The sequence below is a fragment of the Anabrus simplex genome, chromosome 8 (genome assembly GCF_040414725.1).
Source record: "Anabrus simplex isolate iqAnaSimp1 chromosome 8, ASM4041472v1, whole genome shotgun sequence".
Classification (NCBI taxonomy): domain Eukaryota; kingdom Metazoa; phylum Arthropoda; class Insecta; order Orthoptera; family Tettigoniidae; genus Anabrus; species Anabrus simplex.
The window spans coordinates 170,398,628-170,470,716 of NC_090272.1; positions in this window are offsets into that span (position 1 = coordinate 170,398,628).

A 72,089-nucleotide genomic window follows, 5' to 3' on the forward strand; every position below is an offset into this window, starting at 1 on the left:
ATTCTTCGCAGATGTTTGATGTCACTTATGCTTCTAAGTGCAGCAGCTAGTCTCTTCTTTATGTGTACTTAGAAGGTCGTCCCGGAAACTTGTAGTGTGATCCCTAGATATGTGTTAATGTATGTCCCCCACTTACAATGTAGTCCCCTTTCGATAAGCATCCTCCTTTCCTCAATACCATTAATTCCGTCTTCTTTAGATTTATCCTTAGCTCGCTGTCGTCCGCCCATTGTGTGATAATCTCCATTCCGTTTTGTAATTCTTTTATGGTATCAGCAGATAGTGCCATGTCATCCGCATATATATTTACATTTTCCCCGTTTTTGATTTTTGTACGGAGATCCTGGGTCAGCGCACTGAACAATAAAGGGCTCAATGGGTCCCCGTGTAGCACACCGATGGGTTGATCTATCCAGTCTGATTGGGATACCCCGTCACTTGGTTTTTCCGCTAGTATGTTAGCTATCAAATTCGTCATATTCGAGCATCCCACGAGGTTTTATTCTCGATTAATATCCTTCTATTGATAGTGTCAAAGGCTTTGGTGTAATCAATGGAGATTACATACTCCTTCCCATGGGCTTGTTTTCTTTCCTGTATTACCTTTAGCAGACAGTTCGCCGCTATCAGCTATCAGGGTGGATCTCGCTTTCCGGAATTCAAGTTGTTCATCAGGGAACAGTGGTTCCATCAGGTTACATATTTTCTGTGCTAATAGTTTGATGAGTATTTTAAATGCCACCGATTCTAGGGCTATACCTCTGTAAGATTGTGGCTTGCTGTGTGCCATTGTTCTTCATATAGCAGCCTTCAGCCATGCATTAGGTATTTTATCAGATTCCAAGCACTTATTCATTAGCATTATACACACTGGTTCTAGGTAGTGTAGGGTTGCTTTTAGATGTTATGCGCAGAGTCGGTCTATTTCCGGTGCCTTGTTTTCCTTGTTTGTTGTGATGGCCTTTCTCACATCCTCACTTGTGAAGATTGTAGTACTTTCTATCACTTTCCTTTAACTTCGATCTGGTTTCCTTAAGGGCTAACACACCTCTCATATGATTCTCCCAGGTCTCCATGGGTATGTCTGCAGGGAGTCGCGGCTGCCGTGGTGTAAGTGCCTTAGAAGGATTCTTCTCAGCATCCTTTACAAGTTTTCGTCTTCCTCTGCCATAAATTCCCACTTTTTCAGCTTTAGTAGCGCCTTGAATTTCTTCCTCGCTGTCTGGTAGCATTCCAGGCCTCTTTTGTCTTTCGTTCTTCTAGCTAGGTGCAATTTTTCTAGTGTAATTCATCTTTCAAGGTAATACTCCTTGTCGAACATTTTTTGCGCTTTTCTGGTGTCCTCCCTTGCTGCATTTCCTTCTTCGATGAATTCAGTTATTCCTGCCATGGCCTCGTCCAGATTTCCCTCGCTGAAAATCTTGTAGTAGGCGTGGTATCTTACCAGTGTTCTTCTGGAGCATATATGGGTTTAACCTTCTCTGTATCCTTTGGGTTTTTATTTGTTTATTCATGTTTGTGTTTGTCTTGAGTGTCGTTCTTACTGGTATATTTTTCCTGAATAACCCTGTTTCATTTCTTATTAGGACGTTATGTTCCAAAGCATCGAAGCCTCTAATGAGTGTGAGGACTATGGCGCATCCTTCGTCGTGGCATACGTATGTGAGTGCACTTTTGTCGTTCAGTAATGTGAGCCCTTCCCCTAGCAGATAGTCCAGTACTATTTCCGCTTTGTAATTTGGATTATTTATTGGGAAATTCAGGTCACCCACAATTATCACTCTCTCATTCACCTGTATAGTGTCTATTGCTCTCTGTATACCGCCTGCTATGTCTATTGCGCTGAACTCTGGTCTGTAGTGTACGACTACTATTGTTCTTATTTTTATTTTAATCGCCAATTGACTCTCTTCTTTGAGAATTATTTCATAAGGGAGTAAATTTCGAGTTGATTAGGAATGTTATTCCACCCGACTGCCTTCCTCTATCGCCTTTCCTCGCAAATGTTATAGAATCCTTTCACTTCACACTTTGATTCCGCGGTAATAAATGTCTCTGTCATTATACAGATGTCGAACTCACCGAAAATGTCTCTCGCCATCTGTCTCCATATGCCTTCTAGTCCTTCTACGTTCCAGTTATGATTAGATACAAATTTTATTATTAACAAATATATCACAATTGGGAAACATCCCTGATGCAATGATCACTTACTGTAGTGTGATAATTACGTAAAGTTGAAACATAATTACACAACAAACGCTGCAACAACAAGAGTACAACAAGAAAATCTATGGAAAGAAAATGTTACAAGAAATACTACTAGTTAAACATTCTAAATCCAGCGTCATCATATACAAATTCACACATACCTAAAGTAGCCTTTTTCAAAATTACAAAATATAATAATAATAATAATAATAATAATAATAATAATAATAATAATAATAATAATAATAATAATAATAATAATAATAATAATAATAATAATAATAATAATAATAATGTTATTTACTTATGTCCCATAAACTACTTTCACGTTTACCGGAGACGCCAAGGTGCCACAATTTAGTCCCTCAGGAGTTCCTTTACGTGCAAGCAAATCTACTGACACGGGGCTAACGTATCTGAGCACCTTCAATTACCACCGGACTGAGTCAGGATCGAACTGCCAAGTTGGGGTCAGAAGGCCAACCACTCATCCCGTGAAAGTTATTTTTATGGAAGTACAAGTCTGAATGAACATCTCGTTCATCATCATGTACAGTAATTTTCTTTCTACAATAAGTTTTCTATAGTGGTCCGAGAATGAAATATGAGTAGATTTCCCTGATTGATATAAAAAATTTGCCCATTTGCAAAACCTGTTATGTCCAAGTAAACATAATGTTAAGGAATGAAAACCATGTTCAAAGCCTTATACTACGGACAAACGTGTAGTACCTGTTGTAAAGCGTCCGTAAACTATTTTTTGAAATAAAATCGGAATGTACACAAATCTATCTCAAATGGAAGTATAGGAACATGCTAATACCATTTGGAATTGAATTAAGACACATAAGACAATTTACGTCGGTTTATGAGTTGAGACTGAAAACTATGGCTTACAAACAGATTGCTGTGAAACTGTAATAAGACAGCTACAAATGATTAAAGTAATTAGTAGTAAAAATATTGTATTCATTATTATAATTATATTTTATCAATTTAATACATTTTAACAGAATGTTTAGTTTATTAGAACAATAAGTCAATAGAAACAAATCCAGGAAGACCTTTTCGTTGTAGACACTAAGTTCTTATGATTTAATAGATACCGTAAGGACATAACAGTTCATACATTAAGATATATGAATTAGTTAAGGTACGTGTGGATTTGCATATCACGGTTTTTTAATGTTAAGCTGGTAGTAAGCTCAACTTATAGCATTGTAATCCATAGTGTTAAGCACAGAAAATACTTAAGTTTTTTGTGAATTTGTATATGATGCTGGATTTAGAATGTTAACCTAGTAGTATTTCTTGTAATATTTCCTTTCCATAGCATGGCTTGTTGTACTCTTTACATAAAATGAACTTCATTGGAAAGTCCGTATTGTCGTAAGTATACTTTGAAGGTTGAGTCAAATGTTCCACCTTTACAATACCAAGATTCTTTATTATCTAATTATTCACAAATCATTTTAAAAAATATGACGGGATATGTTTCGTCTAACTTGTAGACATTATCAGCCGCAATCATCCACACTGAACTAGTCGCTCTCGAACAGGCGAGAACGGCCCTTTACTGCACATTCCACACACGTTATCATGCTCAAATATTCCACCTAACTTCTCAGAAAGAAATGTCAACATCATGGCAATAAGACGACCTCAACATCCGCTCACTGGATTCTTTACACATCGTTTTTATGCTACTGGATTTAACATTGTGCACCACATTATCAAACTCTCACCGACACAACAGAACATTGTTTGTCGACACAGCACCTTCAAAAAGAAGAATTTTAACGCCAAGTTTTACTGAATCATCCCATATGGACAATTTTAATTTTAATGCCAACAATATATTTTTATGTGTTGTGCTCTGAACAATCATGAACACTCTTCACCATTTTAATTGACGTATTCGGCTACCCGAATTATTTTAATGTGTTACTTTGTCCTTGTCCTTTTTGCTTTCTCTTAAAGACTCTTGCAGCTGATGATGTCTACAAGTTAGACGAAACATGTCCCGTCATATTTTCTAAAATGATTTGTAAACAATTAGATAATAAAGAATCTTGGTATTGTAAAGGTGGAACATTTGACTCAACCTTCAAAAAAATAAAAAATGTTGTACTCTTGTTGTAGTGTTTGTTGGGTAATTATGGTTCAACTTTACTTAATTATCACACTAATGTAACTGATCATTGCATCTGCGACTTTTCCCAATTGTGATATATTTATTATTAATACAATCTATATCTAATCATTGCAATAATTGATACCATGGAGAAAACGAGTTCAGAAATGTTATTTACAGACATGTTTATAGATAATTTTTAAAGGACAACAGTGAATAAAAGAGCAAAATTTATTTTCAGTGGATGTAACATGCTTTGCAAGTAAGGTATTCATGCATTCTCTAAGTCACGAAACTGAAATAAAGTGCACTTGACTCATTTACAATTCAATTGTTTGGACCTTTAATTCCTAACAATATAACGCATTCTCACTGGGGATTCGTTCAACTCCTCCTGTTGACCTTCTCATAAAAAAGATTGGAAATGAATGTGAATAGTTTCTGCCTATTTACTGTCTCTCTCAGCGTTTGCTCCGTGCTGTGTGTATTTGCCCGTTATAACTGGAATATTTTTCCTCTTTTCTTACCGAGCCACGTCATTAAAACATTTCTATACGAGGAAGGTAAATGTATGGAAGAATGGCATTCATGAAAGAGAAAGTAAAGGACTTTAACTTTCACCAGTCGATATATTGATCGTCGTTTAAAATGGATTAACGAATTCAGAGTGATTGCTATTGAACTATTAAGGCTTCATACGAAGCTCCCTATTCAAATCAAATCTATATTCATAAATAATAACAGACCACGTTGTGAGTTAAATGCGCTATTTACGTAATGTTTTCTTGAATTATAGAATAAATCAGTATTTACATGGTTCGCTAGTACTTAAATAATAATATGTCAAGATTTTGCAGCCTATTCTACTGTTAACGGACTTGAAAAGACATTAGGTTTTGAAATTCCAGTTGAATATGTATTAATAAACGTATGAGACCTGAGGGTAAGGTATTTCAGTGACACCATCCCATAAATGATATTGCAGTAGGCATCGCTGTCAATGCATGTGATATTTTCCAAATGAGAAGTAACTTCCAGTAGTTCCTAATCCACGTAAGACTGTGGGTCCAGTGGCTAAGAACAAATTGATTTACAATCAAATTAAATTTCAAAATTCCTTTTTGCTTTAAAATTGTTCATCTTTACTCAAATCTCAGTTATCCTTGAAAATATACGTCGCTAAAACATGAAGCGAAAATAAATGTTGAGGTACAGAAATCTAGGCTGTCGTGCGGTTAGAGGCCCTCAGCTATGAGCTTGCATTCGGGAGATCGTGGGTTCGAACCCACCTTTACGGCAGCCCTGAAGATGGTTTTCCGTGGTTTCCTATTTTCACACCAGGAAAATGCTGGGGATGTACCTTAATTAAGGCTACGGCAGCTCCCTTCCAACTCCTAACTATTTCCTAGCCCATGGTCGACATAAGACCTATCTGTGTTGGTGTAACGTAAAGAAAAATGTCAGAAAAGAAATCCTGACCATAAAAAAATTCAGAGCTAAAATGAAATATCTTGGTCTAACAAAAATACAAGTTCAAGGAGTGTTGAGGACCCAGGTATCCTTTTGACTTATATTACCACACCTCTAAATTTCCATTTGAATATAGAGTAAACTGGCTATTTATGTGAAAAGGAAACACTGGAGAAATCTAATATAAAATTAATACGAAACCATTACACAAATAATACACTGAATGTGACATGAGGATAATTAAATAATTTTACGAATTATATACGTCGGTGCTGGAAATAGCATAACAGGAAGTTATATGTAGTCTCCAACTTGAATTAAATCGTGAAGTTGAAGTTTCAAATTGACGACCTGATTTTATTAAAAATGAAGAATGATATATTCAACTCAAATAATCTTTAAACTTCTATAACTTTTGAACTCTCTTATTTATTTATTTGCTGCAGATATTTTACCTAGTGAGCCTTAAAATGAGGATTTCACTGCTATAGAAATGAAGATAATGAAGAGTTCATGGTTGAACACTTTGGTATGCGAACCAAAAACTAGGGGTTAACTAATTTGTAGAATTTTGTAAGAAATACAGACAATGTATAATGAACACATTCTTAAACTTTTTGGAGTAGGGATGTTGCAGCAGGCATCGTTGTAAATGCATGTGAAATTTTCCAAATGTTAAGTAACTTACAGTTGTTCCTAAACCACATAACACTGTGGGTCCATTGCCTAAGAGCAAATTAATGTACAATCAAATTAAACCACGTTTATTCACTTGGAAATCTGTATTTGATTCACCCAGATAATACAGAATGAAATCAAACTGATTTTCCCACAATAAATGAATGATATAAAATCTCATTTCAGACAAGACCTGTCCTGAACATAATTTTCTAACTAACCCCTAACTAATCCCATGGCACTAAAGCACTGAAGGGCCTTGGCCTATCAAGCGACCGTTGCTCAGCCCGAAGGCCTGCGGATTGCGAGGTGTCGTGTGGTCAGCACGACGAATTCTCTCGGCCGTTATTCTTGGATTTTAGACCTGGGCTGCTATCTCACCGTGAGATAGCTCGGACCTTGAACCAGCCCTCAGATCCAGGTAAAAATCTCTGACCTGGCCGGGAATCGAAGCCGGGGCCTCCAGGTAAGAGACAGGTACGTTACCATTCCAGCACGGGTCAGGCTGATCATAATTTGCTACTCAGTTATATTCAGCTGAAACTAAAAAGAACGAAACCTCGGAACAACTGAAAATCTAGAATCGGTAATGAATTCGCTTCTAAACATGACGAAACTTTAAAGGAAGGGAAAGAAACCCATTTTGCTAAACAAGTTATCAGATCAGCAAAGATACGTACAAGTCCTGGAACAAATTTAAGAAAAAAAAGTAACAGAGTTTATTGAAATCAAGAAAAAGGAACGAAACAGGAAACACCAGCGGATGACTGATGAAATCTTGAAACAGATGTATGAAAGAAGCATATGCACACACAAAAAGCTACGAAAGAAAATATGGACTGAGAAAGGAGAATGGTTCGCTAGGGGATGTAAATGAATTGAAGAAACAAAAACATGATAGCTTCAACCTGCATGAAAGAGTAAAATAAGTAACGGCCACGTACAAGGGCTCTTCAGTAACAAAAAAGGAGTATATTAGTCTATGAAACGCAACACTGGGACCAGATATCCTAATGGATGAATTGAAACCAGCAGTAAAACAGCGAAGACGAGGAATGCAACATGGCCAGATATTTCCTCACTGAGAAGGTAAACTTTGGCCACGTTTTGGGATATTGTTCACATAGCGAAACCCTACGCAAACCTTTTTTTAATGCTATTTGTTCCGGACGTTGAAACTGATGTATGAAAGAAGCATATATATATACACAAAAATTACGAAAGAAAATATGGACTGGGAAAGGAGAATGGTTCGCTAAGGGATGTACCATATGATATGGACCCGCGTTTAATTGGAATTGCGGAAGTGTAGAGTGTTGAATGTGAGGAAAGGAACGTTAAGGACGACACAAACACCCGGTCCCCAGGCCAGGGATATTAATAATTTACAATTAAAACCCCTGACCCGGCACGGAATCGAACCCGGGGCCAGCGGGTGACAGGCGGCCGCGTTGCCCCCAACACCGTGGGGCCGGACTGCGCAACCCTAGATGCCAACCAGTACGTTTACTGAAGGCCGAAGCGGAAGGCCCAGCGGAAAAGTAATAAAATACATTCTATATTTGAAAAAATCAATGGGATCTCAGAAGGTGGCAACACTCAACGAATCGTTATGATTTCCTTCCGAAACAAAAAGAGATGGCTAAATATTCGGACGTAACAATTGAGGCCCAGGTGGAATAACCATCCACCATCCACGAATATTGACGTCCATTTCTTCCCATATCCAGGTATATCTCACATTAAAGTCCAATTGTATATTGAAGTTGTCCTGGAGATGTGTAATTTTTTTTATAATTAAGAAATGAGTCCGCCTCAATGATGTAGTGGTTAGTGTGATTAACTGCCACCTCCGGAGGCGCGTGTTTGATTCCCGGCTCTACCACGAAATTTAAACAGTGGTACTAGGGCTGGAACGGAGTCCACTCAGCCTCGGGAGGTCAACTGAGTAGAGGGGGTTCGATCCCACCTCAGCCATCCTGGAAGCGGTTTTCCGTGGTTTCCCACTTCTCCTCCAGGCAAATGCCGGGATGATACTTAACTTAAGGCCACGGCCGCTTCCTTCCCTCTTCCTTGTCTATCCCTTCCAATCTTCCCATACCCCCCCACAAGGCTCCTGTTCAGCATTGCTGGTGTGGCTACCTGGGCTAGGTACTGGTCATTCTCCCCAGTTGTATGCCCCGACCCAGAATCTGAAGTTCCAGGATACTGCCCTTGAGGCGATAGAGGTGGGATCCCTCGCTGAGTCCGAGGGAAAAACACACCTGGAGGGTAAACAGGTTAAGGTTAAGATTAGGAAATGCTATCTATCAACAAATTTCAAGGTCATAGTGAATCTACTTGGTGGTCGTAAACAACGTATACCGAGTATATGAGTGTTAGAGAGTTCGTCATACTAATAAGTAATATGAAATATTACATCGATACCTTACAACATTGTCATTTTTTCAGGTGCTGAAGTTAGCCAATCTGATCGTTTCGCGGGCGAATTCAAATGCGCTTTGCGAGGCGGTGTTGCTAAATCTGTACGTGGCTTGGTCGGGCTTGACAGCCATACCGAGAAATGAGCATCAAACACTAACACACTGCGGGTTTTAGCCAATGTCACCGTAGCATGCTTGCTGTGGGGCGAGCCTATCAGCCGGGTCCTTGTTCAAGCCCCTCCCCTGGAGAAGTTTATTTCTTCTTTTGGCGCTCTCAAGCCTGTCATAAGCCACGTGCAGATTTAGCAAGACCGCCTCGCAAATCTCATCTGAAGTCTCTCGCGAAGCGATCGGGTTGGCTAACTACAGCAACTGATAAAATGAAAACGGCGGGAGATATCGAGGTATTTATATTCAAATTACGTATCAGTATGACCAACGCTGTAACGCTCATATACCCTATTCACCTTGTTTCCGACCGCCTTGTATATTTTGTTTCGATAATATGAATATTCCGTAGCATGTATTTCAGTATCTTCAGAGACAAAGGAAAATTAACCATAAATACATCATACTCGAGGAGCGGGTAAATATGTCATGCAAACATACATTCCTACAGTACGGTACAGTAAGGTTCATTTTCCTTTAAACACGCACATAGGAAAATTAACTCACATAAATTTTTCTGATGTACTGCATATTAATATCTGGTTGGGAGGGGTGACAAGTCTTTTTTTTTTTTTTTTTTTTTTTTTTTTTTTTTTGCTAGTTCCTTTACGTCGCACCGACACAGATAGGTCTTATGGCGACGATGGGACAGGAAGGGCCTAGGAGTTGGAAGGAAGCGGCCGTGGCCTTAATTAAGGTACAGCCCCAGCATTTTCCTGGTGTGAAAATGGGAAACCACGGAAAACCATCTTCATGGCTGCCGACCGTGGGGCTCGAACCCACGATCTCCCGGATGCAAGCTCACAGCCGCGCGCCTCTACGCGCACGGCCAACTCGCCCGGTGGTGACAAGTCTTAAGGAAATAATGGACAGGAAGACCATTGTGAGATACGAGGTATTGCTTCTTAGCCGTCGTTAACTCATTGTAAAGAGGAAGGAACAATCTACATAGCAACAAGAATATGACACAGGTATGTCGTCATCGAATGATACAACAGTACCGCCATCATCGGGTGCTCAAATCGCCATTCCGCGCGGTAACAATTAATGCAGCTCTGGATTCCGGTATGGCAGCTCGTCGTGTCAGGTGCTGATTTATTCACATGTACAATAAGACTAAAGGATAAACAGCGAATATATGAAAAAATAATGTTGTGCAAAGAAGTGTGAAAAATTTATTTATTTAGCGAAAAGTCGTGACACGGGCAAGAATGGCTTCAAAATAACCGAAAACGCATTCGTGAGGATAGTATTTCAAAGGGTCAAAAATCACCAACACTGTACGTCGAAGGACTTCTCGGAAACTTTTCAAATGTAACAATAATAATAATAATAATAATAATAATAATAATAATAATAATAATAATAATAATAATAATAATAATAATAATAATAATGGTTGTACGTAACACTAACTACTTTTGACGGTTTTTTTAGATGCCGAAGTGTCAGAATTGTTGTCCCGCAGAAGTTATTTTACGTGCAGTTAAATCTACCGACAGGAGACTGACGTGTATTTGAGCACATACCACCGGACTGAGCCAGGACAGAACCAGTAGGCCAGCGCCTCAAGAACCATTCAGGTCGGCTGGTCTCAATGCTAAGGCGACCGAGCTTCTTGAGTTGAGTTTCACGCTAATGGTTCACAGCCAACCGAACCTATTGTCCCATAATGCTTCAGAACATGTGGATGTGGGTACTGATCACCCTGCGGATGGTAAAGAGACCCCACTCCTTTTTTTTTAAATTTGCTCTACGCACCGGCACAAATAGCTAGGATGGGACAGAAAAGGACTAGGAGTAGGAAATAAACAACCATGGCCTTAATTAAGATACAGCCCAAATATTTGCCTGGTGTGAAAATAGAAAACCACGGAAAAACATCTTCAGGGAGCCCGACAGTAACGTTCGAAGTCATTATCTCCCGAATGCAAGCTGGCAGCTACGGGATTCAAACCACACAGCCAGTCGCCGTTATCACGAACGTAAAATTAGAATCTATATATAAAAAAATAAGAGTTTTGTCTGTACGTTGCTCAGAATTTGAAAATAATGGTATTTCTGCATCGGTCATGTCCACAGTTTCAAGGAAATGCACTTTTTACTTTTCCGTAATGTCTGTCTGTCTGTCTGTCTGTCTGTCTGTCTGTCTGTCTGTCTGTCTGTCTGTCTGTCTGTCTGTCTGTCTGTCTGTCTGTCTGTCTGTCTGTCTGTCTGTCTGTCTGTCTGTCTGTCTGTCTGTCTGTCTGTCTGTCTGTCTGTCTGTACACAAATCACGACAAAACGGCTGAAGATAATTTCATGAAAAATGGTATGTAAATTCGGGGTATGAGCCACTACAATCCAGGCTATATACCATTTTATTCACGCCGAGTGAAATGTTGGTTTAGGGGAAGGCCTAAAAGTTAATTCTCAATTATTTATATTATCGATTACATGATAAAGTTATATGGAATTAAATTTCCGATCATTTATGTATTATACATTTTTACCGTACCGGCTATGATAACACAGATATTCATGAATTTGTATTTTTGTTGCTAAGTCCATATTAATGCCGAGCCACGAGAAAATGGGTTAACAGAATTTATTGAAAATCGGTATATAGAGTCGGGGAATAAGAAACTACGGTCTATGCTATAAACAGTTTTATTCACCCGGGATGAAATTGTAGTTTAGGGGAACGCACCTAAAAATTTCATTTTTAAATAACTTACCTATATAATTTGTCCTATCAAAAAGTACTACATAACAAAAGTTATAGCTATTTCCGATCGTTTATGTTTTATTCAATTTTACTGTACCAACTATCGTAAGAGTGGTATTTCAGAGTCGGAAGACAACTAAATGTGAAGGCCTACAATATCGAAAGCGCATAACACTGATCAATAATAACATTACGTTGACCATTGTTTGTTGTGATATTCTTTGTCTCATGGTGCCACTTAACTCCGATAGATGGGACTGCTGCTGTGTACCGAGTATAGCAGCCTGACTGAATTTAGGTGGGAAATAGCTGGGGAGTTGGAAAACTTTCTTCTTTAATATGTCATTCATTTCCTGATTCCACTGGCATGTAAAACACTGGTAAATCATAGTATTTCAGCTATTCGATCCCTACCCTGACGCACTGTTTTGAATAAGCAGTATGTACATTTACGGCAGAGAATCACTTAGTAAAAGTAGTAGTATGCCCCGGACTAGATTTACCGGGAGAGTTGGCTGTGCGGTTAGGGGTGCGCGGCTGTGAGCTTGCATCCGGGTGGGAGAGGGTTCGAATCCCATTGTCGGCAGCCTAGAAGATGGTCTTCCGTGGTTGGAGCTGTACCTTAACTAAGGCCACGGCCGCTTCCTTCCAACTCCTAGGCCTTTCCTATCCCATCGTCGCCATAAGACCTATATGTGTCAGTGCGACATAAAGTCACTAGCAGAAAAGGATTACAATTTAGGCCGATTCCAAATTATAGCACCACAATTCACAAAATAACTCAAAATTCAACCCTGAAGAGAGCATTTCCTTAAGAAAACCTTCTTCCTCTTCACTTTTATAAAATTTTACATTCATTTTATTCCAAATTAGCAGTGAAGAGAGGTTTCTCCTCCGGCTTGGAGGAAAATTTTCTTCCTAGTCAGAAAGTTTTTTCGGCCACCAGTGTATGAATTGAGATTTTGCGACTCATCGCGTACTCCTAGGGAACATATTAGTAAAAGAGCATCGTTTTCGTCCTCCACCTCGTAATCTGCAGGCCTTCGGGCTGAACAGCGGTCCCTTGGTAGGCGAAGGCCCTTCCAGGGCTGTTGTCCCATGGGGTTTGGTTTGGACTCTCCACTATTCGACCACCCCGCCGAAAAAAGTCGAAGAGTGTTCACGGATCACGGCTGTCTGCGGCTTGGTCATTCCAGCTCTGGAACTTTGGACTGTTAGATCGGCAGCGTAGTACTCTTCGTTAAAAGTGAGAAAATGTGTGGTTCTTCATTTCATCGAGTATTTCATATGAAAGCATTTCATTTAATCGCGCCATTCCTACTGACGTCATTGTAATGACCTATGTTCATTTCAATTGGGAAAACTACTGAGACAGTCTTTCTGAGGATGTAAAAAGGCAGGTGGAGAGTGAATGTCTGCCATTATAATGAAAACTCCCCAACCTGCTTGTGACTGATGGTAGGTAAACGGGCCTACCATTACAATGAGCATTCCCTAACCCAGTCTTCATATGAGAAAAGACGTTTATTGACTTCCCCGTCGCGTTTCTAGGGTAACGTTAAGAGCTATACAATTTAATACAGTCTTGCTTACAACGTGTACACTACCTAATCTAGAATTCTGTATACAGCGTAGAATTCCGTAGCGAAGCACGGGTACGTCAGCTAGTTAAGAAATAAAATGTAATCAGTAACATTCCAAACTCATTTGGAGTAGATGATGTATCTCGACCTTATCTATCATGCAGTGTATTCTACGGCAAAACTTGTGGCTGTGACCCCGACACAGCCCCGTTCAAATGTTTCGAAGTCTTCTTTGTACAGTATTTTGTTGCTCACTGCTGTCGGGTAGCACCTTCCACGGATATGGTCATGTCAGTAGTAAACCAACCATAATTCTCCTCTTACTGTACTGGATTGTAATAATTCGGGCAAATTTCCTCCAGCAAGAATTCATACGTTCCGTCTAAATAGAAAATCTTCACTTCAATTACCCTTTTCAACCTTTCCTGGGAGTTCAGATTTACGAGTCAATTATTCAGATACAGTACATTAACGTGTTACTAGTAACAACAAACTGTTCGATGTTAGTGCGGGTCGTCTCCAGCTTATTTCCTCAGGGTTATAGTTATTGAAATGGCTTCCCTCTACCTTTCGACCAGGTAACAAATTAAATTTCTTCCAAGAATCAAATATTAACTTTTTGTTTTTCATCATGAGTGCATTTCATTTATATTGCTCGTCTCCTCCACTGCTTAATAATTCATATTGCCAATAGCTATCTTTTCGTTTCTAGACTATATTGAAGAACATCTGCAACTTATGAGAAAGGGATATTGTGAAATATAGAGTACTATGGGGACATTTTGATGGACATTTACATCACATCAGCTGTTCTCTCGTTCTATTATAGCGAAATCCTATACCCCAAGTTGAGCATCATGGGAGGGAGTTACTTATCTTCGAAAATGTAAGTGTTGTAATATTTGAATGATCTTTTCTCCACCACCCAAATTTAAATCTGACAATGATTGCAACATTCCCGTTAATAGAGTACCAATCTTCAGCAAAGTTGGCAAATTTATTAACGATTTGATTTGATTTGATTTGATTTGATTTGATTTGATTTGATTTGATTTGATTTGATTTGATTTGATTTGATTTGATTTGATTTGATTTGATTTGATTTGATTTGATTTGATTTGATTTGATTTGATTTGATTTGATTTGATTTGATTTGATTTGATTTGATTTGATTTGATTTGATTTGATTTGATTTGATTTGATTTGATTTGATTTGATTTGATTTGATTTGATTTGATTTGATTTGATTTGTTTTGATTTGATTTGATTTGATTTGATTTGATTTGATTTGATTTGATTTGATTTGATTTGATTTGATTTGATTTGATTTGATTTGATTTGATTTGATTTGATTTGATTTGATTTGATTTGATTTGATTTGATTTGATTTGATTTGATTTGATTTGATTTGATTTGATTTGATTTGATTTGATTTGATTTGATTTGATTTGATTTGATTTGATTTGATTTGATTTGATTTGATTTGATTCGATTCTATTCGAGACATTTTATCATGTCATTCAGGCTCTAGAATGTGGTGTATTTAACAAAATTGTGGAGACGTCATCCAGTCAATCGAAGAAAAAAATAAGTCTGCCAACTATACTTCACAAGTCAGTTAACTAACGAACTAATCAGTCAACCTCACAATTAACAAATCGATTCTTCCGTGAATTAGACATTTTGCGCATCAAATTAGGCAACTAATCGTTTCAATGACCAATAAATTAAGATGTAGTACAACCACTTTAGGAACAAAGTAAATATAATCAACAGGTTAACTATACAGTTACCAGCCGTCACGACAATCAGTCAACGTTCAATATAAATTTTCAATAAACATAGAGTTAAGTGGTCATTCAACCTGGTAAGCAGTGCATCGACCAAGCAGCTTATCTATATTAACTATCTACCCAGGTGGTCAACTAACTAAGCAAGTGATAATCTCTCCATCGGTCATTTGGTCTGTCATACAGGCAATTAACCAAAGTAATCATAACCTAATAGCTGACCAATTATTCAACTAGAAGCAATGACTAAACAATGATGATTTTAAGTATCAAAGTCTTGTAATGTGCCGCTTGGTTGTGAAATCGCATACATACCGAACAACCTTTACCGAAATTGAGGTTGAGGTAATTTTCATATTTTTATAAGATTCTGCATGAGGATCCATATGAATTTTCTCCTGAAAGAGATGACCGTATAGTTAATGGTTAAAAGGGTTGAATTCTAAAATGTTTCAGAGTTGTAATATTCCAAATGCAAAAATAGACCGTTTCTGTTCAAAAATATATAATGTTTACTGTTTGCGGTACATTCAGAACTACGGAACTATAAACTTTAGTATTATTTTAATATTGTATCACATTATTACTGTCAAAGTCCACCAGCAAGTTTGTTTATTTTCAAAGCCAGTTGGATCACGAAGTCCCAAATCCAGATAAATCTCAATCTCACATTTTATTCGTACATATTTCCTTAAATATTTTGAAGGATTTGTTGATGACACTAAACCACCATTCATATTCTTGCCATTAAATAACAATGACTCATTACACTGCATTTCTAGCATACATTTAAAATGTTGTATTGGTTTATGAATCCTTGTGGTCACCCGCAATTGCGGCCAGATGTCTCTTTTGTTGAGAATAAATAAAACATAAAATCTTAAACTAAACTTTCAGGAATATAACTACATCCCATTAAGTTATTTATTTATTTAGCGTGTGATGCTACAGTTCGCACTCGTCTCTATGAACAAGTTCTTGACACAATAAAATGCACATACACAATCGACTCTATATACACCTTAAATATATCCACGCACACATATATACAAAGTCCATATTCAAGAGGTTAATGTGGAGGACTTTCAGTCTCTTACAGACGAATGTCCAGCTCCTCCAACCAAGAGAGTGCCTCAGAGGTCACACGATGTATGTCCTCGGTGGAACCAGAAAAAGCTCGCAGAGGGCAGTCCTTCAGAATGTGCAGGATGGCTTGCATTTCAGCACAACAGTCACAAGCTGGAGAGTCTTTCCAGTCCCACTGATGTAGAGCAGAAGCTCCTTTTTCGACTCCGCAGCGTATCCTGTTAAGTGGGTTCCACGTGGAGTGAGGAAGGTTGAACCCAGGCAACTTTGTAGTAGAATCCCTGGTGTTGAAAATGCTGTAAGGGTGTGATTGAAACTATTCATATTTCCATTTTTTCATCAGGTTCAAAATGTGAATTGAGTAATTCATTTGCCGTCTTCCAGGCAGGTTTACGTGATTTAATCTCGTTATGGCATTTTTACCTGTATCCTGATGTATATTGGGAGGTATCTGTTCTTCAAAATCCTCGTCCACAGTTTAACAAGGCCTTCCTGGGTCTCATGGCAATGACTGTCGTGAAATCAACATTAACAATAATCCCATTAAGCAATGTGTTCCGAATTTACGGATTTTTTGCTCTTTCATGAATTATAATAACATGTTTTGACTTCACATCTTGAAAAGCTTTCCTCTGTTATGTATTTGCCTATGAAACTAAGCGACTGACATAATATGACATCTCTTTGGTTAGGTTTGCTATCATATTTTATAAAAAGAACTAAAGGGAGCCAACAGAATACTAGTTCGAATAACATCCTCATAATCTGACGACTCTCTATGGAATCACTTCAGATAATCATCAGTAGCAGGGAAGCGAATTTATAACCGCAGAAAGGAAATAAAGAAGGCCATTTACATATGCAGCAGATCTGCAACACGAGGTCGTTTTCAACTACATACATAGATTTTGTTAGTATATCAAAGGATTGCACAGGGACACATTTATGACCACAATCTTGATAAAGTGCATGCTCCAGTTCCGTATTCAAATACAGGTATGCGCATTTACTTCTCGAAATGAAATATTTTGTTTCACTGCGTAAATATAACAAAGAGGAATGCTCTACCACTGCATGGGAGTTTGAATGTTCCATATTTTAGATGTTTGATATGATAAACAAAGTAACTACAACATTGTGCGAACTACGAACTAGATATGTGCACGTATAAAAGTACGGATGTTTTGATTAAATCTTGGATTTTAAATTTGCATATGGTAATTTATGAAACATGAATGGAAGATGTTCATAAATCTACGAGTGCAAAAGAACTAATTACTGCTCAGGTACATCACCCAAGCTAGGAGCTGCCAAACCGAGGTTACAAAAATGTTCTCGGTTCACCTGGAAGGAAGTGGGTTCAGTTTTTCTTTGGGAGGTTGAAAAATGTAGAAACTAGATTCCCGCTTCCACAGAGCCGCATGCCCCTGAGGTTTACTCAACTTACAGAAAAATGAGTTCCAGATTAATTTCTGGCAACGAAGGTGGCCGGGCGTAGAGGTAACCATTTTAACTTACTTAGTGGCCAGGTATATGGCAGTAGAAGCCTTCACCACCTACTCCTCCATAGGTCTTCATGCCATAGCTTTGCTACACCACTAAGTAGTTTTTTTGCTATTGCTTTACGTCGCACCGACACAGGTAGGTCTTATGGCGACGATGGGATAGGAAAGGGCTAGGAATGGAAAGGAAGTGGCCATGGCCTTAAATAAGGTACAGCCCCAGCATTTGCCTGGTGTGAAAATGGGAAACCACGGAAATCCATCTTCAGGGCTGCTGACAGTGGGGTTCGAACCCACTATCTCCCGGATGCAAGCTCACAGCTCTAAGTAGTTTTACGACCACATTGCAAAAGTGCACCAATGGGAGTTTCATTAGAAGTGTCTTCATATCAGATAGGTCGTTCTTTCACACATACACACACATCAGAAGCATTCTTCATCCGTAGTTTACATGCGGCAAGATGACCGGTTTATTATCCGTCCTCCTTAACAGTGTTGCCATGTTTACAAATAAAAATCTGTACATTGTACTTAAACATTTCGGGAGTTTTATAAAAATTTCGGTAGCTTCTCGAGCACTGAATGCTATAATACAACTAAATTAAAGAATGCAATAGTCATGTGAAGTTATTGCGAGAAAAATATACAATTTCACTCACCCGTATACTCTGGCCACTCTATGCTTCTTCTTATTCTTCTTTTTCTCCCCACTTTTCCTGTAGATGTAATTATTCGTCAGGCATACAATTTGTGTACCAATTTTTAAGCTGTGGCAGGAAGCAGATTTTATATTCTATATGCAGGTCGAGGATTTCCCTTCGAATGATGCAGTCAAGCCTGAGTTGCGAGTTCAATAATAGGGGAGAGATTACGTAATTCGAGCCTAAAATGAATGCTGGCAAGTACCTAACGAGTGATGTTATCGATATAAGATCACGCAGTGAGGGGAGGATAGAGTTTTTCGGCACAAATATATTATGTAAAATTAGTTATTATTATTCATTTTTCCCTAACTTCGGTTTAGAAGAAATTTCGGGAATTATATTTTTTTTCGGGTTTTCTGGTGTGTTGCAAAAACATCGGGAGATCTCCTCAAATTTCGAGAGATCTGGCAACACTGCTCCTTAACGTCACTCAATCCACATTACGCTGCTGTACAATCATTAAGTGAGTCACTCACTCACTCACTCACTCACTCAGTCAGTCAGTCAGTGCACGTCGTACATGTTTAATCCACAAGAAACCAAAGCCGATATAACCGTAGCATTGGTTTTACCTCTTGTTACAAGCCAGAGAATGCTGTGAATGTGTCATGACTGGAGGGTGGATGTTGGTGACCAAAAAATCACCGAAAATCACGAGAAAATACTATACAAAATAAATAAAAAAGTATCTTTAAAATATTTAACCAAACTGAATTCTGATGACTGTAAGAATGGGTTTACAAGTAATATGTTCCTCTTTTGTTCACTCAACATCTCTTGTTTCTACAGAAATAATTCTATCCTAATTTATTTGGAAATGCATATAAATATGTGCACAATGATTTTCTGGGTGTAGTGCTAGCATTTTTCGTCCTCCCCTCCCCCCAACTAACCTGGGAAAATATGTTGTTGTTCGCACTCATTTCAGCTTTCGGATGTCTTTCTCACTTAAGGTGCCATAACGTTTTGCTGGTAACTTTGAGGAGAAAAAACAAAGCCATTGAAATAAACTGCCTAGCATTTGCAGACGATTTTGCTATATTGCCAGAAAACCTAACAAGTGCAACAACACAAATCAACCTCTTCGAAGAAATAATTCAAGAAAATGGTTTAGACAAATCTTCAGTTGAAGAAAGGGTACATAAGATGGAAAGAGTATATTGTGACAGTTTCAATAGGCTGGATGGCTTGAATATGTGGATGGAGTGGCATATCTTCGAACTAGTACTCTTTGGAGTCTCAATGAATTCACCTGTGAGCATAATCATTTTCGAATTAATGGTTTAAGCTATAAAACTGTATTTGGATGTCAACGACTAGGAGTAACCGCCCAAAAAAGAAGAAAGAAAGAAAAGAAAAGAAAAGAAATGAAAGAAAAACAGAGCGCGCATCCCTAGCATTCGAGAAACTGAGTTTCACACCGGTCATAACAAACCATATGAACGATTTGTGATACTATCAGAATAGCATGATAGAAAATTAATGTGTATGTCAAAAATAATGATTATAATAATAATAATAATGATAACAACGCTCCTGAACATTAGTTTACAAATGAAACCAGTGTGGTAAATCATTATTATTGCTAATTTGACTAGAGTTCCGGCTCGAACGCGCGTGCGTGGAGTATCAAGGAGTCCAACCGGTCAGCTGTGAAGAGAAGTAGGTTATTGGGTTAGTGTGTATGCCAGTCGCCGGACTTCAGTGGAGTTTGACACGCTGTTGAGATAAGTCCTTGGTTCGAGAGCGGACGGCGATAATTAAAGATTGAATTGTGGAAGTTGGATTGTATTAACTTAGTTGGACCATTCAAATATACTACTCAGAATATTATTCTTGTCAACGTACGTAACATAGCGGACGTCAAGTTAAGTTGAGCTGCCTACCGTGTGTAATATTTGAATGATATCTACAGGAAGTGTTGTGTGGCAAATTTACTAATCTTTCTTGTAATAGTTTCAGCCTTAAATTCAAGAGGATAGTAATGAATATCATCATGGTTTTGTCATATACTACTATATGTGTTGGTGCTGAAATGGAAGCTTAAAACCATGTGACCAGCTGACAGGCGACAGGATGAGAGGAAGGCACCTATGACTATATTATTCCAGAGGACGACCAGTTATTCGACATCGTGAAGACGCCTTAAAGCTAAGTCGACACAATTGTCTAAGATAATCTGTTTGGTAGAAGTGTAGTTACGTAGTAGTAACTAGTAAATGGTCTGGCAGTATATTTTAGTTATGTTGTTGTAGTACTTTACCATATTATAAAGACAGTAGAAAATCTTCATATTTATTCTTGTCAGATAATAACGTGATATTCGAACGGCGTATACAGCGTATGTGGTATAGTAAGTGTGTCAGGTAGTGACAATTCTCGGAGTGTATCTTTCAGCTTTATTATAGCCACAATTGGTGGAATAATGTTAGAGCATACGTTTATGTAGAATAGATGTTTCTGAATGTACAGTCATCGTACAGAAATGAGATATAACCGCGCATGGTATTTATTGGGGTGTATCATCGTAAAATATTGGAACTTAAAGTCTTAAAAGAGAAATGATTCCGTTATTTTGGATCAGAACCCGTGTAGATAATCCTGCGGAACAAAGATAGTTGAATCCAGATATGAGAACCGGTAGGTGGATTGAATCTTCGAGAATTATACCCGCGTAGAACTTGTTATGTGATGTTAGATTGAGTTTGTGATATCCCGGGGTGGATCACAAATGTATAATTGTATAGTAGGAATCGTTATTGGAGATTTTGCTACGGTTAATGTCATAATTTAGTCTTCGAGAGAAGTGATTTTATAATGAATAAGCGAAGTAATTCTTCGAGAGTAGAATCACGCCATATAGTTATTGAGGCAAGTGATAAGTTGATAGTGGATTATGATAGATATTTGCGTGATTTAGGACATGGAACCTACGTATGTTTGAATTTGTGTACGTTTTCGAAGAGGTAATCTTAATTAGATTTATTCCGAGTTCTCTATTATTCACGACTTTAATGTTCACGATAATTTACAATAGTTCTAGAACACCATTCGAGACTTTGCCTGAACTCGAGATTTCCAGAATATTCGAGGATTTTCATCCAGGTCATCGGATTAAACTTCAGAAATTTCACGATACCTTCAGCTATGATAAACTTATACAATGACACTCCGGCAATATGATCAAATTATTCTGTAATACTCTGACAATATGATCGTCTTTATGTAGCCACATGTTTAGATAATGTAAAATAGGGTGTAAATAGTAGCGTATTTTTGTATTATTGTATGGTTATGGTGTTTTGGAGTTGATTTTTTTGTCTCAGATATTGTTACACGATGCGGATGATGTTAATGTCTTCGTTATTTGCATTTAGTAGTTGTGATATGGCATTGAAGAAATTGAATTTGAGTTAGGCAGACCATTTTTTAAATGCGTATTGCATTTTCAGACTTTAGTAATTTATCTATTTAATTTTGTTAAGCCAGTAAGCGACTGGTAATGGAACAGATTATCATTTCATTGAGCCGACTCAGTTTTAAACAGAAATTGAAGCATCAAATTATGTAATTGTAAAGAATCGTAAAGTTTTGAATCAATAAGAGGAATTTAATGGGATTTTGAGCAAAAGTTAATTCAAATTTTTTTTTCTTTTAATATTTCAGAGCTGATCGTCTGAATCCAGAACTTTCAATAAATCAAACGGAATCTGTTTATCTGATCAAAATATTAAATGAATATGTAATTACGATTTGCTAGGACAAGATAGGGTATGAAATCATGTACCACCCCATTTGATTATTTCTTTTGTACTTCAAGAGATACATTTTTAATTCGTTAACGATCATTCACATCATCACAAGTTAGGAGGATGACAATTTGAGAGTATTTTGTGATTAATAAACCATGCCATATATTAATTTTATTCTGTATTTTATTTGTTATATGTCACAATTCAGTCATATTTCCTATGCATGCCACATCCTTCGATTTGTTATATGGGCGTCTAATTTATGAACTGAGCACACCTGAGGTGTCTCGGTGTTCTCCGACTGTAGCTGAACGGTTGCAATATGGTATCATAAAGAATTTTTATAACAAAAAGTGTCTATCTAAAAATCTTAAAATAAGGCACTACACCACAGTCGTGAAACCGGAATGCTTATATGCAAATGAATGACTGGTACTAAACTATAGATTAGATAAACTTGAGGTACTGGAAAGGAGAATCATGGAAAAAATCTTAGGCCGTGTGAAAACAACAGAAGTCTGGAAATTAAGATCTAATGACGAAATATACAGGAACATAGAAAACATAACAGAAACCATAAGAAAAAGGATATTGCAATTTTTCGGACATATTTACAGAAAGGATGATTCCAGATTAACTAAAAGGATTTTCAAGTACCTTTGGGACACAAAGGCAACAACTAGCTGGATTCAAGAAGTAAAGAAAGATTTAGAAAGGAATAATATAAGAGAAGAAGAAACTTTGGACAGAGAGATTTTTAGAAAGAGGGTAGTGAGTATGGAAGGATTCCAAGGAAGATTGAACAAAAAGCCTGGTGCGAAGTGGTCCGAGGACAGAAGGAAACAGCATAGTGAAAGGATGAAAGAACATTGGAAGGAGCGGAAGAGAAAACAACAAAGTATGAAGAACTGAATTGAAATTGCCACGTGTCCTTAGCAGGCCTCATCGGAAATAATAATAATAATAATAATAATAATAATAATAATAATAATAATAATAATAATAATAATAATAATAATAATAATAATAGTAATAATAATAATAATAATAATAATAATAATAGTTTTACGTTCCAATAACTGCTTTTTCGCTTTCCGGAGGACTAAGGTGCCGGATATTTTGCCCTCAGAAATCATTTTACTTTCCGTTAAATCTATCGACATGAAGCCGATATATCTGAGCACTTTCAAATGCCACTAGACTTAACCAATATCGAAGCCATCAACATGAGTTCAGAAATTTCTTTCGAAACTTTTGCTTTCTTCTTAACTTCGAAACAAAACGTATTTTTCACTTTCGCAGTCATTCTTTCCCGTCTCTAGGTGGGTTAGAGAATGAACACATTCAAAGAAAAATTCCCTCACCAGCCGAGGATCGAATTCGAGGCTTCTACATTCGGAAGGTGCACGCTGACCACCAGATAACAAAGGCAGTTCATTAATGTTATATCTTCGTTTCAATATTTGAAAAAATGCGTGAATAAACAGATGCTTTTGTGGGGGAATACGAAATTGAGCTGTCGAGTTTCTGCTTGGCTACAAAATGCTACTACTAGTAGAAGTCCACGCACGTTGATTACTTACAATGGTATTAAATGACAAAAGCAAGTGTACCGTTAGAAATCCACTGGCCATTGCGATAATACATACGTGTGTACATACATTCAAACTAAAACGAAAACAGAGGGCAGTAAACATAAAATTTACGAAAGTCTTCAAAACGATATGACATGAAACACTATGCATATTACTGTAGCTGCAAATGATTTCAATTAACATTTAGAAAGTGCAGATTATTACAGGAAGTTTGAACCAAATAAGAGATACCACCGAAATTGGCTCTAAAAAGAATTACAAAAATTGGCCTTACCCAGATTAAAAATATAATAATACAAAGCAAGAAGGAAGAAGTACTGTGCCATATCATATATGCCCCAAATTGTAAAGTAGGTAATATTGTGTAATATTGTGCCTTTAAATACACGAAGGGAGTTCTGGTGCAATAGGAAATTGCGTAATGCAAGATCTCGGAAGCGCGTGGCATCAGCAATAACTTGTTATCTTCCATAGTAACAGCGAGCAGCTCGGGTATTTTATATGAGTCAGTCGGGGAATTTACAAGAGTGTTTGAGAGCGGCCGATTCAAAAGAGAACAATCAACGCCCTGGAAGAGAAATTGCGGAAAGAAGGGATATACAGAACAAACGAAGTCGGACTTACCAACTTCGAGATTTACAGTGTTGCACTATTCTTGATTTAATTAGGCAATCTGTTATAAAGCCATACTCAAAGTTTTTGATATGAAATAGAAGTAAGTTATTTATTAAAAACTACCTGTAGACAGTTATAGTACTTAATTCTGAACTAATAAAGTAATAAATATATTTCCATTGAGTCAGCGCTTTTATCGAGCAAGCGGATGAGTCATGGCGTCATCACATCAGGCCTTTTTGTGACATGTATTAACTTTGCGTTAATTATGTGCACGGCACATGTTGGAATTTTTAGCACTTGTTTAAGTCATATTTTTATCGTTTAACATATTTAATTTGATGATTTTTCGAGTTTCAATAATGTTTTATTAGATAATAAATCTATCTTACACCTTATTTTGAATTTTATTTCCGAATTATGTTACTGTTTCCTGTTCACATACCCATGGTATAATTTATCCTGAGATATTTGATTTATTTTAGCCCTGATCATATTTTTACGAACCGAGCACGCAGTTCTCCGGCGGCGCCGGAAGACTGTATTTTAGACGGGAACGGTACAGTACTGTATACAGGCCAGATGTACACACATGGCAGCAAAACCGAGTCGGGTGTCGGGTCTGGAATAGCTATGTGTATCAACTCTGAACCAAATCACCAATTTGGTTTCAAATTATATGATAGATGCTCAATCAATCGGGCTGAGCAAGTTGCAATATTGAAGGCCGATGAGAAGTTACACGACATACACAATATACATGGAAAATATCTGCAGTAATAGGCTACTCACTGACAGTAAAATATCTGAAACAGTAAACACGATACATTTATACCCATAGAAGGAATGAAATGTATTTTATGATATCTTCAACAAACAGGACTGAATCATACATTTTACATTGCTCATTTTTGCAATAAAGGGAAGGAACTTGCAGACCATTTTGGCCAAAGAAGCTGCAAGCAACCTCTACTTAGAAGTAGTTTAAAATCGATCCCTTATTAGTACAAGCAAACAAGACTTGAGGGAGGAAACCATTCGATTATGGGAGAGTGAGTGGGAAAACACTACAAACGGAAGAATAACAACATCTTATTTTCCTAATATACGGAGTAGGTTGGAAATTAAAATAAATCTACGCCATACTATGATGCATATGACAAACGGCCACGGGAGATTTGCAAAATAACAGAAGACCCTACATGTAGGCTATGCGTGTTGAAGCAAATCATCAGACAGTTGACCATATCCTTTGGGAGCGTAAGTTATTAAATTTCGAGGGAGGTGAACTTCGTAGAATTCTTATACAAACATTGGGCCGTTGGCCGGTGGAGAAACATTAACTCGTGGACAAAATCCTGAAGACATTTTCTAAATTTCTGAACAAATTATATTTTTATATCTTACAACGGGCAAGCAGTTAAAAATTGGCTAAATACATGTGTACTAAATTGTACATAGCGTATTAATTACTACTGTCATTATGTATATACATATAACCACCTACTATTACTTTCTGTAATGGAACATGTTATAAATAAATTTTAGCCTTTCGAAGACTAAATTGATGTCAGTAGGTAAGAAATTCACCAGAATTGAATGTCAGATTGATGATACAAAGCTAGAACAAGTAGATAATTTCAAGTATTTAGGTTGTGTTTTCTCCCAGGATGGTAATATAGTAAGTGAGATTGGTTCAAGGTGTAGTAAAGCCAATGCAGTGAGCTCGCAGTTGCGATCAACAGTATTCTGTAAGAAGGAAGTCAGCTCCCAGACGAAACTATCTTTACATCGGTCTGTTTTCAGACCAACTTTGCTTTACGGGAGTGAAAGCTGGCTGGACTCAGGATATCTTATTCATAAGTTAGAAGTAACAGACATGAAAGTAGCGAGAATGATTGCTGGTACAAACAGGTGGGAACAATGGCAGGAGTTTACTCGGAATGAGGAAATACTGAACTCGATGAATGAAGCTGTACGCATAAACTGGCTTCGGTGGTGCGGCCATGTGAGGCGAATGGAGGAGGATAGATTACCTAGGAGAATAATGGACTCTGCTATGGAGAGTAAGAGAAGTAGAGGGAGACCAAGACGACGATGGTTAGACTCAGTTTCTAACGATTTATAGATAAGAAGTATAGAACTAAATGAGGCCACAGCACTAGTTGCAAATAGAGGATTGTGGCGACGTTTAGTAAATTCACAGAGGCTTGCAGACTGAACGCTGAAAGGCATAACAGTCTAAAATGATTATGTATGTACCGTAGGTATGTATACATACTTAGAGAATGGAGAACATAATTCGGCGTTGTTAAACCTCTTTAAACATGGAACATGAGAACCTTATCATTGTACGCGAGTAAACGCGCACAGCTATGGCAGTAGGCTTGATGGTGACCAGCTGCTCAGAGCATTTTAAACAAAGGGATAGTATTGGCTAGAAATTTCCAGTTTAGTTAATCTCAATGAAAGATGAATGCTTCTTTCTGAACTTAGGACGACGTTAGCAGGTTTGCTTTCCTCTTTTTGCTCATTTAGCTGAAGATAATTCGTTACCTGCTAGACGAGTCTAGTCTCAACGGAGATATATGCAGCGACTGGCTGCAAACTGAGATACCGCAGGGAGAAGAAAAGATTAACGGCTCGGTAGGGTGGTGTTCAGAACCCGGTTAAACGCAGATCTCCCTCCTATTCTCACCGTGGGGACGACAATATATATTGATAAAATCTACTGTTTATAGACCTGCAGTAAAGAAACAGGAATTAACCAGCCCAGGGGACTCGATATGTATCCGCTTATATCATATCTCGTTTGTTTAAACAGGAAATATTTTCTATTTCCAGACGTGTAACCGCAAAGGAACCTGGATGAAACAGTAAATTAATGCAACGTAGAATTTTATTCTCTTATAATATCACACTGGTGCTTTCAATGCGGCAATCTAAAAGCAAAGTTTAGGTACTTTTACTGTATATCTTGGGAGCATATTATGAGATAACTGCAAAAAGTGACCAAGTCAAATAATGTTCTTCTTCAGAAAATGCATTTGAAATTTTCACACGATGCCAAAAATCAGGTTTGAAACATTTTGTTTTAATTCATCAGTTCATAAATTTTCTATAATATCATTTTCAAGGCAAAATTAAATAAAAAAATTTCCACATGACGATGGGTTTAAGAATGAGATTGTAGGTAACGACTTGATTACCAATACATTTTTCATGTAATGTGACCTGGTCAATTTAAATCCATAAACAAAAGAAATGAAGATCTTTGAATACTTTCGTATAATAATACAAGTTAGAAACAGAAGATACAGTCATATTAACAAAGATATTTTTACATTTAGTCTAATTTTCTATATATAAGTAACTTTTCATTATTACATCTTTTGCTTCAAGAAAGGAAGCTTATTACTAAAAGAAACGAGCTAAAACATAACACAGCTGAATAATACAGGTTCAGTCAGGTTTAAACAAACATAACTGTCAAAATATAATTCTCCTGAAGATTTTATTTTGAAAGTTACCTAATGTCTGCCTCTGTGGTGTAGTGGTTAGTGTGATTAGCTGCCACCCTCGGAGGCCCGGGTTCGATTCCCGGCTCTGCCGCGAAATTTGAAAGGTGGTACGAGGGCTGGAACGAGGTCCACTCAGCCTCGGGAGGTCTACTGAGTAGATGTGGGTTCTATTCACACCTCAGCCATCCTGGAAGTGGTTTTCCGTGGTTTCCCACTTCTCCTCCAGGCAAATGCCGCGATGGTACCTAACTTAAGGCCACGGCCGCTTCCTTCCCTCTTCCTTGTCTATCCCTTCCTATCTTCCCATCCCCACCGCAAGGCTCCTTTTCAGCATAGCAGGTGAGGCTGCCTGGGCGAGGTACTGGTCATCCTCCCCAGTTGTATCCTCCGACGCAATGTCTCACGCTCCAGGATACTGCCCTTGAGGCGGTAGAGGTGGGATCCATCGCTGAGTCCGAGGGAAAAGCCAACCCTGGAGGGTAAGCAGATTAAGAAAGAAAGAAAGAAAGTTACCTAATACTAATACAAAAGTGGAACACGCAACGTTTTGAATGAATACTGTAAATAAAAATATCCATTCATCAAAATCGTCTGGGCTACTTGACAGTTCTGTAGCATGGTCTTTCTTGTCGGTGTCAAATGTTAAGGGCTTGTACCATCCATGGAATTCGACTGGAATAACTTCGGTAGGGCATAACTGAGGCAGATCTTTCTTTTTTTCGTTTTGGAAACAGGAACAGGTAACTGGGCGTTGTATAAAGCGGGCCACTCTACCGGAATACTTGGAGGATGGCTTCGACGAGTAGATCGAATACGTCTGAATTCAGGGTCTTCACGATTGTACTTTTATAAAATATTATCTCAAAGGGACGATGGAACAGGAAATAACTAGCAAGCAGTAAGGAAGTGACCACGGCCTTAATTAAGGTACAACTCCAGCAGCATTTGCCTAATGTGAAAATGGAAACCACGTAAAATCATCTTCAGGACAGTGGGGTTCGAACCCACTACCTCCCGAATGACAATTGACAGATACATGATCCAAATCACGCTGCCACTCGCTGGGTTCTACAGATTTCAGCAAAATACTTGTCGTAATATAACATTTCTTTCACAGTGGTAATGCTATAAAAACTTGTTAATTAGCTTATATCAGACTGACTTTACTAAACCTGACAAACACATCAAGTGTCAAAGGAACTGTATACACGGTGCTGTTCCTAACTTTGTACTAACATGCCTGTAAATATACCCAGTTAAAATTACAATATTTTGAAACAGTTGAGTCGAAATAATTGTACGAATTGTGTTTGAATCCGATGAAAATATCCAGGGAGAGGGAGTTTAAAAGAGAAGACTCAAACCTCTCCGCTAGTCGAGTCACTCATAGTACACAGGGTCCCAGTATATACAAAAAATATTTCATGGTACGGTAGATTCTAGCATGTGCCTCCATATAAATTAATTTAAAAATCAAATTCGCTCGAAACAAAGTGAAATTATTTAATTTTGATTCAGTCAACACGGTATTATTCCTATTATGTACGTGTATATTGAATGGGATTGAACAAATGTATGGCTTGATGTGCAGATGGACGGTTTCAGTTTTATTGTATGATTAGAGGAAAGAGATGTAGTACCTGATTCACTCTTAAAGAGGTAACAATCTGGTTAAATGTGCCAAGACCCCTCCTCTAATCTGCCCAGTAGTGGAAATATTTACGGTGTGGGCTCACCCTTGGCCTTTAATACAAGTCAAAATCACCGGGAGAAAGAGTGTACCAGATGCCGGAACGTCTCTTGGGGAATAGAAGACCGTTCTTCCTGCAGTACTGTATTAAGTTGATGATGTAGGTCGTTGGGGTTCAGAGTGAAGTCGCCCTTCTAATCCATCTTAAGTGTATTTTATAAAATTGAGATTCGGGGTATGGGCTGGCGAGTTCCTTTCTAGAACCTTGTTTTGCACAAACTACTCACAAACAGACCCCGCTTTAGGGTAGGGTGCTTTGTCATGCTGAAACATACAGTGATCTCCGACTTGGTCTTCTACGGTATTCAAAATGCATACAGTCAAAATGTACGTCCTCCTTAACGTGCTGTATTATGTTACCACAGGGTCAATTCATTCCTAAAAGTACCCCCACCCTGTCACCCCATTTCTGCTAAATATGTCTGTGGGTACTGTTAGTCCTGGCATATATCGTTCGCATGGCACTCTCCACACGCAAATCTTCTCACCTTAATGCCACATAATTCCGCCATAGCCGGTCCCAAGTCCGGTTGAGAAAGGAGGAGGGACTCTGATTGAGTTCTTATGGGAGCTCAAATGAAGTACTATCTTCCGTGTGAGGGAGTAGTGATACATCTCAAATCGTGAAGCAATCAGAAGATGGGCGCAGACGCCTAGAAGAGACAGCCCCTCCACTGTGCGATGAGGAATGTGGGTCAATAACTCCCATTCCCAAGAAATCCTTACTATCGAAACTGAAACGAAGAAAAGAAACCGGCCTGATAAAATTGGAAGGCTGAAAAATTTGGGCAGACGTGCAGATCGGATGCTGGAGCACAAGAAACCTGTGGAAACAGGAAAATTAAAACAGGCCTGTTCAGAGTTGTTCAGCTACACTGGCCAGAAGACGAGAACAGTGGATAACCTTTCTTGCAGCCCTTTGTATCCGAAAGTGAACACAGGACACAATTCAACAGTCACGTCACTGCCATGTGGTACAGAGCTATTCATCACTCCAAATCAAACAACTCCAGTCGTCCACGGACCAAAGGCGATAATCTTTATACCACCGAAAGCAGCGCTTAGCGTTCATCCGTGAAATGTGCGGTTTATGGGCGGATTCTTGAGCCTTGAATCCCAGTCGTCAAATCTCCAGGCGCGCAGTCACGGTTCTATCTATACAAATTAACGGCATTGCGTAATTCAAGGGCGATAATATTACACGATGTCTTGCGATTTTCCCATTCCGCGCTTTTAAATACACAAGGTCCCAGTCGGTCAACACACATGATCTGCGTGGCCATAGTTTTACTGAGGTCGTCTCTTCTTTTTTCCACTTCACAATCACGTCCTCAACAGGGCGGAAATGTCCCTGACTGACTGGTTACTGCTATTCAACCAGTACCCATCCCACGTTCGAAGACGCTAAGATCCCTTGCTGCACACATTCTGCAGGTATCTCATAGTTCTGAACAATAATTGCCGCGAATTTTGCGAATTCGTCCTTGATAGTGAGGGTAGTGCGAGCTCGGAAATATATCGCAATACGAAGAGAAACTGTGGCAATTATAATTCCATTTAAGGCAAAATGAATTCGAAAACACTTCAGCTCAGGTTAGGAATGTAATATATAACTGCAATATTATTTCAACAAGTACTAAAAGTATGCAAGCTCTCCAGGCCTTTTCAATCGTGAAATTACCAGCATTTCGCCCCAACTAGGCAGCAGGCTCTTTAGTTGGGAAAACCACATCCCTCCAAGATTCTGGCAGCTAGTGTGGCGTTGAAACACCACTGCAAATCTCCTTTTGCAGCACTTTCAGTGACGATGCACTAGGAAAGACATGTAAAATGCCTCTCCCTGACTTTTATATCAAACGATTTCAAATTTTGTTGACTGCAAACGTCGTTTAAAACTTTCTATCACTCATAACCTAAACTGTAAAAAAATAGTCACATTTCAAGGTCCCTAATTGTATATGAATTGGTTAAGAAATGTTGGTAAGGTAAGGGTGTATTCTGCCCGAAGGCAGGTCCGAACCTTCTCAGAGGTGTGCCTGAGCCGGAGTTTATGCACGGTAGGGTGGCCAGTTCCTTTCCGCCCCTCCCTTCCCTTGCCCCCCTCCAACAGCGCGTGGTAACCCATCCAGATCTTGACCATGCCCAATGTTGCTTAACTTCGGAGATCTCACGGGTTCCGGTGTTTCAACACGGCTACAGCCGTTGGCAAGAAATGTTGCAGGAGGAGAAAATGAGAGGTGTAAACACTAGCATCCGTACCTGAACAATTATTGTGTTGTCATCTGTCTTGGTATGAATATTTTAGGCAGAGAAGACCATTCACATTTAACTGGGTACGTGTCATGATCCTGAAGTTACTAAACACCAGTCGCAACTACTAACCGTCCGGCTCAGTGGATAAGTGGTGCTGGCCTTTGGTCCATAAGGTTCTGGGTTCAATTCCCGAACGGATAGGGTATTTTAACCATAATTAATTAATTATTGTTGCTAGGGTACTCTGTGTGTGTGTGTGTGTGTGTTTGTGTGGATGACTTCACAATTAGAAACCAACACAGGTAGGGCATCAATCTCACAGACGAACAGGTCTCCTATGGGCGTTAGTTCTAATGACCTGCACCCGGATTCTCTGGAAGCGTAACGCCATTATTAACTACCAGCCTCTTCAGTACAGGCCACTGGGATTTTATCCTGCATATTATGCAATATGTTATTTTTTCTATGGACGGAGTTTTCTACAACTACGGTCCAAGCGAATACCTCTCGGTGAAACCGCCTGATGAGGATAACTGTTGTTTTAAAGCTCCTAAAATCGAGATCACTGGCCCGGATAGCCCGCTTTGTAGAGCGTTGGCTCCGTATCCCAAGATAGTGGGTTCAAACCAGGCAGAGGTAGTCAGAGATTTGAAGGACGGAAAAGAAGGTCCATTCGATACTCTATGTCGTACGATGTCGGCATGTAAAAGATCTTTGGTGAAACATTTGGTGTTCACTCGACAAACTCAAAAAAAACTCAGCCATGGCGACCTAAGGGAGATTCAGTTTACTCTACCATCTAGCAGGCCCAGAGTAAAACGGAACGTCATAATTGACGAGCAAGCAGCCAGAAAGGGTCATATTGAAAACGCTTGCGCACTGTAGCTGAGGCCATACGATTATTACTATTATTATCGGCTTCGATATGAAAGTTTTAACCAGTGTGTTGTCATAATTGCATGTGTCTTAATCAGCGATATTTCCTTAATTTCAGTTTTTAATAGAATATACATGCCGGCCCCGTGGTGTAGGGGTAGCGTGCCTGCCTCTTACTCGGAGGCCACGGGTTCGATTCCCGGCCAGGTCAGGGATTTTTACCTGGACCTCAGAGCTTGCTCAAGGTCCACTCAGCCTACGTGATTATAATTGAGGAGCTGGGTTTCAGTGATGTCATGGACTATTTTAACCACGACGTGGGTGTAATACCATGTGACAATTAGTGTCTAGAAAAGCAGGTTGTATCCAATAGCAGAGTCAGTTCGATGCCGAGCCTTACTATAGAGAGCTGTAGTGAGATGGTAGTGAGCAGTCATATGGATAGTTAGGCCTTAGTCGGCCAGTCAGCTAGATGCAGAACAAGCAATTATATGAATACGGAGTCTTCAGTGAGCAGATGGATTAGATGTTCAAAGTATGTGTTCGGTCGAGTTCTTGTGCCAGTTCGGTAACAGTCGAAGATTGATTCTTCGCAATGCAGACTAACAGTTCAGTGAATTACTTATCAAGTTGATTTCGCTGTGTTATTATATTTTCTAGCCACGCTATCTCTCATTTGTGAAACTAAAAGGATACGTCACCAAATTAGTTTTGATATACCTACAGCTGATACCACTTCCGAGGAATACGTCATAATAACACTTAAAGTCTTCAAGGTACTGTTAAGTGAAACAGTGAGGGTTACATTTCTTATACAGATTTCAAATGTCCGGTCAAAAGTATTTTATATTTAATGCCTAAACCTTCATTCCATTTTAATTTCAGATTTTTATATTGTAGACTTTATTACCGCAGCAAATCTCACATTTCAATTAAAAATTTAAAGAATATAATTTGTTTAGTATCAAGTACAGTTAATTTTTTATTTCATATTAGATCAGGCAACCTCAAATTTTAATTGAGAAACCAAACGTCAATGTCCTTTTTCCAGAACCAATATATTATGCTGTCAAAGTAAACTTATTACCCTACTTCCTATATTCAAGATTCTCATCCTATTATTGTTACATTTATTTGTAGATGGCGCCCATCACCAGTTACAATGTTAGTATTTCTGGTTACTGTATGTAGATACCCGAAGGTAAGTACAAAGTGAGACCACATAGTGTGACGATCGAGTATTTTAGTTTATGCATATTGATGTGATTAGAGTAGGAACAATCACACTAGTCTGCTGATACATCAGTAGAGTTTAAGATAAAAACTTGAATATTTTCATTGCGTAGTTGAGAATTAATCCCCCTAACTAAGCTTCATATAAAGGCAATGGATAATTAACATGCAAATTACCCAACTAAACTGATTCCCTGCGCAATTGATTTGAGTTAATGTACAGTTAGCTAACTAAGGAAATGTAATCCCGCGTGCATACAACTCTGTAACTTAATTGTTTGCTTTATTGAAACCAGGAATACAGGATGACTTCAAAAATAAACAATAAAACCACATGCGGTTTGGTATGACAAATGAGATAGTAAACGAGCAAGTTTAATATTCCGGAAGGAAAAGGATTAACAATTTTTCTTCAATCTCACTCATCAAATGCTCTTATTTGTTCCCATTTTCTCCTGTCCCTATCTTTCTTTTCAAATTTCCACTAACGGTCACCGTCGACATTCGGTGTACCGGTATTCATTAAATGTTAACCACGGTAAGGTAGCTTGATAGACGAGTAGCTTTGTCACTGGCTTCTAACAAATGAAATGAAATGTCGTATGGCTTTTAGTGCCGGGATATCCCAGGACGGGTTCGGCTCACCAGGTGAAGGTCTTTCTATTTGACTCCCGTAGGCGACCTGCGCGCCGCGATGAGGATGAAATGATGATGAAGACGACACATACACCCAGCCCCCGTGCCATTGGAATTAACCAATTAAGGTTAAAATCCCCGGCCCGGCCGGGAATCGAACCCAGGACCCTCTGAACCGAAGGCCAGACGCTGACCGTTCAGCCAACGAGTCGGACTTCTAACAAATGTATCCACGATTCGAATGCATATGAATGAAAATTCAGGTTCACGTGGTTCAGATCCCATGATATCAAATGTCTATGAACACCATATCAAGTCTCTTTACTAAAACTACAATCTCCCTTCCTTTTTTAACCATGTATATATGCATGTATATGTATGTATGTGTATGTATGTATGTATGTATGTATGTATGTATGTATGTATGTATGTATGTATGTATGTATGTATGTATTATGTTCAGTCCTCTCCCCGAAGGCTGGTTGGATCCTCAACAGCTCCACTATTAGCTTTCATAGATGGTCTAAGCATCACTGAAGAGGCATACCAGGAAAATGAGGAGTGATGTAGTTTTCAGTTGCTTTCTTCACTGAGCCAGCAGTTTCTATTACATATCATATGGATACAGTACTTTTTGTATCCATCTCTTGGCACAGGCCAGAGTAAAGTGTAGCTCCTACCGAAGTCCCAGTCTCATCCATGGCTGTGACAATATGGAAGCTGCTGGGGTATGGGTGGTGCTGAGTAATGACATTCAGAGCACGACTAGTGCATCTGAGTGTTATGAAAGGTGTTGCTCATAGGGTCAGTCGTGCTGCAATAGCACTTTCTGACCCAGTGAGGAAAGCAATGGCAAACTACCTCACTCCTCGTCTTGCCTAGTACGCCTCATTTTGGTGCTGCCATTGGTTTTTGCTGTTTCCTTATAACCGCATAACCTTTGGTGGTGCTATTTGAGGATCCAACCAGCCTCTGGGCTCATGATCTAACAGACACAGACAAATCAGTCTGTCAAGTCTACTGAAATGCATGCACCAACCAACCCTATGAGCAACATTTTTACACAATTCATAGCTGGGACTGGCTGCGCAAGGAATGGCATTTTTAGCATCACTCATACCTCAGTCACTTTCCTATTGTCAAAGCCAAAGATAAGACTGAGACAGATCAGCGAAAGTAACAAAATTGCTCTAGCCCATACTAGAAAACACAGAGTACTGTAAATACTAGGTCTCACCACTAAATACACATTTTTAATCAAAATCATTCGACTCAGCATGATGGAAAAATCTAGCGTAGGCACTACCCCAGGTGGTAACCAATCCACCGTTGTCAAGAACAACGTCAGCGAGCCTTTGGATTCTGGGGAGCTCGCACCAGCATGCAAGAGATTAAAGAGCAAGAGAGTAACTCACTTTGCAACTTTCAATGTCAATTCACTCCTTAACCCGCGAGGACTGGCGCGAAGAAATATAGGGCGGAAAATGGCGTATGGGTGTATTTGACGCGGATTTTAAAAGTCTATTTTTAGGCATCACGCACTACCTACGAAATGAATTTGCACCTGGACTATTCTAATGAACAATTCTATATCGTTTAAGGCGGAATAATTACAATAATTTCATGAATTGTAAAATAGGTCTTAATATCGGCAGGGAAGTATTTATCTTAAATTTCAGTCACTTAGGAACTACAATTCAAAAAAAATATTCGCATTAATATATATATCACAAGTCTCAATAAACCTTTTCAATCACTCGCAAATGGTTACCAGTATTCCTCAAGAATTCATGGCTGTCCAAAATGTGCCCTTTTTATTCACGCTGGCCGGTAGCGATACTCGCACACTGGTGACACATGGGAGCGGTGTGTTGACCACAAATTCCACAATTGTTGCACTCAGTTTTCGTCTTCCTCTCAGCAATGCAAGGGCAATAACCAAATCTTGTTCGGCCTTTCGTAGCTGGAAGTCCTCTTATCGGAGTTTCAATGCCTACATAGCCAGCTATCTTCGACCTCAGTGAACGAAGAAGGTTCTCCATTACGGCTGGGTTTTTCATGTGTTCGTGGACAATTTACTGAAACAGTTGCTTGAGAAAAGATCGTCTAACTACTTTATCAGGTCTCTGATTGGTAGACAATGAGACTATTTATGCAGGCTACATTCAGCTTGGCATAAAGTACCGTTAGTGGCCAGCGGTTACTCACGCCTCCAACGTTGTATGTTGCACAAAGCTCGTCAACAGCATAAACGCCAGACTTTGTGCAGTTGTAAAATGTGTTCATCTCCGGCTTATATTCATCACCGGTTTCTCCATCAATGGCTGCGTCATGGTACATTGTTGATAGGAGCAGCACGGTCTTTCCTTTCCGCGGAACAAGTGATACCAGAGTCACTTGATTATCAAATGCAAATGTACTTGAATACTGTGGTCTGTTTTTGTGTTGTAGAAAACTAGGAGGAATCTCTTTTTTATTCTTACGTATCGTTCCGACTAAAGTAAGCCGATGACTGTTCTTCAAATCATTTGCTAAGCTCACTTTCAAGCACACTGTCATCTTCACTTTCACTTACCTGTCCATGATTCCTTCCTCCTCTTCATCTTTTTTAAATACTTTGTCAATTAGTCGTTTTAAGCGTTCTTGTTCCTTTTCTAATCCATCGACACAGCTATCAAGATAAGCACTGATTTGACCGAACAGTCACGTGAGGACTGGCGCCTTGGGTAAATCTGACCCATCAGAGAGTAATACACTAATAACTCGGGTGATGACAAAGTTATAAAATGTGAACTTTCTCATGATTTAGTTCAAGGTCAGGAAGGAAGGTACTGAAGGCGACAGGAAACGAGGGGTGACCAAACCAGAATTATAGGCTAATATTTAAGTCTCGGGTCAAAAACACCCGTGCGCCAGTCCTCGCGGGTTAAAGTTGGAAAACTCAAACATCTGACTAATACCTTGTCCAAACAAGACATCGTGATATCAGCATTACAGGAGACCAGAGTCAGAGATGAGTCAGCTTTTGAATCACAGGGGTACGGGATTTTGAAAGAAAAACCAGGCAAGAGAGAGATGAAAAATGTCCCTCACCTGGGAACGGGTTTTATAATCAATAAGCGAGTACTGGGAGCATTCACAGACTTCACTTCCAAGAACGGCAGGATTTCTACCCTTTCCTTCAAAGGAACAAATAAACTCTACACGCTAGTCAACGCACATGCACCTATAAAATGTGAGCAACAAAAAAGACCCAGAGAACGTAGAGGAATTCTGGGAAGACTTGGAGGAAACTATATCCAAGGTACCAAACAACAATGTGATTATACTCCTTGGAGATTTTAACGCACAACTTGGGAAATAAAGGAGATTCAGAGCCATCATCGGAGACTATCCAGCCCACAAAAGGACTAATCAAAATGGAGAGCGATTGACAGAGTTATGTAGGACCTTCAATCTGGTCATGAAATCACAGCATTCAGACACCTCCCAAGAAAACAGAATACATGGATATCTCCCAACCCCAACCTAGGAGAATTCCAGATTGATCACGTAGCGATCTCAAAACATGCGGAAAAGGAGATACAAAATGTCAAAGTCCTGAGAGGTGCAAATATAGATTCAGATCACTTCCTATCCAAGATCAAAGTCAAGACCATCCCAAGATCCCAGAAAAACAGGAACACAACTCGAACAACAAAGTTTGACAGAGAAAATCTCAGAATGCACAAACATTTTTCAACAGAATTAAACAAAAGACAGTACCAGGGATGGGAACAGTTAAAAGAGGCTATTATTGATTCTGCAAGAGTCGCAGTTCCTATATAGAAAAAGAGGAAACATACATGGTGGTCATCTGAATGTGATGATACAATCGAAGAACGCCGAAAGGCGTGGGTGAATTGGTGTTCCCAGAAAACACCAGTGAACCAGAAGAAGATCCAGGAAACAAGGAAAAGAACATCCAAGACCATCAGGAATCTGAAGAGAAAGAATGAAAAGGAACGCTTGATTCAGATCGAACAGGATTTAAAAAAAATAACACTCAGGACTTTAGCGTATGATCAGTACGACGAATCCTCTCGAAAGTTATTCTTGGCACTCCAGACCGAAACCGGTACCTCACTGTCAAATAGCTCCTCAATTGTAATCACTTAGGCTGACTGGACTTCGAACCACCCCTCCTTGCTGGTAAGAATCCCTGACCTGGCCGGAAATCGAACCCGGGTAACTTTCCCGGGTAAACGAGCAGGCAAGCTACCGCTACACCACGGGGCTATTGTTATTAACATTCTGCTTATTATTATTATTATTATTATTATTATTATTATTATTATTATTATTATTATTATTATTATCCATAATAAAACCTTTCTACAATTTATTCTTACACACAAGGCAAGACCGTAGGCTACTTGAACACATCGGGAACCTAGCAAATAACATTTCTGGCCAGAGCTATTTCAGCGTAAGATTTGTGGTGTGTATGATATTCAGTCTCCTGAAAATGCAGGCCTAAGCAGTGCATGACAAAGGGACCACAAACTCAGGAAGTGTCATCTAGTGTATTAGTGATATTAACATAACGTAGGATAAATTTCAAACCAACTGTTAAGTGACTTAGTGGTGGAGATCTAAGGTTTGTTATTTATGTGTAATAATCGTGGGGCTAGATGTTTAAGATTCTCTTGTGCTCTGTCTAAGAAGACTCTTTATCTCGACTGTCGATAGTAAACATTAGTTGCGTTTTCATTATGGTGCAAAATGTTGTCTCCCAGCCTTCGAGTAACACCATAGGTCGCCTTCACTTGCGAGTAGTACCACTATTTTAGGTACACAATAGGTTTGTGATTAGTAGCAACAGTGGGTGGATCACTGTAGGTTTACAGTACACATAATTAGTCTGAAAACTAAATAGTATCCGATACTGCTGTCAGACTACTGATTATAATCATTTTTAAATATTGCTACACATTTCTAAACTCAGGTGTTTCCAAACATGTGAGAAGTAATCAAGGGATGGATAGGATAAACATGATTATATTTTGAGTTTTTGAGTATGAAAGAAAAAAAGAGAAACCTTTACGTTTCGCGGAGTCTTTGGTCCGCTTCTTAAGAAGAGAAGAAATGTCCGTCCGCGAGAAAGACTTCCGCAATAATGACGGTTTGAACTTGAAAATATTGGACCTTTGGTCTATTCACGACTGACTACAAAAGTGAGGAGGTCGGAGTGGAAAGACATACTACAACGAAGTTGAAACGAGATTAAAAGGAAGTAATAATTAGTTCAGTAACCAATGCAGACATATTATGGAAGTGTGACACAGCCTAGAGTGAACTATTAGTGTTGAGGAGAATATGAATTTGGAAAACTCCCAAACGAAATAACAACCAAGAAAGTCGCTATGAGGTTAGGATTAAATTCTGTTTGAGGGTTAGTGAGTTCGAACACCACTATCGGCAGCCCTGAAGATGGTTTTTCGTGGTTTGCCATTTTCACATCAGGCTATACTTTAATAAAGGACACGGTTGCTTCCTTCCCACTCCAATCCCTCTCCTATACCATCGTCACCATAAGACCTATCCGTGTCGTTGCGACGTAAGGCAGATTGTAAGAAAAGCACAAAAAAGATAACAACAGTGAAGGACAGGAAAGAAAACTACCTCCCTAAATCCTTAATAACAGGCAACTCCGTATTGTTTAATAGATAGCCAGTGTGGAAAATCCACAGCCTGTTTCCAGTCATTCGACCGGGTCAGGAAAGGAATGAATGAAGCTCCCATCTAGCGGCGTGGACAGGAATTGTGCCAGCTGCCGAAGCCTCTTGCACTCCTCTGGGGCAATGATTAATGACTGACACATGAAATGAAATGATATTAAAGAGTGTTGCTGGAATGAAAGATGGCAAGGAAAACCGGAGTACCAGGAGAAAAGCCTCTGCTTTGTCCAGCTCAAATTTCACATGGAGTGACCGTGATTTGAGCCAAGGAACCCAGCATTGTGAGGACGACGTGCTGTCACCTGAGCCACGGAGGCTTCCAGGCGGGGTTGATATGAATTATAAACAAAATTAAGAACAATGAAAGAAAGTTTAAAGAAATAGAATAGTGAAGGGGATGAGGACTATAATAGAGGGAGAGAAATTATGAAAATTATAACAAAAGACCGAAGGATATACATACATATTTTTCTGGACTGTGAAGTTTTAATATAAATATTCCTAATGCCTAAATGTATTCTTAAGTTATTAGTTGTCCGCCTCTGTGGTGTAGTGGTTAGTGTGATGAGCTGCCACCCCCGGAGGCTCGGATTCGATCCCCGACTCTGCCACGAAATTTGAAAAGTGGTACGAGGGCTGGAACGGGGTCCACTCAGCCTCAGGAGGTCAACTGAGTAGAGAGGGTTCGATTCCCACCTCAGCCATCCTCGAAGTTGTATTCCGTGGTTTCCCATTTCTCTTCTAGGCAAGTGCCGGGATGGGACCTAACTCGAGGCCACGCCACGGCCTTGTCTATCACTTCCGATCTTCCCATCTCCCCACAGGGCCTCTGTTCAGCACTGCAGGTGAGGCAGCCTGGGCGAGGTACTGGTCCTCCTACCTGGTTGTATCCCCGACCCAAAGTCTTAAGGCTGTAGAGGTGGGATCCCTCACTGAGTGTCAGGGAAAAACCAACCCTGGCGGGTAAACGGATTAAGAGAGAAAGAAAGAAAGTTATTTGTTATCTTAAGTGTCAGTTGAATGCTGTACTTAAACCCAAACAGTATCCATTATAGTCAAGCGCTGCTTGTACAGAATATTTTGAATAAACGTGCGATACAGGTTCTGCTCTGCTGACCTTGCTGTGGACACTGGTCGGTGTGTAACACAGGGTCTCTGGTCGCGCTCTGGTGATTCTCTTGCGTTTGTGAAGATTAGAAGACTAAATCCTGATAAAGCGTTCATAAATCGTGCCAACCTAAACAGGTAGACACGTTCTTTCCAAGGATTTGGTACAGTTCCCTCGGAAAGCTAGTAAAATTGTGAAGTAAGGACGATATTCAGCTAAGTCCCTTCTGTTGATTATATGAATATATTTTAAGGAGAGAGAGGAGTGTGACAGGCTTCGTCAGTTGGCACATTTCCTATCCTCACCGCTAGATGGGGGCTTCATTCATTCCATTCCTGACCCGGTCGAATGACTGGAAACAGGTTGTGGATTTTCATTTTAAGGAGCAGGGAAATCTATTTACAGGTCATCTTAGAGGAGCAATTGCTCATTTTTCTGTTCTCAAGAGAGAAACTTCGATCCCAGATAAGGTCAGTCGTACTTGAGGATGCTAAATATGTTACTGTCTTTCGACGAATTCAAAGATACCTACGGAAAACTTCCGTCATCCCAGCGTCTTTTGAGGCCTACAGCAATCGAAGGGACGTTAAAAGATAAGACGACATTATTATGATTATTATTAATGATAAAAATGGACTGGAAGTCCGGTTAAACGCCACCCGTTCACCGCCAATTCGGATTGAACGCGGCACAAAGTATGTCTCCGAGAAAGTTCATAAATCGAGTTCTTACTTTTTAACGTGGTAACGAACTACACAGAGGTGTTCTGCATTAAAAATTATAACTTACCCTTTCCGCGCTAAACAGAACTTCAAGGAATAAATGGATGGGATTTTAGAAACTCTGTACCTTTCTATTCACAGAAATAACAGGCCAAGTTTTTGTGTACACAGGGCAAAGTTGAGATCACCTTTCCGATCACCCTTCAACAGCTTAAAATTGTTTGCACACGCGTTTTCTAAACAAGTGACCTTGCTGGTTTTTACCGTTTGTCAGACAACCTCCTAGTTAATTCCTGAGTTCGGTGAAGCTAATGTAAGGTTATAAAAAAGACGTACTATGTGAACGACGCATTGAGCACAATCGATAGTGCGAATTTCTGGTATAGCATCTTCCATAAAATTGTGTTATCGTGTAGCCAACTACTATCCCCCCCCCCCACAAACTTCTGTCGCCATATACGTCAATTTCCATTTTCCGCTGTTAAGTCATAACGCGGGATGAATCATGACCGAAAACCGCGTTAAATCGAGCTTCTACTGTAATATCATCTAATTTCTTGGCTGAATGATCAGCATCATTACCTTCCGTTCAGAGGACTCTGGGTTCAATTCGTAGGGGTATTGAGGATTTTAGCTGCGTTCGGCTAATTCCTCTGACTCATGAACTTTGTGTCTACGTTTTCCTTAATACTCATCTTTTTATGCGCAAGCTTCCAACCATAGTACAACACCATTGATTGAGATTGAGCAACTACTATCCCCCTAAATCTATAGCTAACTACTACATCTACTCTGTAGCATCCCACACATGTGCGGATAGCCAGCACAACATGTAAGATGCTACCTCTTCAACTATCTACCCTAACTACTTAGCTAACTTATTCTAACTAAGACTAAGTTAAAAAACTGACTGGTAGCGGCATCCCCACTGGTAAGGAAACGTGCCATCCAACACGCTGATACCGCCACCAGTCCTGCATCGTGAGGCCGGATACCGAACCCACACACCCTTGCTGACAATGTGTTTCTCACCATTCCTTACGTAACAGGCTGCATGTTGCGGAAGCCTGTCCAACACTCGGCCTGTCACACTTTTATCTCCTGTCTATCCAGATGGAGGGGTCTTACGATGGGAATGATGCAGTCTGCCGCGGAGAGTAAGTAAAGCACATGTGGGTCAAAGTGTTGACGGCTGGATTCATCTAACAGTTGATTTCATTCATACTTTCACACAGAGCTGGAGTAAGGAAGGATATCCGACCTTGAAAGTAAGTTAAGTCTGCATACCCGATGCACAACACACTCTTGAATATACCTTGCTAAGGGAAAAGCGGTGGATAACAACAACTACAATACTACTACTACTACTAATAGTAGTAATAATAATAATAACGAAGGCCATCATCATCACAATCACCATCATCATCATCATCATCATCTTCAAGTTAATGAGACGAAGTTCTTATTGTCCAAGCTATAGGGACTATTTCTGAGAATAGTAATCAAAGAGGTTTCGATACTTCGCTGACAGGATCCATCACTATACTTTGGAACCACATACGGCTCGATTGTCAGCTTGACTTACTAGAAGAGTTTTAATTTAGTTTCTTCATTCAATTATGTTTAATGTGTTATTATAATATTTCCTGTGCTAATTTTTTGATTGCATGTTACTCTATTATTTAGCCCTCTCGTTTGTAATTACGCCTTGCGTCGATACTTTAGGAAACTCTGTGTGAGAGGGGCAGTCACAGTAGTTGAGGGAGTCTGGTAATAAATTCAACTCTACCCTCTCCGACACCCTGACTATCTGTTAGTGAACATGTCCAAATAACAACGTACAGTACATTCAACTTTCACGATAGGGAGTTCGCTAGTCTGAATGAACTCTCGACTCGATGCAATGTAAGAAAAAGGCAGTGTCCCCATTTGGAAGAAGACACCTGTGTACCATTACGTTGAGTGGAGAGTACTATGGTTTGGTTTTTGTTAATATGCACACATTCTACAGAATTCCCAACTTTCTATTATTCTCCGGATCGCAACTCGCCACAGAGTTGGGAAACTGCGCCACATTGTTTCTATCAACTTGCGACCATCGCTGGCTGAAAGAGCTGATGGTGAAATTTGCATAGTTGTGATTCCTCTCCAAGCAATCTTACCTCTGAATTACCACATTGCATAAATTTGAGATCGTTTGCTTCGAAATAACACATGTGATGTTTTGAGGATTGTCCCATTATTCTGACAATTACTTTGCCTTCAAAGTGACATCTGCAAAGTAACAAATTTCAGTATAGAAACCATCGAAGGGTTTCATCATGAAAGAACATAAGACTGGGGGCATTATTGATTGGAGATGCAAATTTCGAAATCTATTCCTAATATTGTGAGTTCTATAATTAGGTTTTTATACTCTGTGTAGGTAAAATGCTTTATTAATATCTAATTAAAAATATTCTTACGTTCCAGGCCTCTTTTTAGCCCCATTCGATACTTCTTGGAAGGGTTAGTTAGTCAGACGACCGGGGATCTCCCAGCTGGCCTGGAGGGCATGGCCGGGCTTTCCGTGTATTATTCTCGTCGGTTGATTTACCTGCGAGTTTCTCGGAGATACAACGAGAATGTTCCGTCTATAGTCATTCACGAATATTCTGTCCGGTACATATTACCAATCGAGCTATAAAAAAGGGAGGCTAGACTTCAGCCCAGCGACGAACCCCAACACACTGAGTCTCACACTGACTCCGCCACGGATTCCTACACTCACTGACTGTCCGCGGGCTGGGATTTTAATTACGTATGGTTAATTCCCCTGGCTCAAGAACTGGGTGTTTTTATTTGTCGTAATACACATCTCTTCATCTACACAGAACTGCCAACAATAGTACACATCTCTCCATATTTGATAGGTGTCACAAAGGGCATCCAAGTGACAAACTGAGACAAGTTGCTGAGCCCAAGGAAAATCGAAAATGCCAAGAAAAAGAAGAAGACAAAGAAGAAGAATATCTACAGGGTACAAAAAATGGCATTAATAGCGGGGGTGGGGCAGCAGAGTCTCTCCACATTTCCTTTCATTGTTGTGTTTCAACGGCCAAGTTCAGTTCCCCATCGTGATAATGACTAGACCTTGGATTTCTAGGTGATAAAAATGTTACTCTAGGTGCCTAAAATAGGCCCTCGAATATGAAAAAATAGGTTCAAAAATGTATAATTGGTTGCTTCAGTTTTTTAAGTATTTTAATAAGCATTTATCAATTAAAATACCATTTTATTTTGTTAAATTGATAACACTTTGGGTGGAAATACAAAACATATTTCACTTACCCCTTTGCTGCAAACGTCACAGAATATATTTTTGCCATCCGATGTGAAAAGGGGGTAGCTCCTGTAACCACTGTTTAATTAACAACGACTTGGAAGCCGACAATTTCGTCGCAATGCATACACTGAGCAAACGGACTCACTGAAATATTCTCACAGAAAGAAATGAAGAGTTTTGTTTCCAGAAGGTCAACGGACACTCTTCCCCGCCTCGTGACACGCAGGCTACAAGCATGTTTACTGCGGAAAGTTCTTAAGGACTCCGGGGAGTGTGTTTTACACCTTCTCGCTTTTGAGATTTTGTTTGAAAAATTTCTCAAGAAGACTATGTACTGCTCAAGATACTCAAAACAAATCGGCAAATATTTGAGTTTTCCGGAATAAATTAATCGATTCGGGGAATAAAAATGAGGAATTATACGAATTTAAGCAAATATAGGTTGTAACTAAAATTTAGGCAATAAGTACCGCCGGTTTTAGCCTTGTAAATACTTGAAATGAAAATACAACTTGACTTTTTTAGTTATATATTCAAGAACAAAACAGATTTTTGCCTAAAATCTAAGGTTTAATAATGACAATCTGAAGAGTTCACCGGCTACCTGTGGAGAAGACGAACTTCCAAGAAAATAGAGGTTTAACATCTTTAGCAGGTTTCAAGGTGACGTACCACAACAAACGTGCAATGCTTCCTCATACACAAGAATCCTAACTGTAGTAGTAGTTGTCGTCGTGTGAAAATTGCATTGTCTTTCGTTGAACCAACTGTGAAGAGACTAAGTGAGGGTGAGAGCACTCGACTTTGAAATACATTACCGCTCAGTAAAGCTGCTTAGTACATATTGCTGTATCTCTAATGAGACTATCCCAGTCACGCATCGCTTAGCACAGAACAGCTTTTAAGGTTGGATGGAATATTCACCATCCCTCTTACTCGTAGCATTGCTCAGAGCAACTACCTTTCAGAGTATGCTTCAAGTAATCGCCGTCATTTTAAAGATCAGGCTACACTGAGAGAATGGAATTAAGATTAAGCTACTGTAGTGGCGATATAGAGATAAGAGGGCTTCCTTTAAATAGGAGAATTCCGTGATAATGATACAGACTCGGGTATGCATCAACCTGAGGTACGGAATCGCGGTCTGGCGTAATATAAATCGTACCTCATATGCAGGGGCGGCCGTACCTTATGTGCTGAAGTGCTGCAGCACATTGCCTATTTGAAAAATACATTACTTTAAAAATATTATCTGCAATCAAATACAGTGCATTGAAAAAGACGCCAGCCAAAGAATACGAAATTATTCAACTCCCTCACAACCAGGTAACTAGTCGTGTGCTCCACGCCGGGTGGCTGTGCTGGTCTGTGCGATCAAAGCTCAGCGAGAATTGCTAAGCTTTTTGCCAGAAAGCAGGAACTCTACCCTTTCCGTATGCATGCCCAACTTTTCCGATAGGCTTTGGAAACTACAGCTAAGACATCACTTCACAACGATTCTTCGTTCTACCACAGAGAGGCAGCTCTAGTCACACTTACATTACGATCGAAATGAAAACGTGGCAGGTGGCACCCTCTTGACTCAGCGGTAGTATTCAAGAGGGCATCGCCCAAAGCAAACTGGAAAACAAAATACTGTAGAGCTGTTCCCGCCGGGTATTTTAACAACAAAGAGGATAGAATACTCCCAACTTGGATATTCCATAGCCACATTTGTAAATCGATGAACTATAAAAGTTGTACTTTTTATGTTATCAAAACAAGAACATAATACTTGATTTTCTTTAATAACAATGTCCAGTTAATAAATGTCACTATAAAAACATAACACGTAATTTTTCATTACGACGTTGCTGGTTTTATTTCAATGATTTTGGTGACATTGGGAAGTTCTGTATTTTTGCTCACACCAAGTGTTTGAGTTCGTGGATATTTTGCCATTGCAGGTGTTATTGTGTGTTTAATTATATAGTTTTATAGTATTTTTATGTCCGACTCGTTGGCTGAATGGTCAGCGTACTAGCCTTCGGTTCAGAAGGTCCCGGGTTCGATTCCCGGCCGGGTCGGGTATTTTAACCTTCATTGGTTAATTAAAATGGCCCGGGGGCTGGGTGTTTGTGCTGTCCCCAACATCCCTGCAACTCACACACCACACATTACACTATCCTCCACCACAATAACACGCAGTTACCTACACATGGCAGATGCCGCCCACCCTCATCGGAGGGTCTGCCTACAAGGGCTGCACTCGGCTAGAAATAGCCACACGAAATTTAAAAAAATAGTATTTTTATGAGGAATGTGTATATGTGCTGGGGTTGTTTGCGTGTTTGTTCAGTGCGGAAAACTCAGTGGAGAGCCTCTTGAAAACCGAATACCGGTATGTTTGTAAATAGCTTTATTTTTTGGAGGGGGGGGGGATGCGTTAGAGCACACAACTGATTTTCTGCACCAGCCGCCACTGCTCATATGTCAGAGCAGTTTTTTTGTAGTTTGCAGGTTCGTCAACGCATGTTAACGTGTTGGGGCCCCAGCCCAATTTTCACACGCTTCCCTTGTACAACTTAATCGTAACGTCACTGCACCGGCAAAACCTCGCATCCCACAATGCTCTTCTTATCCATTATTCTCCTTAATTCTGATCACGCCTCCCAGCCCCATATATTGATACGCAATCCATCAGAACAATTTTCGTTGTGATTGTTTTCCTATGCTGATGTGTAAACAAAAATGACCCTTAAATGCTTTATGCTGTAAGGGTGCAAAAAATTGTCATTCAAATACACCTACAGTATGGTACAGCAAGGTTCATTTTCCTTCACACGTTGGCATACGAAAGTGGACACAACAAAACTTGTTCTGATAGGCTTCATATCCATACGTAGCTGGGAGGCGTGACTAGTACTGAGGAGAATAATGAGTAGGGAGGACATTGTGGGATGCGAGATTTTGCCGGTGCAGCGACGATATGTTCCTACACAGAAAGGAAGGGGAGGCCAAGATCCGTGGCCCACTCATTTGCCAGATCTGACCCCAAATGATTTCTTTTCGTGGGGTAGTATGAAGGATTTCTGTTGAGAGACATCTGTGGAGACCACCGAGCAAGTGGCTATGTGGTTTGGGTCACGTAGCTATCAGCCTATATTCAGGAGATAGTGGGTTCGAACCCCACTGTCGACAGCCCTGAAGATGGTTTTCGGTGGATTCCCAATTTTCACCTATATTAAGGCCGCTTCCTTCCCATTCCTAGTCCTTTCCTATCCCATCGTCGCTATAAGAACTATGTGTGTTTGTGCGAAGTGAAGCAAATTGTTAGGAAAGAAAAAACCTTTAGAGACAGAAGGGGAGGTCCTGGCTAGAATCCTCGTTACCTGAGGCGTCATTAGAACAACTCTAGAGTTGGCCGGCCGGATACACCAGAATTTACTGCGAAGTTGGGAAACGAACGTCGGAGCTAGGTAACACCATTTTGAACAGCTGTTACCTCTTATCGCTCTCAATGCGATTTTATTTGACGTAAATAAATATCACACGAGAACACGTTCACTTCCTTGTGTAAACTACTTTATTGTCACTGTATTTCACAACTAACAATTACACATAATAGCAAGTGACACTACAACACTTAATAGCGGAGTATCCTCAAGTCGATTATGACAAGTACAGATATCAACAACACTGACTCGCTTACTATAAAACACACACACACACACACACACACACACACACACACACACACACACACACACACACACACACACACACACACACACACACACACACACACACACACACACACACACACACACACACACACACACACACACACACACACACACACACACACACACACACACACACACACACACACACACACACACACACACACACACACACACACACACACACACACACACACACACGCGCACACACACACACACACACACACGCGCGCGCACACACACACACACACACACACACACACACACACACACACACACACACACACACACACACACACACACTGGAACAGTCACTCTGAGTCCAACACTTGACTTGCTCACTGACTGACAGCTCTCTCTCTCTCTCTCTCTCTCTCTCTCTCTCTCTTTCTGTTCGATCAACTCTATAGAATGATCGATTTCTGGAAAGGTTCTTACAAATGGAACAGCTAGTCGAATGGAGTACTCCAGTAATGGATCCAGCTCGAAACTTTCGTTTACTGTTTACCAATACACATGGAAATCTCTCCAACATTCCTTATCTCTACATGTATTTGGATAATAAACCTTACAGTAAGTTTCCAGTACCCTTCATATATACCAAATTGTAGCAGAATACACCTAATATACGAACATTATAGAGTTTTCTACAGCTTTCGACTACATAGATTTTGAGGTTAAACTTATACATAGTACGCATTTGAGGTTATACGAATTTATATTGCATATTTACAGGAAAACTATGTATTAGCCATAAATAACATTTAATAGAAGATAATTTAGCATTTAATAAAATAAAAATATGATAAACGAAATAATTGAAGGTTTTACACCAGTTAGGATGTCGTACCTACGACAGTCTTCGTACAGTGTACATGTATTGAAGGTAAATAAAGGTACTACATCTCTACGCAAAGATTCGAAATTGCTTGTAATCCACACTAACAGCCGCTGAGGTGAGCAAAGTATTGAGTTCGGCATGCATTGTTGGAAACGGTTTAATGTAAGATTCGACATGACGTGCTTTCTGACTTATATTAAACATGACATACTTTTTAATGACCGAGAAATATCACACTTTACACTTTCTCTCATCAAATAAAAACTAAAAGTACATAAATGAATAAATACCAAATTACTACGTCACAAGGTGTGATAAATACAAATTACCGAATATATTACTTTTATCATTCCTAATAAAAAGCTGACACGTACTTCATCGTACTGACGTGGAGTCTTTTAAACTGCTACACGACTTCAGACATTATTATTTTAGTTCCACATTATTGCTCAGTAATGACCTGCTGCGTGATTGTTTAAGACGCTGATAGAGGAATGTACCAGCAAGAACAAGGATGTAAAGTGAAACGTCGGAACAGAAGCGAATGACCCATCATCTACAAGAGTCCGTTCGAATCTACGTCAATCAATCAATCAATACTGATCTGCATTTAGGGCAGTCGCCCAGGTGGCAGATTCCCTATCTGTTGCTTTCCTAGCCTTTTCCGAAATGATTTCAAGGAAATTGGAAATTTATAGAACATCTCCCTTGGTAAGTTATTCCAATCCCTAACTCCCCTTCCTATAAATGAATATTTGCCCCAGTTTGTCCTCTTGAATTCCAACTTTATCTTCATATCGTGATCTTTCCTACTTTTATAAACGCCATTCAAACTTATTCGTCTACTATTGTCATTCCACGCCATCTCTCCGCTGACAGCTCGGAACATACCACTTAGTCGAGCAGCTCTTCTTCTTTCTCTCAATTCTTCCCAGCCCAAACATAGCAACATTTTTGTAACGCTACTCTTTTGTCGGAAATCACCCAGAACAAATCGAGCTGCTTTTCTTTGGATTTTCTCCAGGTCTTGAATCAGGTAATCCTGGTGAGGGTCCCATACACTGGAACCATACTCTAGTTGGGGTCTTACCAGAGACTTATATGCACTCTCCTTTACATCCTTACTACAACCCATAAACACCCTCATAACCATATGTAGAGATCGGTACCCTTTATTTACAATCCCATTTATGTGATTACCCCAGTGAAGATCTTTCCTTATATTAACACCTAGATACTTACAATGATCCCCAAAAGGAACTTTTCACTCCATCAACGCAGTAACGTCAGTAGCTGAGGGTTAAGTATCCCAGAAACTTGGCTTTTACCCAGAGACTAGTGTGTTTCGATACCGGGGTACCCTATATCTGTCATTTTCCAACATCACTGAAAGTCCTTAACCATCACTGAAGCACCTTATGGAGTAATAGGATTAGAATAATATTTAGATGGTGTACAATCCGATCGAACGTGAGTCGTAAGTGGAAAGGGGGTCATTTATTCTTACTTGTTGTGGACGCTGGACGTGAAGGAGGCTGCGTCATGAACTCGCGTAAAGCACACAAAGAATCTGTTTCAGAATATGTAGTATCGGACAACATTAATATTTGTAGCCAGTACCCGAAATAGGAAGTGTGTCATTAATAAACTTAAATCTACAGCTCATGCACGGTAACTTTCTACCTGTTAGACAGTTTTTCAGCCCTAACTCGTAACATGCATACATACGAGTGATGGGAGTGCGCAAACAGGCATCTTAACTGTGTGTATAAAATTGCAGTTATCGCGGCACGGGAATCGACGACAAGAGCTGTTATAGCAGGAGACCTTCCAACACTCAGCACTCAAGCAAACGGCAACGCGATGGACTAACACCAGAAACCGAGCCGAGGACCAGCTACCCAGGACGACGATAGCGAGATGTTAGGCTAAACCCAATATACCAGAGTCCGGCATGGAGGAGCCGTAAGGTCACCATGTTACATATAAGTTTGAACATATTTTTAGCATGAGATTGGGGCAGTTAGCTTATCATATATTTTATTTTGTAAATAAACATTCACTAAGCCCATATGGCAATCATGTAATTATGCTCAGGGCTTATGCATTGGTAGTAAGTGTTTTAGCTTTGAATCAACTGTTTATGGTAATGAGGGAGATAGGTTTGAACTAGGCTGATTTATCGTCATGTAAAATAATGTTATTCCTTTGGGGAATTCTTGTATAGATGTTTTGCGGAGGTAGGGACGTTAAAACCTTAAGGACATAGATGCCTTGTAAACATCGTGTGGGAGACCCTTACTGGAAGTGCCAGGCAACCTAAAAATGGGGACTGCATGGTATATAAATATGCATGAGCTTCACAGGTATGCTGAGGGCCATATATCCTCAACGTTGTACTAGATAGGGTTATCAAAATTATACATGCGAGTTTTCACATGGCTTTGCATGTGGCATGAACTGGGGTCCAATGCATAAAGATATGTTTACGAATGGTATTCCGGATGATTTGAATGCCCTGAAGCAAGGCCCGGTGTATAGGCCTAATTAAGAGTATGAGAAAAGTGGCTCCCGACTAAGATAAATGTTTTATTATTATTGAGAAGTCTAAAGCGCCCGCAGTTTGTCCGAATAGAAGGCATGAAGTCCGCTCAGCTGAGAGTCGCATTGCAATGCTAGTTAAAACAGACCCGTTTTGCCACGTGACAAACCCAGATGTGAGGGAGACTCGGCCGTGTAGCTGTGTGTCTGATGAGGGAGAGACGACCTTGCCGACCCATTTTAACAAGGGAAGGTCAGTGCCATCGCCCAGTAAGACGAACCGAGAGAGAAGCGACTACTTCACCCAGCCCGCAAGACCAGTGTATTTCTTTGCATGTGTTTATTTCAGATCAGGTGGTTTTTGTGATTTGTTCACTTGTGTTTTATTGTGTTTTGTTGTTGTTATTATTATTGTTTGTCATTTTTTGTACATTGTTAGAGCTGTTGCACGCATGCATTATAGGGGTTGCGAGTTCTACTCTCGTCCTTGACTATGAGCACGGTTCATAATAAATTCAGTGCCTTTGGGGGTATCAGAAAATTCTATATTAGCATTCGGATGATGGTGTATCCCAGGTTCATGGGAATTATATACAGTTTAGTTTCTTTATGTAAGAAGTGTTCTGCTCCTTATCTCGTGCATCAGGATGTTAAATAAGACGATCATAGTCGAATCTGTTCAAACTTATCATGTACAACGCAGTGTTTATGTAACGTCCCCACGGTCTCCGAAGTAATTAATTTGTTTTGCTGCCACTTCATGGCCACTGATAATATACTTGTACGGAGTTATGGGATTATTCATTCTTATTCATCCGATTTTTATGTTTTGAACATTAAAGTTTGGTTTTATGTAAATTCTTATCCTCATTCACTCACACAAACGCAACTCCTGTCCTACTTACTATACATCTTTAAGATTTTATTTGTTGTGTTTTGAGATTGAGTCTACGAACGTTCCGCGGGCTTTGCCGCTGGACTAGCCAGATCAGAAGAGGACAGGAAATTATGGTAAGTTTTGCCTTCTCATTCTTTGACCCACCTGTTGCATTATTCATTTATTTGTTACCTTCCAAGTAAGGTACCATATGATGCGGAGGCAAGGTGAAAATGAACTTCTACAACCTGTTTTTCAGTCCGTGACCGAGTCAAGGATGGAATGAATGAAGCCCCCATCTTGCGGCGAGGATAGGAATTGTGCCGGCTTCTGAGGCCTGTCGCACTCCTCTAAGGCAATGATTAATGACTGAGAGATCAAATGAAATGATATTGGACAGTGTTGCAGGAATGAATGATAACAGGGAAAAACCAGAGTACCCGGAGAAATTCCTGTCCCGCCTCCGCTTTGTCCAGCATAAATCTCACATGGAGAGACCGGGATTTGAACCACGGACCCTAACGGTGAGAGGCTAACTCACTGCCGCCTGAGCCACGGAGGCTACTGTGGGGAGGCTAGGTATGAAGGAGAAGGAACAGTGAACAGACCTTAAACCAGATTGAAGGACAACTTCAAGGATTAGCACGTTCAATAGATTGAAAACAGGTTCATTCCTGAAAGCAGGACATAATTTTTGATACGCGGTTTGGCAACCCTCTATATTGCAAGGTAGCATGGAATCAACTAAGTATTCAATGAGTGGTCACGGGAGTAGATCTGTATTGTGATCCACTTACTGCGGGCAAAGAGACAGAAACTATCAAGAGAGAATGTACCGGACATCCATAAAAGAACTCCGGGGTTTTGAAGTTGTATATTTTAATGAAATCAAAAATTAAGAATTATGTTTATACACGGTTTGAAAGGAAATATTTATTATCAATTTTCTTTTACAGTTTAGTGCAATATGTGCCCCATTTACATCCAAACGATAATCGACCTCATGTCTGGAGTGATAGTGGGCACAGAAGCGAGCAAGCGGCATGAGTTAATTCAGATTAGATCATAAGAATAACAATTAAATCCATATCCCAGAAAGTTGTATGAACGAGAGTGCTGCGGAGAGTTGACCTTGAATGACCGGGCAGCGGCCTGACCCTCTCAGTGCAGTGCAGCGCAACGGCGACGCTACAACAGAAGGCTCAGTGGCTTATGTGACTAATATAAACTGGATAATTTGTTAACGTACAGCGGAAATTTCGATCGAGGTATGGTGGTGATTCGCTTAGGGACAAAACCTATCTTGAATGGCTTCGTTCTTTCCAAGAAACTGGAAGTGTTTTGAAACAAAGTTCGTCATATAGGATGGATGTATGCCATGCTACAAATGTGGCACATATTAAACTGCAGTAACTTGTAAAAATAATTACACTATCACCATGTGTAACACATTATCCTTAATTTTTAACTGCATTAAGATATTTATCATCAAAACGTCGGAGTTGTTTTATGGATACCCTGTACTGCCAGTCCCAAAACGAGTGGGGAATTGTTATTGTAAATTTGCAGAGGCTCGAATGGCTTACCAAATGTACTGCAAAATGTTTAGGCATACCGAAATAATTTCCATAAAACTGAAAAATATCACAGGTGCCAATCATATATGTCTGAAGACTAGTCGTTAAAGAGTTAATTATCGCTCAGTCCCAGCAGATTTTGGAAGGGAATGAAAATGTGAAAACGAAGCATCTCTAATATACTTCCTCGATATCTTCAATATCTTGCTCGCCCCTAATGAAATCTCGTAATACCTCCTCTTCATTTAGCGAACGACTTGACCCTGGCACGATACTTCAGATTAGTCACTGACACAGCTATGAGATATAAAATTATTATTCAGTCTGTATCGATGGATAACACCAACTCGGGGAAGAATTCAATAGCGGAAAAACAGATCTCACTAGATGTCACATTGTAGAAGAGAACATATATGTACGTGCATAGTCTTTTTCTTAGGACGCTGCTTCCCTACAAAGGTTGGCGGTCCAATTGATATGATAACTCTCGAAACAGTGGCTCGGAAGATTTCGATGGAAGTTCGTCCATACCAACGGCTCATGTCCTTAAGCCACAAATTTCCCTGTCTCCCCATAGATCGTTTTCTTTCAGTTTTCCCTTCGATGATGAGTTGGAAAAGTTGATATCTTCCACCTCCCATGAAGTGCAGGATGCACCTGAACTTTCATTCTTTGAATGTTAGAAGCTCTTTCATTTCTTATTTTACAAGTTGAGGACTTCCTCATTGGTATTCTCTTCAACCCAGGATATTCGAAACAGTCTTCTGTACAAGAACATTTCGAAAGCTTCAATTCGCCTCTCCAGCAAACGGCTGATCATCTAGCCCTCAAAACCATACAGGAGGACAGGGAAAACATAGCATCGCAACGTCCGAACTTGGAACTTAAGGTTGAGATTTCTATTGGTCAATAGGGCCGTCATGCTGTTGAACAAATTTTAGACTTGCTCAATCCCGGAGAAGATTTCATTCTTGGGATTGCAATGTTCAATAGTCCCAAAATATTTGAAGGATGCCACTTGTTAATGTGCATGGACGCCTGCTTAGATGTTTTCATAAATACAGTCAATCAGCTTGGTCTTTCCAATGTTCATGAACAGACCAAATGCTGCACCGATCCTTACGATATTAATAATAATAATAATGTGAGAATCAGCAAGGTTATTGGCTAACACACCGGTATTATCAACAAAGCGGATGTTATGAATGACATAGTAACCTGAGGAAAATATCTTCGAAACGTTACAAATACCATATGGCACATGCGGTAGAGGACGTTCCACTATGTGTGTAAAATTAAGTTGAGGCCATTGCCACTACCTTCCCAGTTCTTGATTCTTACCATGTCAGTTCCGTTATAAAACTCGTTGGTTTGTTCAGTGTAGCTTCATGGTCTCTACATTGACAAAACGCTATGTAATGCTGCAGCCAACACACCTTGCAGCTCCTTAAACACAGTGAATTGAACATTGCCAACTTATGGCTGCATAAGTTTGTAGGCTTTATTACCTCAGCAAGGTTTACGAGTTCATGAAGTTTGTCAAGAAGTAGGACGTCAATGTCATGTCGAAGTAAAACACATACATGCACACAAAGTGTGTGAAAGTAAACTGAAGCAGAGGAACTTCCTAGTAGAGGGAAACTTCGAAACATTAGTTAAAAGATGTGATAAAGTTTGTTCCAAATTTTGTAGTTCAATTAAGTTGGTAAAAGTATTTAATTAGCAACTGGAAACTTGCAATTACTGCAGCGCAGTTTGTTTCAAAAGAAATACAAAGTACTCAGCAACGATAATACTGTATCATCGTTGCGCCTCGAAATACCGTTATGCGAGAATGTTGAGGGGAGAAATACTGTCCCGCAGCACACGTGTCACTAACAACAAAAATTCGTTGGTATAGTTCATGCAATACAGAACCTTTCCGGTCAGAGTTCTAAGCTGAAATATTATTACATAGGGGTTATTTCTAGGCGCAACGAAGATGTGTTGTTATACTTATCCCTACAGTATTAACTCTTAAGAAGGAATTTTACGGAATAACTAAATTTTTAAATAAAGAATGGATTACTCCAGGACGAATAGAGAAGGTTTTTGTATTTTAAAAAGTGTGTGGCAGAAGGAGATGAAAAGAGATTAACGGTACTAGTAGGTTTGATTAATATTCACTAATATAGAAATTGTTGTATTAAATAAGCCAAGGAGGGGGAAGATACATTTTGTCCTAGACTATATAATGTTGTTAACGTATAGGACAAAATAAATTATATTTAGTACAGTAATAGTTAAATAATTGTGAGAAGGAAATGTAAGTCATGTATCGAATTTAGTGAATTGCAATAAACGAATGCTTTCTCCCCAGTTCCATGCGATTCGGAGCTGAGAGATGGGAGTATTCTATTCTATTCTAATCCATTCTAATCTATTCTATTAACTCTTAAAGAAATCGTAACCCACATCGTGCCCACGATCGTTAAGGTGTTTTGTCCTTAATGGTCTGATATCGTAGTTAGCTGATTCGAGTCCCATTGGTGGAAAAGTAATGTCACCATCAGAACGTTGGACGGCAGGGTAAGGGAGATGGTGATACAAAATTTCTAATCACTAGACTGTACATCATAATCTTATTTTTTTTGCTAGGGTCTTTACGTCGCACCGAACACAGATAGGTCTTATGGCGACGATGGGATAGGAAAGGCCTAGGAGTTGGAAGGAACCGGCCGTGGCCTTAATTAAGGTACAGCCCCAGCATTTGCCTGGTGTGAAAATGGGAAACCACGGAAAACCATTTTCAGGGCTGCCGATAGTGGGATTCGAACCTACTATCTCCCGGATGCAAGCTCACAGCCGCGCGCCTCTACACGCACGGCCAACTCGCCCGGTATCATAATCTTAGGTTCAATGTAAAATCTCTCCTGAGCTTGCGTATGGAATGTGAGCAAATGGCGCTGTTGATGGTGACTGGTCCGTCGGATGGAGACATTAAGCCTTGTCATGTGACACCGGTTTTCCACCTCACCATCATCATCACCATACATAGACGCTCAGGTCACCCATGTGCAACAGGCGAGCCGAGCTAGTCCTCGGAGACTCCAGATACTAGAAGCCATGCATTAAATAAGCTTCTTCATACAATACATTCCACGTTTTTAGGACTAAATCTACAAATACAATTACAATCGTACAGTCTCAGCTGCCAACTGAGGCAATTTCTAATTTGACGCCATTTTGGGTGCCTGAAGCTCCCACGGCTCAGGCGGCAGTGCGTCGGCCTCTCACCGCTTGATTCCGTGGTTCAAATCACGGTCACTCCATGTGAGATTTGTGCTGGACAAAGCGGAGGCGGGACACGATTTTCTCCGGGTGCTCCGGTTTTCCTTGTCATCTTTCGTTCCAGCAACACTCTCACCATCATTTCATTTCATCTGCCTGTCATTAATCATTGCCCCAGAGGAGTGCGACAGGCTTCGGCAACCGGCACAATTCCTATCCTCACCGCAAGATGGGGGCTTCATTCATTCCATCCCTGAGACAGTCACTGACCGGAAAACAGGTTGTAAGTTTTAATTTTCATTGGGGTGCCTGCTTGCCAATTTCGACGTTCCCGTCTATTCCAACAGACGGCAGAGTGAACTAGATTTCCGTTGGGAGATACAGGGCTGAATTTTAATTTAGTTTGTCGGATAAACACTTAACCTGTCACAAGGGACCTTTCACACGCCAATATCGTACAATATGAAGTTCCAACTACTTCTTGGGGGTATGAAGGCCGAAACTCTATCAGGGATCCACAAAGGGAGCTACTTAATCTATTTACATTTAGTACGTCAGGAGTAAGTATAATGTGGATGTAGTTTTCTATGATCAATACTATTGTGTATATTACAGGTAAAAAATTATTCTCGAAAAGGATAAACGCAGTTTTACCTCTGATTTTGTTTCTTTACTAGTTGCTTTACGTCGTATCGACACAGATAGGTCTTATGGCGACGATGGGACAGGAAAGGGCTAGGAGTGGGAAGGAAGCTGCCGTGACCTTAATTAAGGTACAGACCCAGCATTTGCCTGGTGTGAAAATGGGAAACCGCAGAAAACCATCTTCAGGGCTGCCGACAGTGGGGTTCGAACCCACTATCTCCCGAATCCTGGATACTGGCCGCACTTAAACGACTGCAGCTATCGAGCTCAGTACCTCTGATTTCAACATCCATATTGTTGTACAGTGAACTCTCTAACAAGAATATACATTTCCTTGGAATTTCCAGCAGGAAGTGTTGATGACCTGGTCTTAAAATAGTTTTTTCAGAAAAGACATGATAGACAAATGAAACTGCCACTAGCTTCTCTTCAGGGCTGCCGCGGATTGAATTCCGTGAAGTTCCTCTTTGAAAGGAAAGTCGCTTCCTTGTGGTTCGAATTCCTTTTAATAAAAGAAATCCCCTGGAAATAATCAGGTGACAAAGGTCACTTTACACAAACTTCCTCTTAATCGGATCGCACCAAATTTGCAGACTATCATAATGCAGGTACAACATAGATGAAGAATGAAATAGCCTATAACAAATCGTGGAATGTTGTGTCGCTAGCTGATGAAATACCAACAGCAAATTAACTATTATCTACAAGTTCTAATATTTAACAAGTTTGCAATAATTTTTAGCAAAGCTTTATACTTCTGAATGATTCAAACTTACGCATATTGTACATTATTACTACTATTATTATAGCTGGCTGTGTGAATCAGTGGTAGATTGTCTGCCTCCATCCCAAGATAGCGTGTTCAAACCAAGTAGAGTGTAATCGGACTCTTAAAGGGAGGTAAAGAGACCATTCGACACTGCATGTCATACGATACTGACGTGTAAAATTTCCCTGGTGACACCTTTGGGGTTTTCCCGAAAAAATTAATTAAAACTCAGCCATACACTCCCAAGAGTGATTCGGCTTATTATGCCATCTAATAGCCCTAGAGTAAAACGCAACGTCGTAATTAACGAGCAGACAGCGAGTTGGCGTCAATATGCTGGGCTGAATGGCTCAGAGGGTAGAGGTGTTGTCCTTCTGAACCCAACTTGGCAAGTTCGATACTGACTCAGTCCGGTGGTATTTGAAAGTGTTCAAATAGGTCAGCATCGTGTCGGTAGATTTACTGGCACGTAAAAGAACTCCTCCGGGACAAAATTCCGTCATCTCGGCATCTCCAAAAACAGTCAAAAGTAGGTAATGGAACGTAGAAATAATAACATTACTTTTAACGATTATATTTGTACGCAACCTTGTAACCTTTATATACCGGTATGAAAATACCAGTACTGGACGTGTTTTAACAGTAATATCGTTTTCTACAATTTCGCTACAGACAGATAATTTGTAACACAGGTATTCTATCCAAACTGAAATATTTCAGTATTCAATCTCTGTTTCAGGTGACATGTGGGCTCCTTTCAGGGCATTTTGGCCGAAGACCACGTCTGAAAACGACTTTAATTACCCCGTTTGAAACTGTATGAAAATTGCAAATTAGAAGATTGATTCCTATCCTCATTTTAGTTAACCTAATTCCTATTTATCACGGCCTGTTAATACTGGAGGATAATTTCCATGCACGCTGTATACAGGACGTCGCGTAACTTTATCTGTAATGGAATTAATAGCATTAGACGTCCAGTTCCACCTGAAAATGTTGTGTTAGACAGCACAAGTCAGGAGATAATGATTTTGGTCAAAGGTTTAAAATTCGTTCCGTTGATTTCGAGATATAATTTTACTTCATATAAGATTAAAAATAGCTTAGAAATGTTACCTTTGTTATAAATAAGAGCGCATTTTCATTTTTTCATTTCATAAACAGTGTTTGTGATTGCTAAACTCTTTATTATTTAAATTAACGTAACATTCTTTAAAATACACAATATATTTTAGGAGAACCAACTATAAAAACTCAAGTCCTTCTCAGTCAGTGCTTATGAAACTAGTAGAAAGGCAAACTGAAATCTGTTTAGAGAAAAGCTCGTCTGGAATAAGATACACAAGACTGTGCTAAGCCTCTCTGTATAACAAGCTAAGTGAATGTAGGAGACAAGAAATGTAACTGGATTGAGTATTATATAAACTGGCCCCAATTAACGCGAGGTAAATTGCACACATTAGGCCAAACATTTACCTCGTCTCACACATTGTCTGCATTATGTATGTGTGCTCTGAATCAAGTTTAAAAAAGTAAATTGCATAGAATATTATTTGGTTGAGACATTTCTTCAACATTTAGTGCATTAGTTAAAATAATACACTCTTTGTACCTTTTCCATTCATTTTCAAAGTCAATATTTTATGCCAAGCGTTCTCCATCAACAAAGAGATTAATAACACAATTTTAACGGAGACTACAATGCACATTGTATGGCAGAAAGTACAACGTGGAATCTTTTCAGTTATTAGGAGACAAGGAATTAAATAGCAATTTTCTTATTATTGCCTTTGTCTTCATCTGAAAATATTTGTATGGTTTACTCTAGCAATTTTTCAGTTTAAGCAGGAGGTTTAGAAAATTATTCTATGGAATTCCTATTACAAACTCCTTAAGATTGATAATTTGCCTGAATGGAACTTTTGACCCTCCAGCGCTATGGAGAAAAGAAATCAAATTGCACATTTTTAACATGGTACTAAATCTGGAATAAAAATATCGCCCTGTGTGGTGTAGTGGTTTGTATGATTAGCTGCCACCTCTAGAGGATCGGGTTCCATTCCCTTTTCTTCGACGAAATTTTAAAAGTGATACGAGAGCTGAACGGGGTCCACTCAGCCTCGGGAGGTCAACTGAGTAGAGGGGGTTCGATTCCCACCTAGATATCCTCGAAGTGTTTTTCCGTGGTTTCCCACTTCTACTACAGGCAAATGCAAGGATGATACCTAACCTAAGGCCGCGGCCGCTTCCTTCCCACTTCCTTGGCTATCCATTCCAATTTACCATCCCCACATGGTACTTGTTCAGCATAGCAGATGAGGCCGCCTGGGTGAGGCACTTGTCCTCCTCCCCAGTTGTATAACCAAGCAAATGTCTCACGCTCCAGTACAACTAACGACTTTCTAAGTCGTATTAGAGACTACTATTACTAAATGTTTTCATTCTTCCTCTGAAGGGGAAGGCGGGCCTCCAAGGGAGTGACGTCCTCTCTCAGGCCAGGAGATATGTATCGAAGAAGGAGTTAATGCAGAGAAGGGTTGACAGCCCTAGCCACTTGTGGGATAGCTCACTCATTCCGCTGGCAAAGCCAAACCTGGACGTTAAACAGACGGTAAAATGAAGTTAATAATATTAAAAATAATAATAATAAGAAGAAGAATAACTTCAAAATCTAAGGTTAAAGTGCTAATTGTTTATCTGCTGGCCCGCCTCCATCCGTCTGGTGGGAAAGGAAAGAAATAACTTATTGCTGTTGTTGTTGTTGTTACCCATAGATGAGCCTTGCACTAGTGCGAATTCCAGTTCAAAAGATATATTTCTGGTAGGGATATGTAGTAAGCAATTCAAGGTGACAACGGGTAAGATTTGAAAATCTTGATGATAATCACTGCAGGAATATGTTTCAATATCTGTATTGCTTATTTCGGAGAAGGTATTCCTTTCAGAACTCAGCCGAACTGGTTGAAAAATGTGCTGACTACACCTGTTGGTTTTATTATGTCCTCCACAAGCACCAACGGAGAACTTCTAAGCATTAGAATTTTCTTTAACAGAGCACGCTGTACTTACAACTCTCTATAGAGTGGAGTAGAACTCAATATTATATCTTACACTGCATAAGGGTACATAAAAATAATTTGATGGGATGGATAAGAGAAACTGAAATAATTAATTATTCAAGGTGTAATGTCTCCTACTTATTTCACAAAGATAAATTCGGTCCCAATGTTGTACCTTCCACCTTAAATGCGTACCTAGACCTATTCAGTGTGAGTATGATATACTAAACATTCGAATACCATATAAATATATGCGGTATATGATGGTAATCATTAAACCTGCGATTTCAAGCTAATTGCCTACTTCTTCCACAGAATTAAATTTCACGTCTAGGAAGGTATATATTTTGGCCATTGTAACGTATTTGAAGGTTTGAGGCCCTAAAAGAGAATTTCAATGTAATATTTTGTGTATTAATAAATGTATTACATGCAAAGATACACAGCGAATGTGAAACATATGTGGGCAGAACCCCACATGGATTTCGTAATTGTTTTGGTACCAGGGAGGCATGGGCAGGAAGTAATATTTTGGTGCAAAGAACTGTGGATGAATCTGTGTATATTTACACATGTTTTATTGACTGAAAAATCATTCAAACTAGTGAAAAATGGGATACTAATTCATATTCACAATGACATCACACTGGATAACAAAGACGTACGAATTATTTCCAAATTGTGTTGGAATCAGACAGCATCGATTAGATTGAAGACATGAACACATCAGCCATTGAAGTAAAAAGAGGAATGAGGCAGGGTTCTCTTTAAACATTACTCTGAAAGAATCCTCCCTGAAGCTCTGGAAGGAAAACAGGACGGAGTGAATGGCATCGTAATACACAAGCTGGCACGTGCACATGACACTGTTCTACTTGCAGAAAGTGCTGAAGATCTACAAGCGCTGCGAACAATACAGTGCATCTGCAGGCTTGGATCTAAACACCAAATGATCAAGGTAATGGATGAGAGCAGACATACCCCCGTGTTAACTTGACAGCCGCTGGTAAAACACAAGAACGAGTTCACACCTTAACATATCTGGGCTATGTGTTTAATAAAAAGTGTAAAAAGTCAATAGAACTAAGATCTCGGTTCGAGCAAGCACGAGCTGCATTTATGTACATGACCAACATTTTATGCAGCAGGGAATGTAACATAAGTCTTTGTCTTTGTGTACTTATCGATAAATTTTATCAGTATAGCTTTAGGGTGATCAGAATACTCGCAGGCAGTTCTAGTGAAAGATTATTGTGGTATGTAGGCTATTAATATTGCCATTTTACTGTAGAGCTTAAGAACGCTGTTATTTTCTATAATAAATATTAGATTATTATTATTATTATTATTATTATTATTATTATTATTATTATTATTATTATTATTATTATTATTATTATTGTGATTATCCTTGTTATTTTTGTTCATTTTCTTTATTGTGTAAATGCACATGCTCTTTAGCTTTTAATATTCATCTACATAAGTCACTGTTTATTGCCATACTTTATTTCTGTTACTTTATTATGTATTGTGTCAGTTTATGCATTCGTTCATATGTTTCAGTTTGTGTGCTACTTGATTTTCACTATGACTTTTCTCTCTTTTTTACTTTTATGCTCCAGATTTCTTTTTTATTTTATTTTGAGTTGATCTTTGCATTATTTTATGTTTATATGTTTATATGTTTTCCAAATCTGTTACTTAGCCCAGAAAACTACTCCGTGATGGGTTTTCTATTTGGAAGCAGATGAAGTGAACCAAAACTTACGTGGGAAATTTTGAAGGAGCTTGGAATCTAACAAACGACCTTGGAAAAATATTGTGGACATTTTAAAAGATTTGATGACAATTTTAAATCATCACTTGTACTACACCTTTTTGCGGCATATTGTCACCATTGATGAGACGTGGGGACGTGCCTAAGAGCCTGAATTAAAGCGTCAATGGAATGAATGGCGTCACCCAGGTTCTCCACGTCCACACAAATTTCGACAGGAACCCAGTCGGGTGAAGTTTATGCTGATTGTGGCATACGACTACGGCGGTGTCTCTTTGCGCGTACGCATTCTGTGCCTGACAGACAGTGACTGCTATTGTCGATTTCTGGAGCGACATCTGCGTCCGGCTATGAGGCTCAAATGTCCACGTTTATTGCAAGACGACCGCCCTGTCACGTTGCATGACAAGGCTAGTTGTCATGACGCCAGCAATGTCATACCCTCTATTGCAACGGTGGCATTGGGAGGTCTTGCAACACTCTGCATACTCACCAGACATGAGTCCTTGTGACATCGACTTGTTAGACTCAGTTTCCAACGTTTGAAAGATATGAGGTATGTTAGATTTTTGTGATGTTTGTCCAACCCTTGTCCCGTTTCCCTACGGGGTCGGGTATGAGGTGAGATGAATTTGTCGTGGCGGTTTTTTATGACCGGATGCCCTTCCTGACGTCAACCTCATCAGAGGAGTTAATGAGAGATGAAATGAATGACGTGATATATGATAGTAGGGAGAGGGTGAAACCCGGTGCCGCCACATAGCCTACTCCTGTCGAATAGCACCAAGGGGTCTGCTCAAGGCTTAACGTCCCCATCCGACGGACGAATCACCATCAACAGCGTCATATGCCCTCACTCCATATGAGCACTGCGGAGAGGTTTGGAATTTAATCCAGGCTTTTGGCACGCAATCTAGTGATTAGAAATTGTATACCACCACCTCCCCTACCCTGCCGGCCAACATTCTGATGGTGAAAATTTTTTCGACCAACGGGACTCGAGCCGGCTAACCTTGGTGTTAGACCGTTTTTAGACTTCAGCGCCTTAACGATCATGGCCACCAGGCGGGCTTAGATTTTTGTGATATATTTTAGATAATCTCGCTGCTGTAAACATACTGGAGCTGATGTTGCCATGGTTACGACAGTTCATTTCTTTATCCGATTCCTAGATCAGGGGTAAATGTGGTGCCAATATCTCAATAACGGTTGGTTTTAGGGCCTTAAAACATGGATTTCTGGCCCGTAGGGCTTACCGAGTTTTGTTTTTTGCGTCAAGGGGCTTAAAATGAGCTTTGTCTCGTCCTTGTACGACAAATTCGATATTTCGCCTATATTAGCCTAGTATTTTTATATCTCCCCATGTCGCCCCACCCCTCGAATTGGTTTGTAAAGAAATTAAAGCCTATAGCGCTCAGGGATAATGTATCGTTCTATTAGTGAAAGAATTTTTAGAATCGGTCCAGTAGTTCCTGAGATTAGCCATTACATACAAACAAACTTTCCCTCTCTATATTAGTATAGATTAATGCTAATGTATGCGGCGTAGGATCACTAATTTTATTTTTCTTTCTTTGTTAATCTGCTTACCTTCCAGGGTTGGTTTTTCCCTAGGACTCAACGAGGGATCCCACCTCTACCGCCTCAAGGGCAGTGTTCTGGAGCGTTAGACATTGGATCGGGGGATACAACTGGGGAGGATGAACAGTACCTCGCCCAGGAGGCCTCACTTGCTATGCTGAACAGGGGCATTGGTGGGGATGGAAAGGTTTTTTTTCCTTGCTATTTGCTTTACGTCGCACCGACACAGATAGGTCTTACGGCGACGATGGGAAGGAAGCGGCCGTGGCCTTAATTAAGGTGCAGCACCAGCATTTGCCTGGTGGGAAAATGGGAAACCACGGAAAACCATCTTCAGGGCTGCCAACAGTGGGATTCGAACCCACTATCTCCCGGATGCGAGCTCACAGCTGCGCGCCCCTAACCGCAAGGCCAACTCGCCCGGTAAGGGGAAGATTGAAAGGGATAGACAAGGAAGAGGGAAGGAAGCGGTCATGGCTTTAAGTTACTTACCATTCCGGCATTTGCCTAGAGGAGAAGTGGGAAACCACGGAAAACCACTTCGAGGATGGCTGAGGTGGGTATTAAACCCACCTCTACTCCGTTGACTTCCCGAGGCTGAGTGGACCCCGTTACAGCCCTCGTACCACTTTTCAAATTTCGTGGCATAGCTGGTAATCGAACCCGGCCCTCCGGGGGTGACAGCTAATCGCACTAACCACTATACCACAGACACGGACAATATTATTTTAATTCAATTTATAGTTGCTAATTGGTGTAAGTAGTTACCTTCCTTTTTCCAAGACAATGTTAGAATAGTAACTGGCATGCATTTATCTCACTTCAGAGAAAAACCTTAGTAGCAAGATGTTATGAAGTCAAGGAAATACACTATAACCTCCTTAACGTCTTCATTGGATGGACGAATCACCATCTTTTACTCCATATGTGCGTCGCGGAAAGATTTGGAATAGAAGCCAAGATTTGACACGCATTCTAATGATTAGGAAATGTGTACTATCACCTCTAGTGTCTTACTGACTAACATTTATAAGGTGAAAAATGTTGGTCTACTGGGACTCGAACCCATTAATAACAGAGTGGCAGCATAATACAATGTTGCCGCAACGACTACGCTGACCTAGAAAGCTTTCTGTTCAGTTGCTTGCGTCCAATTCATATACTCAGTAGCAACAACTTGCTAGCTTGGGAAATCTTTAAAAATGCTATAATAGCTGGATAGGTCCACCTCTGTGATGTAGTGGTTAGCGTGAATAGCTGCCACCCCCGGACGCTCGGGTTCGATTCCCGACTCTGGCACGAAATTCGAAAAGTGGTACGGGGGCTGGAACGGGGTCCACTCAGTCTCGGGAGATCAACTGAGTAGAGGTGGGTTCGCTTTCTTATAACCCCCAAGTCATTTGCGGGAATTTGAAATGGTATGGACCTTAAAATGAACCTTTGGATAGGTGGATGCTAATTATGAAGTTTGTTTGAAATATCTCCAGTAGGTTTCAAGTTATAAGAAACCAATACGTAATCCTGTTTTTTTACAGTCGAAATTACTGTGTATAAAGTAATTGGAAATGCTAAACGAACCATTATTACATCCCACGTTCTCCAGGTTTTGTACAGCACTTGAATGGGTTCAAAACAGGTATTATACTATTTTATTACAAACGATATTGAGAGCAACTTGTAGCCTGGAGTTTTACTTTGAATAATATTGATCTGAGTACTCTTGAAAAAGCTACGAACAACTGTCAAATCACTGGAGTTGGGATATTCATCCCAACTTTAAAGTTTGTCCTGGTGGCTTATTCACTGTGACAGAGAAGGCTACATTTAGAGGAAATTGCCTCTATTTAAGAACGAATGGAATTCCCGCATTTACAGGTGCTAAATGTATTCTAGGAATAAAACACTTTCTTCCTGAAGCTGAGCCGGTCTGAACTTTGCACTAACTATATTTTTTTCTACATTTCGTAGATTCAATCTCGTTCCATTGCACACAACAGCTTTATTAATCTCATTAACATTATCGCTTGTACGTTATTTGGTCACCTTTGAAGGTATTCAGAACCTATTGGCTGTTGATGTTAACTTGTTTGTATCTGGGGCAAAAAATTGCTACTTTACAAAACATGTAGGCTCACTTGGGTGAAAAGAAGAACCAAGTGAATCTCGTACAATGTTTTTTAAATTCGGTTTTCTTAAATTCCGATAGTGCGATTTGGCCTAGTTTTTCGTTTACGAAGTCCTGCAGTGAAGTTCTCTTCATTCTGAGCCGTGAAAAAGATTATTTTAAACTTGACTGGATAACAGCGGGTCTGTAACAGTGAGGAATTACTGCCAGGCACTGTTGGAAGTCACCAAGCAAGAGCACGTTTCTAGCGAAAGGTGATTTGTGATTATAAGTAGTTGATCTACTGCGGAAAGAGCGTAATGGGGAGTCAAGGTTGCCTCTTCCCAAATGAATAACTTAGTCTATCTTTTTTCCACGTCTTCTGACACATTCCTATGTTCGGTCTACGAATTTAGAGCCATTAGGGTCTACACGTTCTTTCATGTGACTTAACTTGACTCAATCTTTCTCCGAACGTATAGTTTTTAGCCGTTTGTAACTCTAGTTGCATATTTTATATTTGCAACCTTTGCCTTTGTATACTCCTTTTGTCTTCCTCGTGGGGTTCTAGTACGTTGGGTAATGGGCTCACATGAATTTTTTTATTTAACACACGAAAGTCATAGGACGTTTTTACTATAAATGATTACTTTCACGTGAAATCTCATGCTCGCATGGATGTCATGTTCTCCCGATAGATTTCTGCTGGCATACTTCTGTGGACGTATGGCCGGTTGACGTCCAAAGCTCCAAGCTCCAGAGAGAGAAACTTCGTCCAATCTTATATCAGTAGATGGCGTTATGTTATTATGTGCAACAAAATGACAACCTCACGGCGTTGAATGAGAGGTATTTTAACGAGAAGGAACCAAGCATATGAAATTCCATCCTGGCCGAAACATGTCTCTACCATACAAACACCTGAAATGAAGCATCCAATTTTTTTTTTGCTATTTTGTTTTACGTCGACCGATACAGATATGTCTTATGGCGACGATGCGATGGCCGCACTTAAGCGACTGCAGCTATCGAGCTCGGTTGAAGCATCCAAGAACCACATTTGTTTTAAGATGTCATTCCTCAAACTTGTATGTCCAACCCATACGGGGTCGGACATGAAGCGAGATGAATCTTCGTGGCGATTTTTTACGACCAAATGCCCTTCCTGGCGTCACCTTCATCAGAGGAGTTAATGAGATAAAACGAGTAGCGAGATGTATGGCAGTGGGAAGGGAGAGAGTAAACCTCCTGCCGACACATAGGCTACTCCTGTCTAATAGCAATAAAGGTACTGTTCAAAGCTTTACGTCCCTACCCGATTGACAAATCGCCATCAAGAGCGTCATATGACCTCACTCCATATGAGTACTACGGAGAGGTTTGGAATTTAATCCAGTCTTTTGGCACGCAATTTAGTGATTAGGAAATGTATACCGGCACCTCCCCTACCCTGTCAGCCAACATTCTAATCGCATTTTTTCGATCAACGGGACTCGAACCGAGTAATCACCGTCTACGATCATTTACCCAGCACGCCTAAAAGATCATCGCTATCATGCGGGCTGTGCTAACCGTGGAGATAGTGTGTTTTCATACCCCCAGAATGGGGTGAGGGGGTGGGGAAAGTAATTCAGTCATTTTATGGGAAGTCAGTATTTACATCCCTACTATCCCTTTATTATTGTTGAAGTCAGTATTTTCCACTAAATAGTTCAAGTATGATCGTCGTCATTGCATTGGTATTGTAACCCATATAACTTCGCTGACAGGAACATATTTTTATACTTTTCTTTTCAAAAAGTATAAAAGTCGTGGTCATGAGAGGTTCACTGCATTTTCCTTGTAAAGGAAACATAAAGGCGCCATATGCCCTCCAGTATTTTGGAACGCAATCTAGTGATTAAAATTTGTATACTACCATACCTTTTAATTCTTTGGGGATAGTTATGGATTTGAAAGCTGTGAATGACTGTGCTGAAAGGGTTTTAAATTAATGCAATATTTTCATCGGCTACTGACTGTAGATGAGGAGAAAAAACAATTTGTGTTGTGCTATGTTCAAGAACATCGTACACTGTACCCTGACTGCAAGAAAGAAACACTGATAAGAAAAGTATCCACAAGAATACTAAAAATCATAATACAATCTCATGAGCGAACATGTATTAAATTGTAATATAAAATTAGGTATTAAACCTGTATCAATAGATGTTCCACCGACGTAAAACGACAAAACCTGTAATTACTTAAATTCAAAATTAGCGTTCAAGTCGGCACGGGTTAATATCGGCCTATTGAGATGATTTTTTGAGTAAATCTGATCCAGTGGAAAACATTTAAAGGATGAGCACAAAAAAGTTATAATAAATTTATGTTTTGCAAAATAAGGGACACTGTTACGATTTTGTGTATACTCCCAGTCAGTTTAGGGATTCAGAAATAATACTGGTCCTAAAACATACGCAGGGACAGGTGGATTCTAAATATCAAGTTTGGTAGAAATATATCAAGTAGTTTTCAAGTTTTAAGAATTCAGACAAACATACAAGCAAACACACAAACAGACAGACATCCACCAAAGCTAAAAAATATGCAGATGGTCGTTATTACACCTGAAACGCATAACTCTAGGAAAATTTTTCAAAATTATTCAATGCACAGACACACGGGCGTTACGATTTTACTTATATATACAGTATATTACAATCCACCTCCCCAGGATACGAAAAATTTCAACTTATTTGGTAAAGTTCTTCTAAAGACCTTTATTTCAATAAATTTCTTATTTGGACAACACAACATTGTAAGGTCCCAGAAATTCCATACAAAGGTAGTGGTTTCTTCACAATCCCCTTTGCCATTTTCATCTGTTTCTGTGAACTTTCTCGATGTCATTCACCACTTATAAGCTGTCAGCTGCAGAGTAGAAACAATCGCCCTCTCTTGAAGTTCGCATAGTTAGTATCTTAGGATTTCAGTCACAAGCACATGCAATCTCTACCGATGAATAACACATCCTTTACCTCCCAGATGTGCTAATTAAATTTCTTTTTCGTCGATGGAAATCTATCCATTTGAATGAGGGATGCGGAATAAATATTTTTCAGTTCTGTACAAAAACGTGTGTTATTAGTCACCAAAACTCAACTTTCTGAGTTGGCAATAAACGGGTCGTTTCTTCGTGCTGTCATCCTAAACCTATACTTTGGAATATTTCTTCCTTCCAATGAGACAGCCTATTTCAACTTCAACAATCCTTTTAATTTTGTTTTCACTTTTATACCTCACGCTCTTTTCCATTTCATAATCCTGGCGCAAATTTCTTCCGCTTGCTTAGCACACTTCTTAATTTTAGCTTCAGCCAGCTGTTCAGCTATTCTGCAGACTTCTTCGGCATCTTTTTCAGTGTGTTTAATTTTTTCGTGAGCTTCACTGTGAGTCTGACCAAACTTTTCCTTATCATTTTCAATTACTTCCTCGCTCCTTGAGTGTGCCCTCATCTTGGCCTGTTGACACACATCTGCCGCCTCTTGTTTTAGCTTCAAACGTTGCTCTTGAGCCTCTTCACGAGCTTTCTCACATTCGTCTTCAATTTGTTCCTTCTGAGTATTGAATGGATATTTAAGGGGTTTACCTGATGAATATCTAAAACCTTCCTTCAAGGAATTCTCAACACACTTGTCTACGTGCATGTTCCTACTACTACCGAAATCTTTCATTCTCTCCCTGCTCTTTTCCTTTTTCCCTTTACCTTTTTTGCGATC